The 71809-nt window shown below is 39.8% G+C and overlaps 5 protein-coding genes, 1 long non-coding RNA gene and 1 pseudogene across 6 annotated transcripts; 2 read left to right on the plus strand and 5 right to left on the minus strand.

Annotated features, from left to right (window-relative positions):
* Window positions 1-21695: 21695 nt before the first annotated feature.
* LOC110908661 (ruBisCO large subunit-binding protein subunit beta, chloroplastic) lies at window positions 21696-29333 on the plus strand. Its single transcript, XM_022153618.2, has 15 exons — window positions 21696-21872; window positions 23875-24096; window positions 24203-24328; window positions 24423-24560; window positions 24684-24779; window positions 25487-25729; window positions 25810-26044; window positions 26560-26729; window positions 26826-26903; window positions 27011-27082; window positions 28145-28249; window positions 28317-28409; window positions 28593-28685; window positions 28786-28909; window positions 28989-29333. The coding sequence occupies exons 2-15, from the start codon at window positions 23875-23877 to the stop codon at window positions 29000-29002; spliced, it is 1809 nt and encodes a 602-aa protein (XP_022009310.1). The 5' UTR covers window positions 21696-21872; the 3' UTR covers window positions 29003-29333.
* Window positions 29334-31060: 1727 nt separating this feature from the next.
* LOC110908663 (spliceosome-associated protein 130 A) lies at window positions 31061-36014 on the minus strand. The gene is made up of 4 exons (XM_022153619.2): window positions 32854-36014; window positions 31700-32191; window positions 31459-31605; window positions 31061-31383 (listed from the first exon to the last, which is right to left on the minus strand). The coding sequence occupies exons 1-3, from the start codon at window positions 35860-35862 to the stop codon at window positions 31468-31470; spliced, it is 3639 nt and encodes a 1212-aa protein (XP_022009311.1). The 5' UTR covers window positions 35863-36014; the 3' UTR covers window positions 31061-31383; window positions 31459-31467.
* A 597-nt stretch (window positions 36015-36611) lies between these two features.
* LOC118486516 (nudix hydrolase 6-like) lies at window positions 36612-37727 on the plus strand. The gene is made up of 5 exons (XM_035983011.1): window positions 36612-36621; window positions 36822-36880; window positions 37189-37254; window positions 37398-37448; window positions 37557-37727. Exons 1-5 carry the CDS (start codon window positions 36612-36614, stop codon window positions 37725-37727), a joined length of 357 nt encoding a protein of 118 aa, XP_035838904.1.
* A 454-nt stretch (window positions 37728-38181) lies between these two features.
* LOC110906936 lies at window positions 38182-40478 on the minus strand (annotated as a pseudogene).
* Window positions 40479-44761: 4283 nt separating this feature from the next.
* Window positions 44762-45722, minus strand: LOC110905591. The gene is made up of 5 exons (XR_002573251.2): window positions 45526-45722; window positions 45370-45467; window positions 45162-45265; window positions 44963-45063; window positions 44762-44871 (listed from the first exon to the last, which is right to left on the minus strand). It is a non-coding gene; the product is annotated as an uncharacterized LOC110905591 (long non-coding RNA).
* Window positions 45723-59300: 13578 nt separating this feature from the next.
* LOC118486517 (alpha/beta-gliadin clone PW1215-like) lies at window positions 59301-59927 on the minus strand. Its single transcript, XM_035983012.1, has one exon. The coding sequence runs from the start codon at window positions 59925-59927 to the stop codon at window positions 59301-59303; it is 627 nt and encodes a 208-aa protein (XP_035838905.1).
* Window positions 59928-64226: 4299 nt separating this feature from the next.
* Window positions 64227-67797, minus strand: LOC110908664 (beta-amyrin 28-monooxygenase). The gene is made up of 4 exons (XM_022153620.2): window positions 66806-67797; window positions 65317-65772; window positions 64778-64965; window positions 64227-64677 (listed from the first exon to the last, which is right to left on the minus strand). Exons 1-4 carry the CDS (start codon window positions 67299-67301, stop codon window positions 64378-64380), a joined length of 1440 nt encoding a protein of 479 aa, XP_022009312.1. The 5' UTR covers window positions 67302-67797; the 3' UTR covers window positions 64227-64377.
* Between the last annotated feature and the right edge of the window lie 4012 nt (window positions 67798-71809).

A 71809-nucleotide genomic window follows, 5' to 3' on the forward strand; every position in this document is an offset into this window, starting at 1 on the left:
ACTCCAATCTCGGTTTTCGCCTTTTCGTGCGAATTAACCATATCTATATATCGGAATCAACCGGTTTAAGCTACGGCTAATACAAGGACCGTTAGGATTCTAAGAGGTTAATTAAAACCTTCGTTCCAGATTAGGAGCCCCAGTAAAAGCTATCGGTGACTTGATCTAAATTAAGGATTAATACTTGCAAAGGTAAATACTTTAACTTATTTCCCCTATATGGGCTTGGGTTACGGTATATTAATACCGCTTGATTGAGCATTATATAATTCCATCGCTTAGGTGGTTAATTGATTAAATATGATCGGCTCATTTAAACAGTTTTGTTGCTTATAAGCCTTTGGGGGGTTTAATGACCGTTGTCCCGGATATCCTTGGCATCATTTTACGAAATGGCCACGACCATCGACATCCCGGTGTAGGCGTACACCCGGTATAAAGTGTCGACATTAAAACTAAAAGACGTAGCCGTTGGTTTTTATACTACGGTTTTACGCAAACGTGGTGTGTCTATAAATCTTTAACCTGGCACGACCCGGGCTACTGAACGCATAAAAGAACATGTAAAACGTTCACAAGATCATTATGAATTTTCCCAAGTTATAAAAGAGTTTGTGCCTTGTGCATTCAAATCAATTTAATAAACATTTTCAAATGTGTCAGTTGAATGTATTTACCAGTGTAAACTGACGTATTTTCCCCAAAAAGATTAAGTGCAGGTACCTAAACGTAATTGGCTGGTATTAGCTCCCTAGCGTCGGGATAAGCCTCGCAAGCTTGATTGCAGTATCTGATGGAACAATACTTTACCTTTATTTACGATCCACTGTGGATATTCAACTTCTGTAATACATTTTGATATTACAATCAGAGGTTGAAATTATATATTTATCTTATGCTTCCGCTGTGCATTATATAATTGTGTGGTTTGACTATATTGTTGCCAACATCGTCACGGAAATTCCCCACCGGGCCCACCGGTGAGACACGTGGAAATCGGGGTGTGACAGGTTGGTATCAGAGCCAACATTGAGTGAATTAAACACTATCCTAATGTGTTTAATCTCAGTGACACAATTGCACATACTTGAGTCTAGACAAGAACTTAGGACAAATTCGGATTAATACTCCTTTTTGTCTTTATTTTTCGATTTGATTTTTAATAAGTTTTGGAGCAGGAAAATGCCACCTGTTATATTCCGAGGAAGAGGAAGGGGACGTAGAGGCCGAGGAGAAATCGTGACACATCACGATCAAGAAGCTGGACCATCTGGTACAAGACATCCTTCGATGACAAGAAGCGAAGAGCCACAGAGACGAAGAGATCTTTACGAACCAGCGAGGCATTCCACTTCGCACAGCTCGACGCCATCCTACCGGCACTCCTTTGGGCCAGATTCAGAAAATAATCCCAACAACCCACAACCTTCCTTCATACCTCTACAACGTTCGGTTTCGCACCGGAATTATGACGACCCTACTCCATACTACGTAGCTCAGTTTAATCCGGCTGACTACATACAGGAACCTTTAGGTTTTGTCCCACTAGGGCCACAAGACCATTTTTCTGAAGATCCCATGGAGGAAGATGAGGATCCAACTGAACCAGCTCGTGGTACGCCCACGCATCCGATAGAAGTATCTGATGGATCTTCATATCATGGTCCACAATATCAAGGCCCAGATAGCTTTATGGCCTTGTTTGACCGACATGAGTGGTACAACACACCATCTCATCAGACACAACAACCGAGACATCCACAGGATCCCTCTGAGGATTCACGCTTTGAGGCAGTTACGCCACCACCTCCGCCACCGGCACAACCAGTAATACCTGATCCGCCGAGGCGTAGGAGGACCAATGCTCGTATGTCTACACGAGGAGGAGGGGGTAACCACTTCAGCACTCCTCGACATTCTAGTAGTAGCCACTATCCGCCACTACATGAAGAAGGACCTTCAAGTCCTATACAGGAAGCGAACTCCGCACCAACTGCACGAAATTCGCCACCATTTGGGTATGACCAACCCATACCAGCTTACACAGGTCCAACGGCTTACAACCCGTTTGAACCGTCACAAGCACAATACAACTACGGCTATGAGCGCGACCCATATGTGGTGTCGGCTAGATATAATGCGCGCTACCCTGACGGAGCACATGGAAACATGGGACCACCGGATTACTCAGCTCATGGGTATCCAATACCTCCCAGACCTCCAGTTCCGCATCAAGCGCCACAACCACGATTTTCTCCTCCTGAACAGGAAGAAATACTCCATCGACTAGATCGTGTGGAGAGAGAGTTCGAGGAAGAAAAGAAAAGCCACCGAGGTTTTCTCAAGGGCTTGGCGAACCTACTAAAGGGCAAAAAGAAGAAACGTGACCATTAGCCCTTAATAGTGGTACGAATGTAATTTCTACTTTAAAATAAGTCCCTGTGTGGACAACTTATCGTATTTCAGTCCCTACGTGGACTTATCTTTAGTCCTTGCATGGACACCTATCCTGTATTAGTCCCTGCGTGGACTTGTCACTTATTTTAAAACCTCTATGGAGGTATGTACTATTTAAAAGACCCGTTTAGGGCAATATGTAATTGTATTTGAGATTTTGGAATGTATGTTATGAGTTTTGTTTTAATATATAAAAATAAATCAAAACCATTCCTTTTATATTGATCTGCCTAATAAAGAATCTTAAGGGGGGTGAAACCTAGCTTGGGGTCTTTTAAGATCAGTCAAGATGGTACGACCTAGCTGAAAAGATTCTGATTCCCTGTTAACCTCTGTACGCATGTTAACATTCATGGCAGATGTGATTCGTTATAATCACGCACGTCATTCCTATACAATAATCCTTTAAGGATTTCAAAACCCAACTAAATGATATATAGATCGTGGGTTAAATCACCAATGAAGGTGATCAATATTATAAAGACATCCATTTAGTGATGCAATGCCTACGGGCCAGTATTATAAAGACATCCATTAGCGATGCAGTGCCTACGGGCCAATATTATAAAGACATCCATTAGTGATGCAGTGCCTACGGGCCAGTATTATTAAAACATCCATTAGTGATGCAGTGCCTACGGGCCAGTATTATTAAAACATCCATTAGTGATGCAGTGCCTACGGGCCAGAATTATTAAAACATCCATTAGTGATGTAGTGCCTACGGGCCAGTATTATTAAAACATCCATTAGTGATGTAGTGCCTACGGGCCAGTATTACTAAAACATCCATTAGTGATGTAGTGCCTACGGGCCAATATTATTAAAACATCCATTAGTGATGTAGTGTCTACGGGCCAACCATATTAAGACATCCATTAGAGGTGTAGTGCCTATGGGCCATAATAATTGTCTTATAAAGACAAAAGGCAGTGGTAGTCTATGACTCTCTGTCAGAAAGAGATAAAGGAACTACGGTTCAAATCTCTATGCCTTTGATTCTCTGAAATCTCGGCTAATATTATAAAACATCCTCATGATTAGGCTTTATGCCGCCAACACTATTTATATAGTTAAAATAGGATATATTCAAATCCTAATATTTAATGTAATGAGTTAATAAGTTAACCGAATATGGTCTCTGTACCATGGTTAACAAATTGTCATAAAAGACAATCACATAATAATCTCTTAAATTAAAATTTTGTTATCTTCTGTAACAGATTCAAGTTACAATGGCGGATCCCAATGGAGAGAACAGCCACACGAACGAAGATGACTATGACAATGCGTCAGTACATTTGACAGGCGCACAGCTAAAGGCTCTGATCAACAATGCTGTCCAGGCAGCTATTGATCGTCAGAACACTGAGTCTCAAGGCAGAACTGTGTCAAAACCACCCTCTAAACCAAAGACACACTCCAAACCACCCTCTGAACCCAAGAAAGATGACGACAAGCACTCGTCTACTGAGCACAGCGTTCACCGCGATAGAGAATATACTGATGCGTCCAGTGCTAAGGGTTGCACCTACAAATACTTTGTATCATGCAAGCCCCGTGAATTTACAGGGGAGAAGGGTGCGGTTGATTGTATCACCTGGCTGGACGAGATGGACACGATTGTGGACATCAGCGGGTGCGCTGAGAGGGACGTGGTTAAGTTTGTGTCCCAGTCATTCAAGGGCGAGGCCCTGGCGTGGTGGAGAGCTCTGGTGCAGGCTTCAGGTAAGTCTGCCTTGTACAAAATGTCATGGGGGGAGTTTATTACCCTCATAAAAGAAAACTACTGCCCTCAGCACGAGGTTGAGAAGATTGAGGCTGATTTTGTCTCACTAGTGATGACAAACCTGGATTGTCAAGCTTATCTGACAAGCTTTAACACTATGTCACGCCTGGTGCCATATCTTGTGACACCAGAACCACGAAGAATTGCCCGATTCATTGGGGGCTTAGAACCGGCGATTAAGGCCAGTGTAAAGGCCTCTAGGCCAACGACCTTCAGGTCAGTTACTGACCTCTCCTTGTCTCTTACACTTGATGCTGTCCGTCTGAGGGCACAAAGGAGCAAGGAGGCTGAAAAGCGAAAGCGTGAGGATGATACCTCACGAAAGTCCGGTAAAAAGCACCGTGGAAACGGTGAGGGCAAGAGAGGGTCGGAGGCAAAGAAGGAGGGGCAAGCTGATGGAAGACCTTACTGCAAGGTCTGCAAGAAACCTCACTCCGGGAAGTGTAGGTTTGCGTCTGGTTCACAGTCGCAACAAAGGACTCCACCCTGTGGGCTATGCAAGTCCAAGGAGCATAAGACAGTGGAGTGCAAAAAGATAAAGGATGCAACCTGCTTTAATTGTAACGAAAAGGGGCACATAAAGAGTAATTGCCCGAAGTATGCCAAGAAGGCAGAAGAGACTAAGAAGACAAACGCGAGAGTTTTTCGCCTGGATGCAAAGGAAGCGGTCAAGGACGACAATGTGCTTACAGGTACTTTTCTCGTAAATAATATATTTGCAAGAGTACTGTTCGATTCTGGCGCTGACAAGTCCTTTGTAGACCAGAAATTTTGCCAACTACTAAATATGCCAATCAAAACCCTTGACGTAAAATACGAAGTAGAATTAGCAGACGGCACGATAGAAACCGTCTCTACTATTCTAGAAGGATGTGAAATATCCATTAGGAACCATTCTTTTCCTTTATCTCTACTTCCCTTCAAATTGGCGGGTTTTGATATCGTGCTAGGCATGGACTGGTTATCCCATAACCAGGCCCAAATCATTTGCGGCAAGAGGCAAATAGTTTTAAAGACTCCGAGTGGTGAATCTCTTACCATTCGAGGGGATACGCATTACGGATTGCCCGAAGACGTATCTATGCTGAAAGCTTCAAGGTGTTTGAACAGAGGCTGTGTAATTTACATGGCTCAGGTGATAATTGAAGAACCAAAGCCGAAGATCGAAGATCTTCCTGTCATTTCTGAATACCCCGAGGTTTTTCCTGAAGAACTACCTGGTTTGCCACCAGATAGACAAGTGGAGTTCAGAGTTGACATCATTCCTGGAGCAGCTCCGATAGCAAGAGCACCTTACAGATTAGCGCCAACGGAAATGAAAGAACTGAGGACCCAGTTGGATGAACTGCTGGCGAAAGGTTTTATCAAACCTAGTTCATCTCCCTGGGGAGCTCCTGTCCTATTTGTAAAGAAGAAGGACGGATCAATGCGGTTGTGCATCGACTATAGAGAGCTGAATAAAGTTACCATAAAGAATAGATATCCTTTACCAAGGATCGATGATCTATTCGATCAGCTGCAAGGAGCAAGCTACTTCTCCAAGATCGACTTAAGGTCGGGTTATCATCAACTAAGGGTCAGAGATGAAGATGTACACAAGACTGCATTTAGGACTCGCTATGGTCATTACGAGTTCCTAGTGATGCCTTTTGGGCTCACAAATGCACCGGCTGCGTTCATGGATCTCATGAATCGCGTTTGCAAGCCGTACTTGGACAAATTCGTCATAGTCTTCATTGACGATATCCTGATCTATTCTAAAAGCCAAGATGACCACGAGAAGCATCTCCGTTGCATTCTCGAATTGCTACAACGTGAGAAACTCTACGCCAAATTCTCGAAATGTGAATTCTGGCTACGAGAAGTTCAGTTTTTAGGACACGTTGTGAGTGAGCGTGGTATCCAAGTGGATCCCGCTAAGGTAGAGGCAGTCATGAACTGGCAAGAGCCAAAGACGCCTACCGAAATACGTAGCTTCCTGGGGTTAGCAGGATACTACCGAAGATTTATTGAAAATTTTTCGAGGATTGCTGCGCCTTTGACTTCCTTGACCAAGAAGAAAGAAAAGTACATTTGGGGCCCGAAGCAGCAAGAGTCCTTTGAAATACTGAAGCAGAAGCTAAGCAACGCACCTGTGTTGACATTACCGGAAGGTACAGATGAATTCGTAGTTTACTGCGATGCATCACATACAGGCATGGGGTGTGTGCTTATGCAGAAGGGCAAGGTGATTGCCTATGCTTCAAGGCAATTAAAGATGCATGAAAAGAATTACACCACCCATGATTTGGAGTTGGGTGCCGTTGTATTTGCACTGAAGTTGTGGAGGCACTACCTTTATGGTATTAAATTTGTGATTTACTCTGATCACAAAAGCCTCCAGCACCTGTTCAACCAGAAGGAGTTGAACATGAGACAACGCCGTTGGATGGAAACCCTGAATGATTATGACTGTGAAATCAGGTACCATCCCGGCAAGGCGAATGTAGTCGCCGATGCATTGAGCAGGAAAGAAAGGGTAAAACCCATTCGAATCAATGCCAAGAGCATTGAAGTTAAAAATAATTTAATTGAAAGGATTTTGGCTGCACAGCGAGAGGCTGTGTTGGAAGCTAATTATCCTAATGAAAAGCTGGGAGTAACTGCGGAGCAGTTGACTCTTAGCAAGGATGGAATTCTTAGGCTGAATGGACGTATATGGGTTCCGATTTATGGGGGACTACGAGATGTTGTTCTCCAGGAAGCCCATAGTTCCAAATACTCAGTCCATCCTGGTGCTGATAAAATGTACCAAGACTTAAAGGCAAATTATTGGTGGATAGGCTTGAAAAAGTCTGTAGCCGCCCATGTAGCAAAGTGCTTGACTTGTGCTCAAGTCAAAGCCGAGCACCAAAAGCCATCTGGCTTGCTACAACAGCCTGAACTTCCCGAGTGGAAGTGGGAATGTGTAACTATGGACTTCATAACCAAGTTACCCAAGACCAGGAAAGGAAACGATACCATATGGGTCATAGTCGATAGGCTGACTAAATCGGCTCATTTTCTACCCATCAAGGAGACGTATAGCTCCGATATGTTAGCCCAACTTTATGTTGATAAGATTGTAGCCTTACACGGCATACTTGTGTCTATTATCTCCGACAGGGATACTAGATACACATCTCACTTCTGGAAAAGTTTCCAGCAATCTTTGGGCACGCGTTTGAACTTTAGTACGGCTTACCATCCACAGACGGACGGTCAAAGTGAGCGTACTATCCAAACGCTAGAAGACATGCTTCGTGCATGTGCGATCGATCTAGGTGGTAACTGGGATAAAAACCTACCCCTGATCGAATTCTCCTACAATAATAGCTACCACACCAGCATAAAGGCTGCGCCTTTTGAGGCATTATATGGTAGGAAATGCAGATCGCCTGTTTGTTGGGCGGAAGTAGGAGAGGTCCAATTATCGGGACCAGAGATTGTTTTCCAGACGACGGACAAGATTGTCCAGATCCGGGAACGTCTCAAGGCTGCCCGCGATAGGCAGAAGAGCTACGCTGATCCAAAGCGTAAGGATTTTCACTTCGAAGTAGGTGAAAAGGTATTACTTAAGGTGGATCCTATCGGCCAAATCACCTTCCCGGTAACTTTCGGGCAAGCACCCAAAGAAAGAACGATACTACTTACCTTCCTCGTGGTCCGCGCCGAATCGTACCACAATGTGATCATCGGAAGGTTCACCTTGGGAAAGTTAGACGCCATAGTCTCCACGGCGAGAGGTTTTATGAAGTTTCCAACACCGCAAGGTATCGCTACCGTATTTCGCGATAGAATTGGAGAGATATTGGATACCAAACGATGTCGCCAAGGGCCCGCGGGGGCCACAGGACCAGAAAGGTGGGTACTGAGCACACGCCACCCGGACCAAATGGTCACCATCGGCGACACTCTGTCCCTAGAAGTAAAGAGCGATTTGAAACAATTGCTAAAAAGAAACGCAGACATTTTCGCTTTCGAGCACGCCGATATGACGGGAGTCCCTCGCGATAAAGCAGAACATAAACTCGCCACGCTCCCAGGCATTAAGCCAGTCGCCCAGGGTAAACGCAGCATGGCCCCGGATCGCCGGGCAGCGGTCGTTAAGGAAGTACGCAAGTTAGTGGAAGCTGGAATCCTCAGAGAAACACAGTACCATACTTGGGTGTCTAACCCGGTCATGGTTAAGAAACCAGACGGCACATGGCGGATGTGCATCGACTTCAAAGATTTGAACAAGGCGTGTCCAAAAGACGCATACCCGTTGCCCGAAATCGACTTAAAGGTTGACTCCCTGGTGCCGTATCGATATAAGTGTTTTTTGGACGCGTATAAGGGATACCACCAGATCAAAATGTCCAAAGAAGATGAAGAGAAAACAGCCTTCCACACCGACGTTGGCATCTTTTGTTACACCAAAATGCCATTTGGGCTACGGAATGCAGGAGCTACCTACCAGAGGCTCATGGACAAAGTGTTCGAAACACAGATCGGGCGAAACCTGGAAGTCTATGTAGACGACTTGGTAATAAAGAGCAGTGAAGAAAAGCAAATGTTGGCAGATATAGAGGAAACTTTCCAGCGGCTCAGAGAGTACAACATAAAGTTAAACCCAAAGAAGTGTTCTTTTGGGGTGGAAGAGGGGAAGTTTCTGGGGGTAGTAGTTACCCGCGACGGCTTTAAAGCTAACCCAGAAAAAATAACCGCCATATCGCGAATGCCTTCCCCCCGAACGCTGAAGGAAGCTCAAGCCCTAAATGGACGACTGGTAGCAATCAACAGGTTCCTAGCAAGGCACGCTGAAAAATCATTGCCATTCATAAAAACGCTAAAAGATTGCCTCGACAAAAAGAATTTCAAATGGACCGGTGTAACACCTCGAATTTTTGTGTCCAATGATGTGTTAACACGTGTCATTTGTTTACACGTGGCATCTATAATAAATAAAGGACTAATTTTGACAAACCTTGAAAGTATATAAATTCGAGGGTTATAAATGTCAACAAGGGTAAATATACTGTATAGTATCCCTAAATAATGCTTAAACCTTCAAACGAATAAATTATAGATCGTACAAAAACAAAACGCGGAAGAAAGTGAGAGATTACAAACTACAGGGGTTAACTGTGTCAACATGTTTAATAATACCTCTGAGTGACCCTTTAACGTCCCAAAGACTTTGTAACGGTATTATACCCTCACTAAAATAATATATATGAATTTCGCGAAGTTTCGATATGAAACGAAAAAGTTACGATCGAATTCGTAGAAGAAGGGTTAAAAGCGTCAACAGTGAAAGTTAAGGCTTTCCAATATAATTAATAAATAAACCGGGGACTTAATAATGCGGGTAATTAACACGAGGCCCCTATCGGTAAATAACCGAGGGCCAAACCGCAAAGTACCCCTTCAAAACCGAAAGGTCAGGTAAATTATTACGAAAGATTTCGTTATTAATGGCCAGATTCTGTAATCATTACAAAAAGATTTAAAAATCCTGAATTCTTAACCTTAGGCGACCCGCGTGAAGCTTAAGGATTAGTTGAGGCGGGCCGCGAGCCTCCTCACTAATTCGCCTGATTTCTTCACCTTTAGGCGACCCGCATTAAAAAGCATGGGAACTCCCATGCGGGCCGCGTAAAGTGCCCAGATGCAGAATTGTAGTAACTACTTGGCTTTTGGACCATTTGAACGATCAAACCTTAATCAAAGAGGCATGGGCACCCTACAATTGACCCATATCACTCAGGGGACATCTACTCATCATCATGATCAGTAGTAGCATGTTGTGTAATGATTTTAGGCCTTGTTCTTGGCTATAAATAGCACCATTGTGCTCATAACATTCACAACATCAAAACTCACTCCTCTGATCATTCCAAGAGCTCTAAAGCTTTCCCCTGTGTTCTTAAGTCTTCTCTTAAGCTTCTGTAAGTAATTCAACCTTTGTGGTTCCACATTTGCTTAGTATTTAGCTAAAAACCAAACCGTCGTAACTACGGTTTGACTTTACGATAAATCAGTAATGGTTCAGTCTTATGACGAATCAAAAGTGGTTATGAGTTGGTATTTATGTGGGTATTAAACCTCTAAAATGGTTCCCCCTGATCACCACTCTAACTATGTCAAATATCGAGTCAAACTTGCGGTTAAAAAGTCAACAGAAAGCTATTTTGGCGATTTATGCATAATCTATAATATATATGATATGGAACCTGTTTTGATAATCATAAAACATGATAATAAGTATATAAACATGTTTGCGCTCGTTTGAATCGATCATTTACTATATAGAACCGGTTCGGAGCCGAATGTCGCAAAAGTTTGACTTTTGCTTTGACTTCAGTTCTGACCCGTTTTAGTGAGGTATAAATATACCCTAGGACTCTCTTAGGACCAGGTCACATGTTGGTATAAGCCTCTGTGGTCGGTTCATGAGTTATCCGAGTCTTTAGCGCATTTCCGTCATTCGCCTAAAAGTTGACCGTAACGGCCTTTTAAAATTAAAACGAGTATTTCGGACACGTGAACGGACCAAAACCTTGCTTATTAAATTATAAGCATGTCCCTAAAGTTTCACGTCAAACCAAGGTCTAGAATGAGAGTTATGCTAAAAGGCGCACTTTTAAGAAAGTTTTGTAATTAACGGCGCAATTAGCATAACGCCCATCTAACCCAAGTTTTCGTCACCAAAACTTTTACCCACTGTGGTAAAATAATATTTTGGGAATTTTAAAGATTTTTAATAATTTTTACCTTGCTCATAACCTGCGGTTATGGCTACGGTTCGGTAAATACCGAATATGCCCTTTTTGGCCAAAACGAGAGTTCTACAAGGTCTTTTGACCCGATTCCAATTGCCACTGGTTTTAAATAATAAATAAAGTATTTTAAGCTTTATAAGCTGTTCGGGAAACTCAGATTTCCTGTAGAACTCAAAAAGCCCTTTTAAAGTCTTTAAAATGACCGAAAAGCCCCTACGGGGCATAATATAAACTTAAACTCGTTACGGGCGTCACGGAAGGTATCCTACTGATACCAAAATACTTTTAAGGCATATTGACTTAGGAAATAAGCGTACGACTCTCATGGTTAACCGTTTCGCCTATTGCGCGCACGGTTCGGCCTATGAAACTAGTTTTCATACATTAGCCGATACGGGTCAAATTATATTAAATGAACCCCAAAATCCAGAGTATGAACTATAAACCCATATAAAACAAGTCTCTAAACTTGTTGGGTCCAAATCATACTCCAATCTCGGTTTTCGCCTTTTCGTGTGAATTAACCATATCTATATATCGGAATCAACCGGTTTAAGCTACGGCTAATACAAGGACCGTTAGGATTCTAAGAGGTTAATTAAAACCTTCGTTCCAGATTAGGAGCCCCAGTAAAAGCTATCGGTGACTTGATCTAAATTAAGGATTAATACTTGCAAAGGTAAATACTTTAACTTATTTCCCCTATATGGGCTTGGGTTACGGTATATTAATACCGCTTGATTGAGCATTATATAATTCCATCGCTTAGGTGGTTAATTGATTAAATATGATCGGCTCATTTAAACAGTTTTGTTGCTTATAAGCCTTTGGGGGGTTTAATGACCGTTGTCCCGGATATCCTTGGCATCATTTTACGAAATGGCCACGACCATCGACATCCCGGTGTAGGCGTACACCCGGTATAAAGTGTCGACATTAAAACTAAAAGACGTAGCCGTTGGTTTTTATACTACGGTTTTACGCAAACGTGGTGTGTCTATAAATCTTTAACCCGGCACGACCCGGGCTACTGAACGCATAAAAGAACATGTAAAACGTTCACAAGATCATTATGAATTTTCCCAAGTTATAAAAGAGTTTGTGCCTTGTGCATTCAAATCAATTTAATAAACATTTTCAAATGTGTCAGTTGAATGTATTTACCAGTGTAAACTGACGTATTTTCCCCAAAAAGATTAAGTGCAGGTACCTAAACGTAATTGGCTGGTATTAGCTCCCTAGCGTCGGGATAAGCCTCGCAAGCTTGATTGCAGTATCTGATGGAACAATACTTTACCTTTATTTACGATCCACTGTGGATATTCAACTTCTGTAATACATTTTGATATTACAATCAGAGGTTGAAATTATATATTTATCTTATGCTTCCGCTGTGCATTATATAATTGTGTGGTTTGACTATATTGTTGCCAACATCGTCACGGAAATTCCCCACCGGGCCCACCGGTGAGACACGTGGAAATCGGGGTGTGACAACCGGCGAAGCAGAACAAGCTCTGCAGGAAATGAAACGTTTCATAGAAAGGCTACCCACGCTGACCGCGCCTAGACACGGAGAAGTGCTAAAAATGTATCTTGCGGCGGCCCACACAGCAGTAAGTGCTGTGCTCATGGTTGAACGGGAAGGAAAACAAACGCCAATATACTACATAAGTCGGGTATTAGCAGGACCTGAAACGCGCTACCCTACGCTGGAAAAGCTGGTCTTAGCATTGGTACACGCCACGAGGCGATTAAGAAGGTACTTCCAGGCACACCGTGTACAGATCTTAACTAACTATCCGCTACAGCAGGTTCTGCACAAACCGGAGGTCTCGGGTAGGTTGGCCAAGTGGGCTATCGAGCTGGGAGCCCTAGATATCGAATATCAGAAACGAACGGCGGTTAAGGGGCAAGTAATTGCTGATTTCTTAGCCGAAATACCGGAAGGAGAGATAGTTACGGACCCGGTCATCCAAGACATACCTGAGACCAGCACAGCGAGAGAGACTTGGAAACTGTACACAGACGGATCATCTAGCGGAAAGGGATCCGGGGCGGGTCTAATGCTGATAAGTCCAGACCAAATCAGGCTAATGTACGCCTTACGTTTTGACTTCGAGTGCTCTAACAACGAGGCGGAATAAGAGGCGCTACTGGCAGGGTTGCGAATGGCAAAATCAATGGGGGCAGCCAGGGTAGACGCATACGTCGACTCGCTGCTGGTCAACAATCAAGTCAACGAAACATATGAAGCAAAAGACGAGGCAATGGCAAAATATCTGGCAAAAACCAAAGAGCTCATGAATTCTTTCGACAAAGTCACGCTTAACCACGTGCACAGAGGGAAGAATCAGACAGCAGACGCCTTAAGCAAACTCGCCACCTCCGGCATGGAAAGGGAAGTCAAAGTTGAAACATTACAGACACCCTCAATCGAACCGCGGAGTGTCTCCGCCGTCACAATGGAAGAACCCTGTTGGTATACCCCGATCCTACTCTTTCTCAAAACAGGCGAACTGCCCCCTGCCAAGGGCGAAGCACGAAAGATACAAACGAAAGCGCTGCAATACGAAGTCAACGATGGTGTCCTGTATCGAAAATCTTACCTGGGTCCCCTGCTACGATGCGTCTCCCCGGTAGAAGCGAAATACCTCGTCAGCGAGATACATGAGGGTATATGCAGTATACACGCGGGTCCTCGAGCAGTGGTCGCCAAAATTCATAGCGCGGGGTATTACTGGCCCGGGATGCACGAAGACGCTGTCAGAGAATTGCGAAGATGCCTCAGCTGTCAGAAGTTCGCCCCTCAAACAATTCGGCCCAAAAATAGTCTGGTACCGGTGACATCAGCATGGCCTTTTCAGAAATGGGCTGTAGATATCGTGGGACCTTTCCCGCCAGCTCCTGGGAAATTAAAATACTTAATCGTGGCGGTGGACTACTTCACCAAATGGGTGGAAGCGAAACCTTTGGCTAAGATAACGGCAGAAAACGCCAAAAAGTTTCTCTGGGAACACATCGTATGCAGGTTTGGCTTACCACTCTACCTGGTGAGTGACAATGGGACGCAGTTCACGGATAGAATTTTCCAGGAATGGTGCGCCGATCTCCACATTCAGCAGATCTTCACGTCGGTAGCACACCCACAGGGTAACGGGCAGGTAGAGCGGACAAACAGGAGCTTGCTAGAAGGTATTAAAAAGCGGCTGGGACACGAGGGAAGCTCGTGGGTGGAAGAGTTGCCACATGTCCTTTGGGCGCATCGAACAATGCCCAAGACTAGCAACAATGAAACCCCATTCAGCATCACCTATGGAATGGAGGCTATGATACCTGCTGAGGCAGGGTTGCCGTCGTTACGCCGTCTCAAGGTAAACAACAACAATGACCAATCGCTGAGAGAGGGCCTAGATTTGTTGGAAGAGAGGCGCGAGGCGGCCGCCATTAGCGAGGCACGATACAAAAAAGCTCTGGAAAAGTACTACAACAAACGGGTGTCCAAACTAAGTTTCAAGGTAGGCGATTACGTCATGCGCGACAACGAAGCAAGTCGAATGGAACCAGCGGGAAAACTGGGCCCCAACTGGGAAGGCCCCTATGTCATCCAAGAAGACCTGGGCAAAGGGGCCTATCGCCTGTCCCGACTAGATGGCACGCCAGTCCCGCGCAGTTGGAACATCGCCCAGCTGAAGAAATGCTACTTGTAATGCCTTGCTCCTAACAGCAAGAGTTAATTACCTTTTCCAGTTTGCATTTGTAACCCGTCATGGGATTTCTACTTTTTTTTCCTTTTTTGCTTAATGCAAGTTTAATAAAGTTGCAAGTTCATCTATTACAAAAGTTACCATCGCACAATGAATGCATTAACCAGTAAAAACAAACACAAAACCCTTAAACACGAAATATCTTTCATTATAAGTCATAGGGTAACCACAACAAGCGCTTACGGCGGGTATCTTGGTAATAGATGCATAAACCGCCTCAAAAATAGATAGGCATCATCACATATACATAGCCTATCTCAAAAAATTAAAAACCAAGTACTTGTCCCTGTTTTTAAAAACCAAACATAAGGGAACCAAAATACAGAACATGTTCACAAAACACCTATTGAGGAAGGATGGGTGCCGTCACCACTGCAGGGGTAGGCACCCCCACCTCATCATTGTCTTCCACCACCACCACAGGGTTGACGGCCAAGTGATCAGTTGAGCCACCAACCATTCGGAATACCAAGCCAGAGTCATCCATCGGCTGCCTCCTCGTCCGACCACCGGACTGACGTTGGTAGGTCAGGCGATATCGCCGTTCAGGGTCCACCGGGATCAAGCCAGTCAGCACATCAGCCGATAGCTGCATTCTGGGATCCTCTGGTTGAGGATCCAGAATAACAAGGCTTTGACATGCTCGGTTGGCACGAACCGGAGCAGCATTTGGGATTGGTCGCCTGCCTCTAAGCATTGATCTTGTTACCGGATGCTGTAACATCAACAGGCCATCAGCAGCATCAAGCACCCGAAAGATCTCGGAAAGTCTTTGCCTGTATCGTTTTCTTTCCATTGCACAAATATACCCAAAAATGGAAACGAAGGGTGAATTTATAACAATAGTTAAAAAGTTTTGACAGTGGTGACATCAGATATATTAATTAAAAGTAATCATCACAAGTCACAGAGTCATATTTTACAAGCCGGCGGTGTCAGAAATCATGACATTCGCATTAATTTAGCTGTCAAATCAAAACAGATAATGGGCGCTAAACCCAATTAAAACAGTGTCAACAACACAACAAGCAACAAGATGAATAACGGAATAGTCAGTCTTCTTCGGATTCGTCCGCGGGGTCCAGCATCAGACGTAGAGATTCTATTCCATCCTCATTAACTTTATCCATCAGATCGCCATAGCACGGTAGAGGCTCGGTATACGCAGCTTCAAGAGCACTCGCCATATCAGCCTGTAACTTATTCTTGAGAGTTTGGAAATCCGGCGGCACTCTTTCCGCTTGCTGGCAATCCATGTAGCCTTTAAGTACGCCGTCATGATGACCAGATTGGTAGGCAGCGGCGGAAAGACGGTCAATCAGGCTAGTAAAATGGGACGACTCACGCAGATATTCGAACGCCCCCACTAGCCCATTAGTTATCAACCAATTCCTGTCTCCCCGCATAGCCGCTAGCTGGTTGGTCAAATCATCGATCTCTGGATGGGATTGTACCAGCGCGTCCTCCACCTCCTTTAACTTCGAAGATGACGATGCAGCAAGCTTGTTGTTTTGGGTGACAAGGGAATCACAATGATCCTGCATCTCCTTGAATTTTGCTTCACGCTCCTCCAGCTCTCCCTGCATCAGTCGGATCTTGGTATGACAGGTCTCTACTTCAGCTGTCAAATCCTGGTACCGCTCCTGAACCTGGGACACAAAATCAGTGTCAACACGAAATTTTTCCAATTGGGCTGATAACTCGTGTCTCACCTTCTGAGCCTCCACCACAGCCTTACGTTCTAACTCCTCTTGTACATTTTTCGCTTGAGCCAAAACCCGATCTTTTTCCGCCATATCGCGGGCCCATAAGATCCTTTCCTCAGCAAGATGTTCAGTTACCCTCCGCAAATCTTCCTCGGCCTTATTCTTCTCTGACAGAAATCGGGCCTCTTTCAACCCCGCAGTTTGCAGTTGACTTTCGAGGCGATGCTTGTCATCCCTCAGTTCTTGGATAATGGCCCGGGCCTCATGAAGTTGGGTGTTATCACGCACCCACCGGCGCCGAATCTCTACCAACCTGCGAGGTAGGGTCACGGAGTCTGATATGGACGAATTCATCAAATCTTCATTATTTAACCCCTCAACATACGCCGCTTCAGCAGGTGGATACGCTCTCTCGATCCAATGTTGAACCACAGGAGGAAAGATCAGTCGGGAGGATTCAGCAATTTTCCATTGAGGCTGATAACGCTTATCCTGAGCGTGAGGATCCCAGCAGACGGTGGGTATAAACAGGTCATCAATCAAACGGGCACCATCATCAGCAATACCGCTGCTTGACGCACGATTGTCACCTCCACCAATACTAGTCGCCTCATGCGCGGTCGACGTAGTAGCAGCATTAGTATCGACACCAGCAAAAATGTCTTTGGGCGAGTCAAGTAACACTGTGTCAAGACCGCCTGATTGAAGCGATGATAGCGGCTCCACAGATACAGCTACCGATACCGCAGGACTAGGGAGTGGCATGACACAGCTCACGGCGGGAGCAACGGAAACTAAAGCTTGTGGGCCCATAGACATGCTGACATTACTACCAGGACATGACACCGCTACGGTCGGCGCAACAGTAGATGTCACAACTCCGGATGATACTCCCATGATGGTACCTGAAACATAAGCCCAGAAGGACGTTATCAATATGAACACCAATACGCCATAAGGATAATTAGCAAGAGATACCTGGTGAAAAAGCACACGCGGCTTGTACCGCTTGAAACGCGCTCAGAGTAGGTGCGTTTCTTCGAGACACGACCAGGACTGGTCAGATCGGAGACCAAGGGAACATCGCGCCCCATATTGGGCGTCTCCTCCATTGTGGGCATACTCCCGTGAGTTGCTGAGTGTTTTTTCCCAGACAGTTTTATTCGGGCAGGTTTTTTCTCCGACGAAGCCACGACAGCGATCGTCATACCCGATAGGGGAGCAATGTACGCCAATGGGTCCGCTGGCACAGCGGGTAGAAGAAATTGCTCCAAATGCACTTTCAGCACATCAGGCTCCCCTTCATCCAGCATCCGGTCGGCGGGTTTCAACGCGAGATGACGGGGTGGATCGATAAAGTCAAACATCCCCCACTCCCCTGCGCGAAATAAGTGATTAAAAATAATAATAAATACGGAAAAAACACACCATAAAAGTTAACCCGGTGCGACGATGTCAGCATACCTCCATCTTCCCGTTGAAATGAGGGATAACGCTTTATATCCGGCCATAACAGACTCATGCCAGCCATCACCAGTGCACCTTCTGGAATGATGGTGCACTCAAAAGGGCGGCCACATAACTTCACATATAACGCGTTCGACGCGTACAAATCCGCAGGAGGAGCATCATCCTTCACTTTATCCTTCGGTCCTTTCTCTTGCCAATGCATTTCCCCAGGAATAGCACCGGCGTCCAGATAGAAGAACTTTTTCTTCCAATCTTTGTCCCTAGAACTAGTGGGGATCTCCCTCAGGCACGATACATCTGTATCCCTCCGATCAAAAGTAAAGAAAGGGGATTTCCACACAAGCACGAAGAAAGCCCTAAAAACAATTAGTTCTGGGATATGGCCCAGAGCTACGCAGGCATATTCGAATTGTCGAAGTTTTACAAGGCCAAGGGGATGTACTTGTGAAATGTGGATACGATAGTAATCAAGCACCACTTTCAAAAATTTGGTGATGGGTAGTCGGAAGTTGCAAAATTTGAAAAAATCACTGAATAAAGTGATTTTACCTACCTTCAGGGGAAAGGCGGTGTCGGTTTTCGATGGCAACACAGGATTCCACTCAGCCCTAATACCGTAATCATGAACTAGATTGTTGAAGGATGTTACACCCCATTTGCACAGTAGTGCGTCCGTGGAAGCGGCAACGGCGGAAGACGATTCGGTCGTTTTCGAAGCCATGGAATAGAGAGGATGACGACGGTGTAATTTGGGGGAGATTTCTTGAACCCCCATATAAGGTATCGTCCTTTATAAGCTACGGAAACTTTTCAAATTCAAAAATGTGTACGAATCGACACACGTGTCAACCAAGGGAATAGACAGCTGTCACTAACATGGTGACCCAACTGTCACATCCTGTATTTTCGCCGTATTTTGCAAGGGTCGTTGTAAAAATCATCATGAGTGTACCTTTTTCTTTTTCTCTTAGTCCGACCTAATGGACTCCCTCCATGAGCTCGGACTGGGGGGACATGACGAGGTGTGACCCGCATCGGTCACCCGACCCGGTTACAACCTTTTATATTAATATAAATACAAAGATTAATTCTAGAACCTTCCATATCTACATGGAAGGTGCACAACTGAATCTCCCACTTTTTGGGAAGATCGCATAAATCTCCAACTTATCGGAACGTATCCTGAAATAAAGGAAACCCTAATGGAAAACCTATAAATAGAGACAAATGTGTAAGGTATGATCATCTAATTCCCCTACGTTTTCCTATCTTATACTTCTCCCAAGAACAAATACTTATTCTCACGCCGGAGGGTGGTTACAGGAATAACCCCATTCCTGTAACGAGTCCTAACGGTGTTTCTGTTTTGCAGCCACTCGTTCAAGTCACTAATCATTGAAGCTATTGGTGTTGTTAAGGTCAGTGTTTCTTCAAGCCCCTTAAAGTTCTAGTAGTGTAGTGTTGACCTCTGAAATGGCGCACATTAGCAAAGATCACTGTAGATAAGCATCTACCTTGAATATTAATATATATAATAATGTGTAATACACATGGAAAAAAATATCAATTTGATTTTAAAGATTTATCTTGATTTCGTTTAATAAGCAAATCGTGAATTACCACCATGATTCATGCGAGAGTGATTAGTTATTTATTTACTTCTTAAATTAGCTATTCAAAATTAAATCTAACATGATTCTATAACATCTACCAAGTTTATTATTAAAGGATGGTCCATGTATTAGTTACGACATTCAACTTTCCTTCGTATAAACTTTTATCTGTGTTTTTACCCAAATAACCTATATAAAAATTGTGATTGGATCAAAACGTAAAGTAAATCAAATTTATATGTGACCGATAGGGGTGCAAACGAGCCGAGCCGAGCCGAGCCGAGCCCGAGCTCGGCCAGGCTCGAGCTCGAGCTCGATTAACTTATGAGAGCTCGGGCTCGAGCTCGGCTCGATTCGAGCTTTGTTTTCAAAGCTCAAGCTCGGCACGTTTGTATTTTATCAAGCTCGAGCTCGGCTCGTTTATTATCTATTAATTAGTATATTAAATAAAAATAATATAAATAATAGACTTTTTAGGCTTGCGAGCTCGATAAGTAAAGCTCGGACTCGTTTACTAAATAAGCTTATTTTTAGGTTCGAGACCGGCTTGTAAACAAGTTTAAATAAGCTCGGCTCGACTCGGCTCGTTTACACTAAGGCTCGATAAGGCTCGACGAGCCTAACGAGCTTCACATGTGAGGCTCGAGCTCGGGCTCGATAAACAAATGAGCTTTGTTTTGAGGCTCAAGCTCGGCTCGGGCTCGATAAGGCTCGGCTCATTTCGAGCTTTTTCTCGAGCCGATCTCGAGTAGCTCGCGAGCCGCTCGGCTCGTTTGCACCCCTAGTGACCGACTCATACATAGAAAAAAACTACAATTTGACTCTACGCGGATTGAAACAAAATTTACGAAACATACATAAAATACGCATGAATACATATTATATTTCTATTGATTCATCTCTCAAATCGAAACGTAGACCAACTCGAATTTATAGTACATAAAAATATGCATGTAAAAAATGTTTTTTTTTTAATAAAAACATATTATATTTGACCTGACTCATTTTTCAGAAAAAGTTTACGTCGAAACGTAGAGCAAATCATATTTATACTGACTCGTAAATAAAAATATGCACGTAAAAATTAGTTTTTTTAAGTAAAGGAAGTATAGGGCTAAACTCGAAATAAAATATTAGTAAAAAACTTAATAGGTTAAAAACATTTATAAAACTGTGCCAAGTAGCACCCATGCCACATCATTGTCTGCGACCCCAACATTGGAAAAGTTTGTAAAAATAAAATAAATAAAAAAGGAAAAAATAACACCGAACGAAAAGCAGACGTAAAATCGTTGAACCACGCACGCCCGTTGCGGTGCGTTAATGTGAAGAATTAGACCGAAACGTAGAAAAGAATAACTAAGTTGAACGGGGAAAAATAAACGTGTTGCGACAGACCTGTCAAATGCGAAAAATATACAAAAAAAGGTGAACCCCACACGCATGTTGCGGCGTGTCTTGCAAAATTTAGAACGAAAAGTTAAACGAATAACTTTTGAAAGATGAAAATTATGAGAGCCAAAGATGAAAATAAAAAAAGTGTTAGGGTTAAATTGCGAAAGATTTATTTGTTGTTGTGTGTGCTATATGTTATGAATTCTAACCGCGGTAACTACGTCACTAGTTTTATAAAAGAGTTGAATGCCATTTTACTCCCTGTGGTTTGGGCCATTTTGTCAGTTTAGTCCAAATGTTTTATTTTTTCGCCTATGGGTCCAAAAAGATTTCATCGTGGCCATTTTAATCCACTGGGTTATCTTCATCCATTTTTTCTGTTAACGAGAAGGGCAATTCGGTCATTTTATATGGCCGAATTCCCTTTTAGTTAACAAAATTACATATAAAATGACCGAATTGCCCTTCTCGTTAACAGAAAAAATGGATAAAGTTAACAAAGTGAACTAAAATGACAATGAAGAAACCTTTTTGGACTCGAAAGCAAAAAATAAAAGTTGTATACTAAACTGTCAAAATAGCCCAAAACAAATGGACTAAAATGACATTTAACTCTAAAAAATTAAAATTTATAAAAATATGGTACTTAATCATAAAACCAAAAAGGAAAGCTAGAGAAAATGCTATTCTAGAGAATTCCGGTCCAATCCAAGGGTTGCAATCGATTAGAACCTTCAAGACGAGAGTGGAGCCGTTTATCTTATTTTATTATTATATAAACCATCGTCTTCACTCTAAACCCACTAACCTAACTCCTTAAACCTCCATTTTTGTGCTTACGCCTCCAATCTTCTTTCAAATCCGTCTGCGAACCTACGATCCCTTTTCCGGTAACCCACAATTTACATTCATATTTTGTTATCAGATTATTATTATTATTATTAATGATTGCATGCATGAGGGGGGTTTTTTTGTCACTTTTGTGCTTGTTATTGTTGTTGTTAGGTTATATTTGTGACTTTGCATTTTTGCTTTATGTAGTAATGTAGTTTTGCTTTGTACTGGGTAGTGGTTGTTACTACAGACAGAGTTCATTGTTTAATCTTCAAGTTGAAGTGATTTCATACTTGTGTGATCATATATGTCTGAATTTTGGGTGTGATCATATGTCTGAATTTTGCGCCTCAAGGAGGCGCAGAAACGGCCAAAAAACAAGTCTGAGGCGCGCCTCATGGGGTTTTTACTGCATATGTGCCTCAGAGGAGCTGAGGCGCTAAGAAAGGCTGCGCCTCATGGGATTTTCATAGTTGTTTTTACTTTTTTTTGACTTTTTGTGTCAATTTCAAGCATTTCATGTCTTTTTTATGCATGTTTTTGATGATTTTGATGAATCTGATGATGAAATTAGTTAGTATTATTATTTTTATAATATATATAAAAATTTATTTATTAATACCGCCTCGGCCTTACGCCTCGAGGCTTACGCCTCGTGAGGCGAAGGGAAAACGCCTCGAAACTCGTTTCGGCTCTTTTAAAGCTTGCTAATAAGACAGGAAAACATGACATGTTAACGATATTTGCGGGTTTGGATTTAGTCTAAACAGGATCGGGTCACTTCCAGGTGGAAGAACCCATGAACGTATTTAGCTAAACGGGTCGTACTTGTGTGATTGTGGGTGACAGATTTGCGGGTTGACCCATTTAACCCAGTTTTTTATTCTTTTAAATGTTTAATGTAGGGTTAAGTTATTCTACAAAGTTTCCTAAAAATAAGTGTAAGACCACCCGTAGTGGGGCGTTTTAAAAAAAAAAAATTGAAAAATAACGCCTTAAAACGCCCATCCCCCCATTACAGGGGGCGTTATAAGGCGTGATTTTTTGAAAAGTTGCATTCTAGCGTTTTAAATATAACGCTGAAGTTGGGTTGTTGGATTTTGCTTTTGGCCAATGAGAAGGGGGACATGCACTGACAAAACAACTTTTTCAATAAGTTTTTTTTTTAATCCTTTTTAATGTTGACTAGCCAATGAAAAGGGGACATGCACATGACTATTTTGTTTTTTTTTTCTAATTGGAAGGGGCGTTATTGGCATAATGCCCCACTACACCACTTTTGCTGTAATGCCCCAACGCTGACTAGGACGCCACGTGTCGGATAATGCCCCATGGTAGGGGCATTATGTTAGTTCACCACTACACATGGTCTAAGAAGACAATATACAGTGACAAGTGTCCAAGAAAACATAGGTTTTTTTTTTTTTGGTGGGTGGGGGGTTTAGGTTTTTGGGTGTTGGTGGGTGTTTAGGTTTTTTTTTTTTTTTTTTTTTTGGTGTAGTGGGTTTATTTTTATGAGCCTTTGTACACTTCTTATTTTTAGGAGCCTTTGTATTTGTTCCTAAACCGTTTAATGTAATAACTTATTTTTTTTTGGGTTGTTGATTACGCCAAAATTTGAAAGTTTAAAAATAAATTCTTATAACTTGAATTTATAAGTGTTTAATAAATAAATAAAATTAAACAGAATTTTAAAGTATTAATTTGTATAAAAATAAGTAATTATTTTTTGGATTAAACGGGTCGTGTTCATGTCTACCTGCTAATGTATACATCGTTTTCAGGTTCATTTGTGTGACACAATTTTTAGGGTGCGTGTCATGTTTGCGTTTGCGTAAGATTTCTGGGCTCATTTTGGTTTCAACTTTAGACCCAGCACGATCCATGTAGCTGCCCTAAGCAACTTCATGGACATTAATGTCTACTGGATATGTTATGTGCTAGAATGTTTGCCTTTATTGTAACTTTAAGTGCATTTGATAGACACCGCGTATGCAGCCTATAGTAAAACAAACTGTACGATAAAGCGTTATCTTGATGATGATTTTCGTGGAACAGATGGCTTCGACTTTTGCTGGTGTTACTGCAGTTGGATCATTGGCTTCCTCCAGCAATACAACTTCCTCAAATAAGTTATCGTCTTTTGCTTCAATATCTTCTACCTCGTTCGGCAGGAGACAAAATCTTGCTCTCAGACGGCCCCCGCAATCTTCCCAAATTAAAGCCGCTGCAAAGGAACTCTACTTTAACAAGGACGGGTCAGCGATAAAGAAGCTGCAAGTGAGTCACCAATACGTGTTTATCATTGCTAATTTGTAATATAGTTGAATTATTATTATTCCTTTTTCCGTCTTCTAATTATTCAAAATTTTATTTTCGGTGGCAGATTGGTGTAAACAAACTTGCAGATCTAGTTGGGGTTACTCTTGGCCCCAAGGGCCGAAATGTAGTTCTAGAAAGCAAGTATGGTGCCCCCAAAATTGTAAATGACGGTGTTACCGTTGCCAAAGAGGTGCCCTTGATAACCAAAAATGAATTCTTTAGCGCAGATATTTAAAAAGTTTATTAATCGGTATTCTTATGGTGTTTTTTTTTTCGACTTATAGGTTGATTTGGAAGATCCGGTGGAGAACATCGGTGCAAAGCTTGTTCGACAAGCGGCTGCCAAGACCAATGACCTGGCTGGAGACGGAACCACCACATCGGTGGTCCTTGCACAGGGTCTTATTACCGAAGGTGTCAAGGTCTGTTTGTAAATCCTAACTTAATCGAATTCATTTAAGGTTTTATTTTTGTTGGTTTGTTTTTTTTTTTTTTTTTTTTTTTTTTGTTTCTACCTTTGTAAATAATGAAGTTGTTCATATTAGGTTGTGGCAGCTGGTGCAAATCCCGTCCTTATTACTCGAGGTATCGAGAAGACAACTAAAGCTTTGGTGGCTGAGCTCAAGTCGATCTCAAAAGAGGTAATTCACTGGACCAAGTATTTTGACCCGCCGTGCGTTGCGGTGATGTCAAAACTTTAAGTAACTCGAACTTATCCCGTCAAATATTTGACCCTACTCGTTTTCAAACAAAATTTACGTCAAAACGTAGACCAATTGAAAACGCACATGAAAATAAGCGCGAAAGCGTATTATATATGACTTGACTCGTTACTGAGAAAATTTATGTCGAAATGTAAACCAACTTGGATTTATAGCGAAACGTGCTTATTATGCACGTAAGAGAATAGTGTTTTTTTACGTTAAAGAATGGTGCCCCGCGTTGCAGCGGAGTCGAAACGTAAAGTAACTCGAATTTATACCACCTAGTAAAAACGTATTATATATATTACCAGACTTGTTTCTGAACAAAACGTAGACCAACCAAGAACCTACATAAAAATAAGCACGGAAACGTATTATATTTGACCCATGTACATAAAAATAAGCACGTAAAACTTGAGAGGGGGGGGGGGTCAAAATGACATTGTACAAAGTTTTTAGAAAGCTGAGGGGGTGTAAGTGGCAATGCTAAAAGTCAAAGGGTTGAATACACAAAAAGAAAAAAACATGTGTTGGATGGCATTATTGTAAATTTGATAAAGAAAAATAATAAAAAAATAATAAAAAAATAATAGTTATTAAATTTTCTTTAGTCATCATTAATTTGTCATTAAATGTTGTTGTAGGTGGAAGATAGTGAACTAGTTGATGTGGCTGCAGTTAGTGCCGGGAACAACTATGAAGTAGGAAACATGATAGCCGAAGCGATGAGTAAAGTGGGACGTAAGGGTGTGGTAACCCTTGAAGAAGGAAAAAGTGCCGAAAACAGTCTTTATGTCGTTGAAGGCATGCAGTTTGATCGCGGTTACATCTCACCTTACTTTGTGACCGATAGTGAGAAAATGACCGCGGAATATGAAAACTGCAAGGTAGATTAAACGTTTTGTCATAATGCAAAATTTGAGGAATACCGAAAAGTTTAGAATTCATTGGGTTATACTTGGTGCAGTTACTATTGGTTGACAAGAAAATAACAAATGCAAGAGATCTTATTGGTGTGTTGGAAGATGCTATCAAGAACGGGTACCCGATACTAATAATTGCCGAAGATATCGAACAAGAAGCTTTAGCGACTCTTGTCGTGAACAAGCTTAGAGGTTCGTTAAAGATAGCTGCACTTAAAGCTCCGGGGTTTGGAGAGAGAAAAAGCCAGTATCTTGATGACATTGCTATCTTAACCGGAGGTTATTGACTTACTTCTAGTGTTTTGTTTTCAGTTTTTCATAGACATAGATGTAAACGAACCGAACGAACACGAACAAGGCCTTGTTCGTGTTAGTTCATTAAGGAATGAACCTGTTCACGAACGCTTACCGAACGAGATTTCTTGTTCGTGTTCGTTCATTAAGGAAATGAACATGTTCATGTTCATGAACACTTACCGAATGTAAACGAACGCAAACGAACACAAATAAATGTTCATAAACATAAATGAACACAACTGAACATATACGAGCGAACATAAATGAATACATTACTGAATGTTCATCATCTGTTCATGTTCGTTTGTTTAACTTATTGAACGGAAATTTTTTGTTCGTGTTTGTTCATTTATTAAACGAACGAACATAAGCGAACTTCCTGCTGAACGGTTCACGAACTGTTCGTTGAACTTTCGGTTCGTTTACAGCCTTAGACATAGTGATTGCTATTTTTCTTGTGAAATTGTGACGGACATTGATTTCTTTTACTAATGTAGGAACTGTTATTAGAGATGAGGTGGGGATCACCTTAGACAAGGCCGACAGTTCGGTCTTGGGTCATGCTGCAAAGGTAGTTCTCTCCAAGGATTATACGACAATAGTTGGTGACGGTAGCACTCAAGAAGCGGTTGAAAAACGCGTGGCACAAATTAGAAATCTTATTGAGGTTAAAACTCATGACCACTACATGTTTTCTCTGTTGCACATGCACGGATTGTTATCGGGTTTCCATAATCATCGTTATTTATGTTTCGTTAAACAGATAGCCGAGCAGGAATACGAGAAGGAAAAACTTAATGAGCGAATCGCAAAGCTCTCGGGTGGTGTTGCTGTCATTCAGGTTAGTATTATTTTTTTAACTTTATTTGCGCCTTTGCGGCGTTTCTTGTATGATTAACAAGGGACATAAGATTACTTATGTGTTCTGGTTTCTATTGTGTATTTTAGGTTGGAGCACAAACCGAGACAGAGCTGAAGGAGAAGAAACTTAGAGTAGAAGATGCTCTTAATGCAACAAAGGTGACTTGTCATCGAATCTAATTTACTTAAATTTGTTTGATTGATCAGAAATTTCATTAGTAATCTAACTAGTATTTTAACCCGTGCATTGATGCGAGAATTTAATTATCAGTACAGTATTAGCACTCGATATACCAAGCAAAAAAGATAATGTAGAACCATGGGGAACGAACATTCAAAGTAACCACCGTGCGCGCAAAAGCATGTCGGTTTAAAAATGACTTCAAAAATTAATGTCAAAACGTAGAACAAAAAAATAGAGTAAACCGCTAAAATGGTCCCTGAGGTTTGGTCACTTTTGCCACTTTAGTCCAAAACTCAAACCTTTTGAATCTGGGTCCCTGTGGTTTCAATTTTGTTGCCATTTTGTTATAACAAATTAGAAAGATCTGACCATTTTGCCCTTCATTAAAAGGGAGAAAAGAGACAAAAAAATCAAAAAAATAAAGTGTATATTAATAAAGATAAAAAAGAAATACAAAGGAATTTGAAAACTTTATTGAAGTAGTGGTGTTAAACATATTAGCAAAGTTGGGGGATAAATTTGTATTGATTAATCTTTATTAAAGTAGAGGGACTAAACATGTATATTAGTAAAGTTAAAAATGGAAACAAAGAAATTTGAAAACTTTCTTAAAGTAGAGGGGCTAAGCATGTTATTAGCAGAGTTGAGGGATTAATTAAGTTAAAAAGGAAACAAAGGAATTTGGAAACTTTATTAAAGTAGAGGGACTAAACATGTATATTAGTAAAGTTAAAAATGGAAACAAAGAAATTTGAAAACTTTCTTAAAGTAGAGGGGCTAAGCATGTTATTAGCAGAGTTGAGGGATTAATTAAGTTAAAAAAGGAAACAAAGGAATTTGGAAACTTTATTAAAGTAGAGGGGCTAAACATGTTATTAGCAAAGTTGAGGGATTAAAGTGGTAAAAGAGTTTTAAAAGGACAAAAAAGGCTGTGACGTGACATCGTGTGATTGATTAAGATGAATAGTGAGATACAATGGGTTGGTTATTAATAATATATGTATATGTAACAACTGATCACGGTTATTGGGTTGCAGGCTGCGGTGGAGGAAGGTATCGTTGTTGGTGGTGGATGCACTCTGTTGAGGCTTGCGTCTAAAGTTGATGCTATTAAGGAGACCCTTGATAATGATGAAGAAAAGGTATATTTTTCTTTTTGTTGTTTCCTACTTGATTTTTTTTTTTGACAATTTCTTAATAAAATTGCAGGTTGGAGCTGATATTGTGAAGAGAGCATTGAGTTACCCGCTTAAATTGATTGCGAAGAATGCAGGTGTTAACGGAAGTGTTGTTAGTGAAAAGGTATGACTTATGATTAGGAGTGTAAATGAGCAGCCTGTGAGTTATAGTATGCTACATATATAAAATCATAATTAATTAGTTATAAATATTCATAACAATAATTATATGTGCATATAATTAAAATAATCAAATAAATAATAATGATGATGTTTTTTTTTTTACTGTTGTATTCCACTCTATCAGGTTTTGGCGAATGATAATTATAGATTTGGGTATAATGCTGCAACTGATAAATACGAAGATCTAATGACAGCTGGAATCATCGACCCAACTAAGGTGAGTTAGCAACAAACGATTTATCGGTTTGCATGAAAAGATTATGTATACAGTGAGTGATCAGTCATTATCGGATTCATATGTGGGGATAAAATTCCAGGTGGTGAGATGTTGTCTGGAGCATGCTTCATCAGTGGCAAAAACATTCTTGATGTCGGATTGTGTGGTTGTAGAGATTAAGGAACCTGAGCCCGTCACTGTCGGAAACCCCATGGACAATTCTGGTACTTAAAATCGTTCCGAAATGTTCTTATTTTTTTTGTAGGTTATATTTGCTAATGTATATTAATATCTTTCTTTCAGGGTATGGATACTAAGACAGTCAACTGAGGAATAATAAGATTGGATTTTTGGAAGCTACATGTAGGTGATCCTGTGGTTTAGATTAGATCTCCGGGATGCGGCTGGGCATACATGTATGAATTATGATGAAGATTCATGACTTTTCCCCGAGTATAAATGAAAAAAAAAAGATTTTATTTAAACGTGTTCATGTTTAGTAAAGCAATCGTTTGTTTTATAAGATCATGGTTACTGGTTATAGGGGTGACAATATGCCGAGTTGAAAAGCTTTGGGTTGAACACAATCCGCGTATTTATGCATGTCAAAACTTTCGACTCTAATTGGACACACTTAAAATTATGTAACATGAATGCATGTCAAAACACAATATGTGCATGTCAAAATGTTGACTCTTAACTGGTCACACTTGAAATTATGTAACCTGAATGCGACCTGTATAAGTCAAATGAGTTGATGACTTGACGGTTTGGCAGGTTAATCCACCCAAAAACAGACAAGTCAAATGGGTCAAATGTCGAATAAAACAAGATTTGGTTAAATTAGCGGCGACTCTTTATGTGTCCCTACAACAGTCCAATATAACTGCAAACACGAAACAAAGCGTTTCTGGTTTGACAACATGATCGATCATGGGTGTAACAAACTAAGTTTACCTTCCATCCATTGGGTATGTTGTAACCTGAATATTCAAAATCCGCCAGCACTTCTCTAAAGGCTCTGGTGGGTTCGTCTCATGATTTTCAATACAACATTCGGGGAGTATGTAGAAATCTCCAATTGCTATGTAGACATTTTGTCATTCATCGTTGAATTAGATCAACAACATATATGCAGAAGATGAGTTGATCTGGGAAAAGATAAATCGTATATAGGTTCATCTGCTCACCTTAAACTAGAAAATGGATCAATTTGGGGCTAGTCAAATTAGTCTTAACGGGTCAAAATGAACAACTATTGTAACACCTTTTAGCTTAAATAGCGTTAGAATGGGTTGACACTTTCACCATTGACTCATTGTCGCCGGCCTCCACCAAACTGAGTTTGCTCAGAGCCGTACTGGCCCAAACCCATTTTGACTAGTCAACTGAAACCGTCCAATCTTCACAGTTTTCCAAACATAAGAAGTATGATAACCGAATATAACAGACCATTCAAGACCTTGTCATAAACATTAGGGTCTTCGCCAAGTCTCTTTAGCGACATGATAGTAACATTGGATGTGTCACAGTATCAAGATGTTATTTGCAATCTTCATTTCAATCAAGTCAAATAGCAGATGTGATACTGAATTACCTTATTACTTTGAACTGAAAAGACAAAAGTGCCCTTACTTTTATTCGCAAAAATGAACAGAGTTAACGCCGGGGAGTATATTAGAAAATCAATAGAAACATCAGGGAGTAAAATGACTATTTTTAAATGATTGGGGCAAAACTGTTAAAACGACCAGGGATCAAAAATGAAGTTTACTCTTATTATTATTATTTACCTACAGTTATCTCATACTTCAGGTAACTTAAAATATAATCATCTCTAAATAACACTCAATTTCATGTATGTTATATTGACATTTAAAATTAAATATATCAACATTAAAACATTACCACAGACTTTAGTGAAACAAAAACAAACTTCCTGAAAAGTCCTAACTAATTTACAAACCATTTAATCAGTGGCGGACCCAGAAGTTATTTGCTGAGGGTGCGGATAAGTGGTTCAAGCATATTTTCAGGGAGTGCGGTCGGGTTTTTGCCTGAAAAATACACAATTTTTTTTTTTCAAAGGGTGCGCCCGCCAACCCTGGGCTTTATGTAGGTCCGCCCATGCATTTAACCCATTCATTACAACCGTTGTTAACCCCGAGAACACCCTTTTTGACTTATAAACACGTATGAAGTGTCTAAACAAACAACTTTGCCAAGCCATGTTTAAGTTGTGCAATGTTTCACGTCTGTACCGGTTAGGGTTAATAATTTCCACTACACAGGCGAGGTCCATGCTAATTAACTTTCACATGGATGATCATACATAAGAATATAGAACAGTAATCACACATACGAAAGCTCTCGAATATCGACTTGAATCCCAAACCAGATTTTTTAAAAACAAAAGCCTTGGCTCATAACAAGTAAACTACTACCAAATCAAAAACAGAAAGCTAGAGAATATAGTCGGCTCTGACGACATTCTAAAGTCAACAGAATTCACAAACAATTCCATTAAAATCTGCATACTTACAACAAAAAAACATCTAAAGGATAATCGAATGTCTCGTAAAATTTAACCTCTATAATCTCAAAAGACTTTCTAGTTTCCGGCAGTTAACCATGCGTCGGCTTTTCCCTTTTAATAGTTGATATGCTTTCGCTCGCACCCATCTAGCCTTTGCATCACCTGCATGCATCAAAAACCCAATAATCAACTGCAATAGGAACATATAGCTCTTAATAAACCAAACATGTCTTTTACCTTTTCATCTTAAACAATTTTGTTTCTAACTTCTTCCAGTTTCTTAAGAATTTCTGCTGGAGTTCTATCCAATTCATCTGCAATTTTCCGCTGTATGTCTAGCGGCAATGTCGGGTATTGTTCACAAAGATCCCCGTCAATCACATCCTGCAAAACGAGACCAATTTTTAACGTTACTCAAGCATCAGGTGAAAAAAATCCAGATGGATCTATACTTTAACAGGAAAAAATTGGTAATTACCTTAACAGGAAAATAAGCGGATCTATACGCCATGTGGTCTCTTCCACACAAAGGTGGATGTTCCTGTCGCATGTGCATCTCCAAGTGAGAAAAGAAGTCCACGTCATCACGTGACGTAAACGCCAACAACGCCCCTAAACTGCCCATCACCGTTCCATACATCACACACTCGGTACCACCTGGAATTAAAGACGCTTTCTGCATACACGTCACCACATCACCAACGTGAAATTGCACAATCTCTTCAACCTTGTTTGGTGCTCCGTTAAGCTTCCCCTGCTCCCACTTAATCTTCCCGCCAGTTGGATCATCTTCGATTTCATCCGATACGTCCTGTGGCAGCCGCACAAAGTAAATGTTTCCGAACTTGTCGGCACCTGCCATTGTGTCGAAGTCTACGTGGTATGCTGATGTCAGCCATCTTGGAACAGAGTCGTCAGCAAATACGTATAGCTGGTTTTCATCGCGTCTGTACTTGCAGTAGTGAAACGACTATAAAAAAACAAACACACAATAGTTAGAATAGAGTTCTAACAATACATGTAATGATAAATTGTAGGTATGCCATTTTTGTCCCTGAGGTTTGGCCAGTTTCGCAATTTCGTCCAAAAATTTGTTTTTTCGCATCTGGATCTAAAGGTTTAAAACCTTGTCATTTTCATCCGGCTCGTTAAGTCCATCCATCTTTCTTCGTTAAGTCAAGGGTATTTCCATCTTTTTCGTTAACTTAAAGGGCAATTCGCTTTTTTCGGGGGTATTAGCTCTTTTTACATAAAGTGAATAAGACCAAATTGCCTTTAAGTTAGCAAAAAAGAAGGAAATACCCGACTTAACGGAGAAAAATAGATGGAGTTAACGAGCCGGATGGAAACGGCAAGATTTCGAGCCTTTTGGATCCAGATGCGAAAAAACAAACCTTTGGACGAAAGTCGCAAAACCGGCCAAACCTCATGGACGAAAATGGTTCTGAAATTTTTAACCATTTGTGTTTCATCTCAAATGGGTCAAATAATAAAAACCTAACTAGTAGTTAGTTCTGATTACTAAAATAATATTGTTTCAACCAGACCCATTACCCGACCCGCCCCTGAATGTCTCTTTCATAAATTGATTATAGAATGTATCTAGTGTGAATAATAGAATAGAAAACAAACCTCTTGAATGTCTCCGACATAAATTCGATCACGGTACGTATGAATGGAGTTGATTGTATTCGGGAACAGCTTATTCTCACACTTTCTAAGCAGTCGTCTTTTACCCAAATCATAAAGCCGAAGAATTGACCCGATTCCAGCAAGCAGTCGTCCCTGAAACTGGCATAACGCAAGCGGAACACCGTCAACTTGGGTTTTGTGCAGAAGTTCAAGCGATTTTCCATCTTTTACGAACCGGTAAATATGAATATATCCAGCTGTCAAAGATCTTTTGGGCCAAAACTGAAGACCCTTTGCTGTACCCACAGCTAAAAGGGTACCGTACTCTTTATCGTGGAAATTCACAGTGCATATACTGAACGCAGCCTCGTTGTCTTGAAGCTCTAGAAGACATGTTGTCTCGGTTGACTTAGGGTCAAGAACCCGAATACAAGAAACCCACTTATCCGATTCAGCTTTCGGATACCCGTATTGTTCATCAGATAACGGGTCATCTTTGTCTTCATCATCACCGCCATTTTCTATTTCCATTTTCCCGTTTTCTCCCTGACCCGCAGCCTCAAAACATTCCTTTTTAGCACTTTCACGTAATTCAGCAGGAAAAGCACCCTGATCACTCTCGATCGTTACCAGAAGTTTCTTTTTCGGATGGAACACAAACTTTCTTGGAGTATACCTCAACGGTATAGCAGTTTCATTAAATGTCTCGCCTAATCTTTCGATTGTGAAAACTCTTAACGCATCCCCAGCAACCGCTACCACACCTTCAGCACACTGATCAGATGAAAACGAGGCTGCGTATTCGAGTGTTTCGTATGAAAGCGGCGTCAAAAGAAAATGACCCTGGTGAACGTAACCTAACCACGGTCTACTCGACAAGCAAAGCATAGCTCGTCTTCCTCTCACCAGAATCGAGAACAGTTTAGGAGCACGGAGTCCGAGAAACCGAGACCGTGCATCCGAAAGCTGGCCCGTGACCATGTCCACAACGGTCCTAAACAGAACCCCACTTTGAAGACCCGCGTTCAGAAACAGGCTAGCCGGATGGTCCGCACCATCTTCACCACCTGAAGAAGCCTGAACCTCGAGAAACAGAAGTGACTCAGGAGGTGAAGAAACACTTTGCAGGCTAAGAACCTGCATACAGTCCTCGGGATCTAAGGACAATATCCGGATGGTATTATCGTACGATCCCACAGCTAGAAAACGAGATCTCTGCCTTCCTTCGGGTATCGGAGCGATATCCAAACACGCCACGTCACCAGACATTTCGTTCTTCTCAACTTCCATCAACTGTCCGGTCATATCCACCTCGAAGTATATAATCTCCCCTCCACTCAACGCAACCACCACCTGAAGTCGATTATATCCGACCTTCACGATAGTTCGTTTTCCGGGAGTTCTCCACTCGTTAACACGCCCGTCTTCCCTGATGTGTCTAATACCACTAGGATGTACTTGCATTAACGAATCATCACCTATTAATGAAACAGCAAGTGAAGGTGTGGTGTCGAGAAATCCACTGTCGCTAACTTCTTCTACAGTTTCTCCAATAGAGAGAACAAGAGTCGCATTCGCAAAAGAAACGACGATAAAAGCATCGAACTCATCGTTAACGTTCTTTTTAACTGTCCAAACCGCACTGGGAACCCCAGGAAGCTGTGAAACAGCCATTTCACTGATGGCAAGTCCGGGTCGTAAAATTCTAAGAGAAGAACGAGGGCCTCGGCCACAAAGTGTGAATATTTGAGGGGTTTCTTCTTCGAAAAGATTTACAACTTTCATATCCATAATGGGCATCAGGCTCTCCACTTGGTCAATTCTAACAAGATTTTTCAACCCTCTAGGCTTAAAAAATACCGGCTGGAATCCTTCATCGGTTTCCATTAACGTAGCTGATGATGACTCTACATCAGGATCAGCACCTATAGCTTGAAACTGATACAACGCATGATTCCCAAACTCAGAAGCAGCAAACAGAAAACCTAATTTCATGACACACATGGCAGATGTCACTGGTATGGTATCAAAATACTTAATTTTCAGCTCCGTAACACGCTCGTTATCATGATCAAGTGTAACTTTGAACACATCCCCATATTCAGTCTGCAGAAGAAAGAAAAACATAGATTTCTGCTTATGCATAGTCGCCGAAACAATAAGCACCCCACGTTCAGCCGGCAAATCCGCTCGTCTAGGAATCACAGCACGAACATCCGGATGCCCCTGATTCTTATAAATAACAAAATTCTCCGCACAAACAAGCACCCCACTCGGTCCATCCCCACCACCAGGAACCGTCACCAACATATTCGCCCCATTATCCACCTGCTCCGACCACTTCCTCGACACATGATTCAACCCCAAATCCAACTCATAAAACGTCAACACCTTCTGCGCCTCATTCGCAGCCTGCCCAGTCGAATCCTGATCCGCCTCCGAATAATCCAACTCAATCGCCGCAAATATCGGATTATCAAACCCACAGTCCACCCCAGCAATCGAGTACGTTATTGTATGCGACTTATGCGCCTCTAACGGCGACGAAATCGTTAACCTAGCAGCCGTATCCCTATTCAACACATAAACCAACTTCTGTTTCTCACAGGCACCAATCATAACCGCACGACCTTTTGGATCGATAGCTAAATACTGACCGGGAACTATCCTCCGGCTACCGGACTTACCGAACGTCTCCTGGTGAATTTTATCAAACACATTCTTCTCCTTATTGTAGTCTAGAATAACAATACGGCCGGAATCGGAACCGACAACGATATAGTCCTTTTGAGCACCGGTTAACCTAAAGTGAGCTAGAGATCTAATGGCACCGAAAACATCAACGGAGAGTATGGTTTGGATCTTACCGTTTTCGTCGGGGCGGAGGAGCTCGAGGACTTTGCCGCGTGCGACGACGATTTCTTGGGATTTGTTGCCGCCGGAGAAGCTGCCGTTGATGGCGCAGACGATGCCGGTGGCTTGTTGCAGGGTGAGATTGTAGAGATACATGCTGGTGAAACCCTAGATTGTGAAGTGGGAAATTAGGGCTTATAATTGGAAAACGAGAGGGGTCGGGGTTTTAGACTGAGGCGGTCACTTATTTAAATAAAAATGATTTTTTATATTACGTATACTCTATTCGTTTTGACTGTGTGTGTGATAACATTACATGGAGACTGTATATATATATAGAATAATATAATACTATACTTGAATACATTCTAGATATAACTAGTCCAACAATTATTTAACTAGTCTAATAAAGCAGTTTTTTTTTTGTCCCAGTTTGTTCAGGATTAAGGCACAAATCTAGAAGAGCGTTAAAAACAGGCCCAGAGGCTCGAGAGCTACTCGTTATCGGCTCGGTTAAAAGCTCGAACGAATCGAACCTTAACGAGCCCGAGCCCGAGCTCGAGCCTGAAATAGAGCTCGTTTAGTTATCGAGCCCGAGCTCGAGCCTGAAATAGAGCTCGTTTAGTTATCGAGCCCGAGCTCGAGCTTGAGCTTCAAAAAAACATGACGAGCCGAGCTCGAGCCCAGTCGAGCTCGGGATCGGCCCGGCTCGTTTACACCCCTACGCGTTCCAAACAAAATCTGTAAAAAATATGGCAATGAAGATGGAAAATTCATCAAAGGATTTAGTAAATGAAGTTGATATGCTTGATGCCTAGTTTGATTCTTGTGAAGGAGTTGTAATAAATAAATATTAAAGATGACATGGATGAAAGTGTTTACTTCAAACATCAATATCCCACCCAATGGAGGCAGGTAATTTATATAATTTTGTGTCTTCCAAGTTAGTTATTAGGCTAATGTTCAATTGGAAGCTTGCTTTTAAAATCATGATGCGGTGATAAGATCACATTGCTGCATTACATGATGCGTGCACTTAGCGCGTCCATAGGAACACCACACAACACGCTATTTAAAACCAAGATTGGAAGTCTGAATTTATATCTACGTTGCAGGGTCAGTGTGGCTTAAATTGTCTCTTGAACATGTGAATTTTGTAAAGCCTGCAGTAAAGGTAAAATAAACTGTGATTCATCTTAAGGATATGATAATACAATATGTTTGACTTTACTGTTTTTGTTTACTCATTTAGGAAGGATTTTGGTACAACATCATGCTGAACCAACATACGTTATGCAGCTCGTGTATGTATTGGATCCCTGAAACTAATCATACCCTCCCACCATCGAGTCGGTGTTGCTTCTTTCGTTGTAAACAATAATGGCGACGTTGGTTTTTTCATTTTATATGTAAATTTCACTAAAAGATTTAATGTATAGAAGCATACTCTTTATGTGAAACTGAAATTATATCATGTTTCAGGTTTTTGTGGTTCAAGAGAAAAGTGGAACAGGGGTCTGGAAATTACCAACCGCTACCGTTGAGGAGGTATGCACAATATTTTTTCCATTAATGTATTTGGTTCATAGTCCGGTTTAGGATTAAACAGTTTAAACTGGTCCGGTTTTCAGTTATGTTTATTACCGTTGAACACTGGTACTTGCATTTCATAATCTGTATTCTATTTACAGGGAGAAGATATAAGTGCAGCTGCCATCTGGGAGGTGAAAGAAGAGGCTGGAGTATATGTTCTTGACTTTAAACATGCAATAATATGATTTTACTAATAACTGTTTTTTTTAATTATTCTCTCCAGATTGAAATACATCAATTGTCATTCTTATAATCAGTGGATGGCAGTTGAAGAATATGCCAAGCAGCCCTTTGTAAAGAAGCACAAATCTTTTGATTACATTGCTAAAATATGCATAGCAAAGAAAGATAACAAATATGTTGGATTTTCTCCATTGCTTACAACAACTGCTTCATCTGCCAAAAAGAGTTACCTGTATTCTAATTAACGGGTCCGGGTTGGGTCGGGTCCAGGTCAGAACAGGTTTCGGGTCGGGTCAGTTTTTTTTTCTTTTTTTATGATAATGATGACTATTATGCAAGCCGATTGCGAGCGAGCCACGAGTTTATTACAACCTTACAGACAACTACTTTTTTTTTGTATTATTTGATGTGCTTTTTAGAAATTGACTTTACACCATTGTGCTCATAAATATTAATAGTGATCTAACCAAAGTTGCATGTCATCATATGGCCAGATAACAAAGTATCGGACCGAGAACCTAAATGATCTATTGCCAATTCAATTTACTTGGTTTTCTCGGTTTCAACCATTCTTTACTCACCCTTAGCGGCTATGCTTTTCGGGTAGTCCCGCAAATCATGAAACAGGCTGGCTAAGTTTTAAGTTTTATCTATACTTGCCATGACATGATAGTATGTTTCAGTAGCCAAAAAAGAAGGTTAAAATGAAGCATATGGGTTGTGATAGAAGAGGGTGAAACTGAATACATAGAAATGAATTAATAGCTGTACAACAGTGATGCATATACGCATCATTCTATCTGAAGAATATCAAGACACAGCTCAGTTACAAATGTCTATGTATGTATGGCAGCTAACCTCCTCATTCAACAGTAATGCGTATAGCATGTACGAGGAAAGGTGTTTAGATGGCTGTTGAGACGTAACGACCCTTGAATAGTTAGATACGGAAGGATCCAATCTCCAGAAGCGAACGGGCCTGAATTTCCTAGAAGACAATCAACAAGTCCCCATATGCCAGCTTTTCTCCATGACATGTTGTAATGATCAAACCCAAAATTGTAATAATATTTCAAAATAGGAATGTCGATCCAATCATATACGATAACTCCAATACGCAATAATTGGAGTAGGCATATGGATTTCATCGATTTCCCGTTTTCTGGCCTGAAAAAAAAAACGTAAATTTCAAAGCATGAGCATCGGTGTTCAATCAAGAACTAATGATTTAAAGAAACCGAGAGATCAAACTTACTGCATTCCATCCAAGTAAGCGCGAGTAGTCCCATTAAATGCACCGGATAAAGATGTCACACTTAGTACCCAGTTTTCAGACATGTTTTCATATCCCTTGAACGCCTGCAAATGCACAAACCATATTCATATTTCAAAACGAACCTCAACCACCATAAAACGAAAATGTCGACATCACCCCGAATCAAAAACAAACCTTATCAGCCAACATTTGCTGCAAAACCCGTATCACCTGAGCTCCGGCCGAATGCCCAACAAAGTGAATAGGATGATCTTCATCCCATTGAGGGTAGTGCCCTAATATATATATAACCAAATATTGTCAATTTTCTTTATAATCCTCTAGAATATTGACTCAAAACAAAGAGGGTCAACTTTTAACTTTTTAATCTAACCTTCTTCATATATCCTTCCAAATTGAGAATGCCCACAAGCCTTACTATGTTCTTCACCGTAATCCACCTGTCCACCTTTCAAGTAATAGAACAATTCTCTAGCCCTAAAAAAAAAAAAAAAAAAAAAAAAATAGAACCCAAAAATCAGAATCCAAATATCTTACATAAACATAACAAGATGAAGAAAACAAAATCTGGGTACAAAATTAACAAGAAACATGTCATAAATAATACTGGTTAATGAACCCAAATCAAATCAGGCACAAGAACCTTCTCATCTTTCTTCTCAGCCCCAGCAAAATAAGACAACCCACCTAACCTCTGTAACAAACCAAGATTGTTTAAAGCAACAAACTTTACAACAAAACCAACCACTTACCCCTTTACCAAATCCAAAGATCCCATGAACCAACACAATGGGTGGCAAATCATTATCCGAATTGACAGACCCAACATCCCTAATCGATGCTTCAATATTCCACCCAACATCCCGAATTGCCGGATGTTTGATGGATCACTGGAGAAAAGCTTGTGAGTCTTTGATTCTCTGAAAGTGTAAGTGTGTGTGTGTGTGTGTGTGTGTGTGTGTGTGTGTGTGTGTGTGTGTGTGTGTGTGTGTGTGTGTGTGTGTGTGTGTGTGTGTGTGTGTGTGTGTGTGTGTGTGTGTGTGTGTGTGTGTGTGTGTGTGTGTGTGTGTGTGTGTGTGTGTGTGTGTGTGTGTGTGTGTGTGTGTGTGTGTGTGTGTGTGTGTGTGTGTGTGTGTGTGTGTGTGTGTGTGTGTGTGTGTGTGTGTGTGTGTGTGTGTGTGTGTGTGTGTGTGTGTGTGTGTGTGTGTGTGTGTGTGTGTGTGTGTGTGTGTGTGTGTGTGTGTGTGTGTGTGTGTGTGTGTGTGTGTGTGTGTGTGTGTGTGTGTGTGTGTGTGTGTGTGTGTGTGTGTGTGTGTGTGTGTGTGTGTGTGTGTGTGTGTGTGTGTGTGTGTGTGTGTGTGTGTGTGTGTGTGTGTGTGTGTGTGTGTGTGTGTGTGTGTGTGTGTGTGTGTGTGTGTGTGTGTGTGTGTGTGTGTGTGTGTGTGTGTGTGTGTGTGTGTGTGTGTGGTTCACGCTGGTGGTCTTTCAGTCGTGTCTTTCAGTCGTTCACGCTGTCGGCGTACGCCACCAACTTCTCCACCACCTCCCACTCAGTATATATATTTATGTAAACCATCACATGCCTCACACACACACATATACACAACTAAAATGGAATCTCCCTCCACCGTATCCACCTCCATCGTCCTACCTCTCTTCCACCACCACCATCGCCGGAGATTCTTCCTCCGATCATCTTCCTTTTCCTTTTATACTTCATCTATTCATCCAGATCACCGGAATCCTTCTCGTTCTGTCTCTTCCTTCGTCACTCCTTCAAACCCTAGGTTACAGTTACAGTTACAACAGTTTGGATCCGGAGTTAACGGTAAATTAAACACCGTTGGGAACAGAGGAGGATCGGGTAACGGAGAAGATGAAGAAGAGGATGATAGGGTGGAGAGAGCGTTGCGATTGGACGGAATGATCCCTGGCTCTTCTAATGAGTTTGTTGAGAACTGAGTTGATCTGAAAGAAAGTTGGGGGTGGGTGGGGTTGGGGGTGGGGTGAGTTTGTTTTGTTTTTATAGAGTGGAAAAGATGAAGGGTAAATTTGTCATTTTACATCTACTTAACGGAGAAAACTAATCGTCATCCACTCCAGGGACTATCCGAGTAACAAACTGTCAAACCACAGGGAGCACCGATGTAATTTTCAAAAGTTAGGGACTATAGATGTTATTTTCCAAAACCACACGGACTATCCGTGCATTTTACTCTTAACTTTTTCAAAAAGTTATAAGTTGTTTTGAAAAGCTAAGCCAAACATGGCCTGAGAACTGAGAAGAAACCCTAGATTCTAACCCGTTCCTTTTTTCTTCTGATAACCCGTTCCTTTTTTCTTCTGATAACCTGTTCAACCCGTCCCTTTTTCCTTCTAAAACCAAATTGACCCGTTAACTTATTTCCCCAGTGTAGAATGACCCAATTGAACCAACGAATTATTGCAAGAAAGCCCAATTTAACCCATAATAATTAAATTAGGGTCCAAAATGACTCATGTTTATGCATTTAGGTCAGAATTGCCCCCTACTAATTATCAATTGGAACAGTAGTAATCTAGTGCTTGGATTCAACATACCCTAATGATGATGATTGTAATTAACGAGTTAACACCAACCCGCGCGTTACGGCGGGGCATAACTAAAGCTAAAACTGTATATAGAAAGCTTTAAAAACCGACGAAAAGTGTTTGTGACATAAACCGACCCATTTAATTGCGCTTGTTGACCTTTTTACCCTACCCGACTGAACTACCCATCTAAAACACAATGCATATAGTTTTGACTTGCAAAAAAGAAACATATTAAAGATACAAATTAACAGTCGTATTAACTATTAAGAAAGTATGGCAATAACCTCCTTGTCACTATAGTATAACAAAGGCCTCCACGAACAAAAAATTCAGAAATACATTTCTAAAACAATGCATGCACCTTCCTTGGTTATATGTATAGAATTCATATATATATAAACAACCAAACGTGACAAAGGTTGTTAGTGCACGATGTCTAAAGCCTACGTCTTAGTCTTAGTTATGCTTGTATAGGGTCTAGGGGTCAAATATGTCAATTATGTGTAGTGCAGGGGGCTGAATGTAAAAGTTATGATTTAAGGAAGTGATTCCGCTTGAAATGACATGTTATCATTTCAAGCGAAATCAGGAAGTTGTGATTCCGCTCGAAATGACAGCATATCATTTCAAGCGAAATCAGAACCAATATATATATGTGTGTGTGTGTGTGTGTCTGTTTCTCATTTGGTACCGATTTGCAAGTTGTAAGCCGAACTGCTGCCAAACTTTTCAGTGCTCAATTAATGAGAAACAATGTTTAAAGTGATATTCTGTCTATTTCTACTCCATTCTCTTTGATTCAAACTGTTTGTGTGATTCCGCCATATAAACAGTGGTATTTTGACTCTGATTGACTCATTAGATTGTCAGTATCGATCCTACAAAGTTCCCCACACCCTCATAATACAAACACCACAATAAACGATGGAGAACCACCCGACACCACCGTGGACACTGGAAATACCGAAGTAATAGTCCCCTATGGCTTTGGGTTCTTCCTTGTTGTTCTGTTCCTCGTCATCGCCCTATGCTACGGGTCTTACAACTATAAGAACGGCATGTGCTCTCGCCCACAACTGCGAGCCGATACCACCATGGCTTCCGGTTACACAACCAATCACCGTCATGCCGACGACGATCACCCCTTTAATTTCTGGCCAAGAAACCAGAATCGTCGCCCCTTTTCGTTTTGTAATTGGTAATCCTCATAATCTAGAATTAATGTAGTAACTCAGATGCACAGCTTGCAATATATATCGATTCAATGGGATATCTGTGTGGTGTCGGTGTCTTCTACTTCTTCTTCGTATTTGGTCTCGTCGTCAATCTCATTCAGGTTGCAAAATCTACTTATGTGGATGACAATGTGCCATCTCTTGGACTATTTACAGAAATATTTTATAAAATGATGCAGGACGTTGCTGATGATATTGACATCTTTGTTGCCCTCAATCTTATAAAATGATCCAAGTGAATATTGTGTCTGGTTTTATGGCCCACTGCTGACATCAGTTGGTTCCCGATGTCTTGTTATATGATTTACTAATTGACAATCCACTTGAAAGTAGACGTGCCATTGGGGCACTTGTGTAAGATTATGTTATTGCTCACAGTCTCACAGGTTGTGAAGGTGATACATCTCAATTCATATTCTTAAGTGTTGCAATACTCAAATTAAAACTGGTCTTGATCGAATTAAAGTTGTTAGAATTGTTCGAGTTAGGGGGTAGGGATGGTTATCACTCACCACCCATTTATCACTCACAACATCCAATCAATTTCTGCCATGTCATCAATCATTATTCCCTCACTCACAACCTTTTTTAGGTTAATGCCCATCACTCACAACACCCAACAATAAACCCTCACTTCCCCTCACAACCTTCCATTTATCACGCGTCAATAATATCACGAGAATTCCATTTCATGCGTTAACTTTGAGGGGTGGCGGTGGCTTGTTTGTTTCCATCATGCGTCAAACTCAAATATCACGGGGAAAGATTCCCCCACCCCGGGTCCCCTTAGTGAATGATGTACATTGAAGAAGAGTAAGTTGTTTAGGTTAATAAAAGTTGCAGGTTTGATATATGAATCGAAGAACGAAGAAGTATTAAAAGTTGCAGGTTTGATATATGAATCGAGGGAATGAGGGTAGGGTTGTAAACGAACCGAACGAACACGAACAAGGCCATGTTCGTGTTCATTCGTTAAGGAAATTAACGTGTTCGCGAACTGTTCACGAACGCATACCGAACATAAGTTTATGTTCGTGTTCGTTTGTTAAGGAAATTCAGTTGTTCACGAAAAGTTCATGAACACTGGTCTCGAACACAAACAAACGCAACCGAACATTTAACTTGAAAAAAAAACATAGTTATCCTTAAACATTGGATATAAGTAGATAAATACAACCATCAAATGATAAATCAAAATACAAGAAGTCTACTAGACTACCAAACGATGAATCAAGTTTAACTAATTTAGACATAATTATCCCCAAAAATGTCTTAGAATGTCCAAATTTTAGCTAACTTAGAAAAATAGGATTTCAAGTTTTCAATATGTTTAGATAAAAGGTTTATTATTAATTATTTTTTTAATATAATCAAACGAACACGAACGAACGTAAACGAACATATTACCGAACGTTCACGAACGTAGTCGAATGAACGAGACAGTGTTCGTGTTCGTCCGCTAAGCTAACCGAACGAATTTTTTTGTTCGTGAAGCTAATCGAACGAACATAAACGAACTTCCCGCCGAACGGTTCACGAAACGTTCACTGAACGTTTGGTTCGTTTACAGCCCTAACTGAGGGTGAGGTTTGATTTGAGAGAGATAAGGGGTTTTTCGATCATAACAACCCTTTTAATTTGAGTATTGCACATATGGTCCCTGTTGTTATAAAGTTTTACAAAGAGGGGTTTTAGCATAAAAAGTTAACTGAGTTTAGCTTAAAGGACACCGCCCGTTAATGATTGCAAACATAAAGGACATGGAGTGTAATTTTTAAAGTTAAAGGACAGCACCTGTCGAAACATTGAAACATAAAGACGAAAAGTGCAATTTAGCCAAAATTAAATGCTTCAAAATGTTAACCCAATATCACTTTGTATACCCAGATTCAAAAAAATAAAACATGTTAAGCACGATTCAAGAAGGAAATAAACGACAATCATGGCAAAGGCATACGCTTGAATCAATTGTGTGGTATGCAAATTTACAAAGAAAACTAATGATAATAAAAGAATCGTAATTAAAGAATGAAGAAACGACGTTCATGGACAGGAAACTTCGTAATAATATAACATAACGCATCAACGTAATTACAAAAGAAACATGCTTAAACTGAAATGAATGTTGAATACTGCGTGGGTGTTTGGGTTAGCTTATTTTGGAGCAACTTATAACTTATTGACATATAAAAGTTAATAAGTTGTTTTTAGAGTGTTTGGATTAACTTATATAAGTTATTTTTGTGTGTGGAGAAGTTGTTTTTGAGAACAGTTTTCAGACATGTTTTCATATCCCTTGAACGCCTGCAAATGCACAAACCATATTCATATTTCAAAAAGAACCTCAACCACCATAAAACGAAAATGTCGACATCACCCCGAATAAAAAACAAACCTTATCAGCCAACATTTGCTGCAAAACCCGTATCACCTGAGCTCCGGCCGAATGCCCAACAAAGTGAATAGGATGATCTTCATCCCATTGAGGGTAGTGCCCTAATATATATATAACCAAATATTGTCAATTTTCTTTATAATCCTCTAGAATATTGACTCAAAACAAAGAGGGTCAACTTTTAACTTTTTAATCTAACCTTCTTCATATATCCTTCCAAATTGAGAATGCCCACAAGCCTTACTATGTTCTTCACCGTAATCCACCTGTCCACCTTTCAAGTAATAGAACAATTCTCTAGCCCTAAAAAAAAAAAAAAATAGAACCCAAAAATCAGAATCCAAATATCTTACATAAACATAACAAGATGAAGAAAACAAAATCTGGGTACAAAATTAACAAGAAACCTGTCATAAATAATACTGGTTAATGAACCCAAATCAGGCACAAGAACCTTCTCATCTTTCTTCTCAGCCCCAGCAAAATAAGACAACCCACCTAACCTCTGTAACAAACCAAGATTGTTTAAAGCAACAAACTTTACAACAAAACCAACCACTTACCCCTTTACCAAATCCAAAGATCCCAACACAATGGGTGGCAAATCATTATCCGAATTGACAGACCCAACATCCCTAATCGATGCTTCAATATTCGACCCAACATCCCGAATTGCCGGATGTTTGATGGATCACTGGAGAAAAGCTTGTGAGTCTTTGATTCTCTGAAAGTGTGTGTGGGGTGGGGTGTGTGTGTGGGGGGGGGGTGTTTTCAGTGAGTTATTAGGTTAGGATGTAGGAGTGGTTAGACACTTTTTGAAAGTAGTAAACTTCAAAATCAACGAATGAGAGTGTGTCATCTTAAAGTGGTAAACTATGTTTAAAAGTGTTGCTAATGGTTAGACACTTCATGAATTGGTAAACTATTTAAAAAGGAAAAAATGTGTGATTGGTTGAGATGACATGGACCCCACCCCACACACCCCCTCTCTTTCCTACCCTCCCTCTCCCCGCATCAGCAACCCATCACCGAATTGACAAACTTTGAGTGGTAAACTTATGTTGGCGGTGGTGTTCCCAATTGGTAAACTAAGTTTACCGCTTGAAACTGCACCCCACTCCATATATTAACTTTTTGAAAAGATAAAAAAAAGTGTTTGGGTGAACCTATTTTGTGGGGCGAAGAGTCAATAAGTCACTCCATTGTCACTTATTAACCTTTGAGTAAAATGCATGGATAGTCCCTGTGGTTTGACAGTTTGTTACTCGGATAGTCCCTGGAGTGGATGACGGTTAGTTTTTTCCGTTAAGTGAATGTGAAATGACAAATTTACCCTTCATCTTCTTCACTCTATAAAAACAAACCAACACCACCCAACCCCACCTTTATTTTTGTTTCCCCACCATTAGCCATCAACCACCACCCACCTACACCACAAGTAACCACCTTCACTAAAAAAATTATTTACACAAAAAATTCATAAAAACAACAATGTGTTCTCATTAAAGATGATCAAGAAGAAGCATTAAAATGCAAACTTTTTCAAGTTTCAAGAATCTTTGAACAAAAACTAACATACCCTCTTGCAAATGTTCTGGGATCCTTTTCAATTTTCTGAAATTCATCATTATCTTCATCATCGTGTCTGATCGCCAGAGCTTCAAGGGCTCTTGCGACGTTAATTTCACTCTGGTGGTCTTTCAGTCGTTCACGCTGTCGGCGTACGCCACCAACTCTCCACCACCTCCCACTCAGTATATATATTTATGTAAACCATCACACGCCTCACACACACACATATACACAACTAAAATGGAATCTCCCTCCACCGTATCCACCTCCATCGTCCTACCTCTCTTCCACCACCACCATCGCCGGAGATTCTTCCTCCGATCATCTTCCTTTTCCTTTTATACTTCATCTATTCATCCAGATCACCGGAATCCTTCTCGTTCTGTCTCTTCCTTCGTCACTCCTTCAAACCCTAGGTTACAGTTACAGTTACAGTTACAACAGTTTGGATCCGGAGTTAACGGTAAATTAAACACCGTTGGGAACAGAGGAGGATCGGGTAACGGAGAAGATGAAGAAGAGGATGATAGGGTGGAGAGAGCGTTGCGATTGGACGGAATGATCCCTGGCTCTTCTAATGAGTTTGTTGAGAACTGAGTTGATCTGAAAGAAAGTTGGGGGTGGGTGGGGTTGGGGGTGGGGTGAGTTTGTTTTGTTTTTATAGAGTGGAGAAGATGAAGGGTAAATTTGTCATTTTACATCTACTTAACGGAGAAAACTAACCGTCATCCACTCCAGGGACTATCCGAGTAACAAACTGTCAAACCACAGGGAGCACCGATGTAATTTTCAAAAGTTAGGGACTATAGATGTTATTTTCCAAAACCACACGGACTATCCGTGCATTTTACTCTTAACTTTTTCAAAAAGTTATAAGTTGTTTTGAAAAGCTAAGCCAAACATGGCCTGAGAACTGAGAAGAAACCCTAGATTCTAACCCGTTCCTTTTTTCTTCTGATAACCCGTTCCTTTTTTCTTCTGATAACCTGTTCAACCCGTCCCTTTTTCCTTCTAAAACCAAATTGACCCGTTAACTTATTTCCCCAGTGTAGAATGACCCAATTGAACCAACGAATTATTGCAAGAAAGCCCAATTTAACCCATAATAATTAAATTAGGGTCCAAAATGACCCATGTTTATGCATTTAGGTCAGAATTGCCCCCTACTAATTATCAATTGGAACAGTAGTAATCTAGTGCTTGGATTCAACATACCCTAATGATGATGATTGTAATTAACGAGTTAACACCAACCCGCGCGTTACGGCGGGGCATAACTAAAGCTAAAACTGTATATAGAAAGCTTTAAAAACCGACGAAAAGTGTTTGTGACATAAACCGACCCATTTAATTGCGCTTGTTGACCTTTTTACCCTACCCGACTGAACTACCCATCTAAAACACAATGCATATAGTTTTGACTTGCAAAAAAGAAACATATTAAAGATACAAATTAACAGTCGTATTAACTATTAAGAAAGTATGGCAATAACCTCCTTGTCACTATAGTATAACAAAGGCCTCCACGAACAAAAAATTCAGAAATACATTTCTAAAACAATGCATGCACCTTCCTTGGTTATATGTATAGAATTCATATATATATAAACAACCAAACGTGACAAAGTTTGTTAGTGCACGATGTCTAAAGCCTACGTCTTAGTCTTAGTTATGCTTGTATAGGGTCTAGGGGTCAAATATGTCAATTATGTGTAGTGCAGGGGGCTGAATGTAAAAGTTATGATTTAAGGAAGTGATTCCGCTTGAAATGACATGTTGTCATTTCAAGCGAAATCAGGAAGTTGTGATTCCGCTCGAAATAACAGCATATCATTTCAAGCGAAATCAGAACCAATATATATATGTGTGTGTGTGTGTCTGTTTCTCATTTGGTACCGATTTGCAAGTTGTAAGCCGAACTGCTGCCAAACTTTTCAGTGCTCAATTAATGAGAAACAATGTTTAAAGTGATATTCTGTCTATTTCTACTCCATTCTCTTTGATTCAAACTGTTTGTGTGATTCCGCCATATAAACAGTGGTATTTTGACTCTGATTGACTCATTAGATTGTCAATATCGATCCTACAAAGTTCCCCACACCCTCATAATACGAACACCACAATAAACGATGGAGAACCACCCGACACCACCGTGGACACTGGAAATACCGAAGTAATAGTCCCCTATGGCTTTGGGTTCTTCCTTGTTGTTCTGTTCCTCGTCATCGCCCTATGCTACGGGTCTTACAACTATAAGAACGGCATGTGCTCTCGCCCACAACTGCGAGCCGATACCACCATGGCTTCCGGTTACACAACCAATCACCGTCATGCCGACGACGATCACCCCTTTAATTTCTGGCCAAGAAACCAGAATCGTCGCCCCTTTTCGTTTTGTAATTGGTAATCCTCATAATCTAGAATTAATGTAGTAACTCAGATGCACAGCTTGCAATATATATCGATTCAATGGGATATCTGTGTGGTGTCGGTGTCTTCTACTTCTTCTTCGTATTTGGTCTCGTCGTCAATCTCATTCAGGTTGCAAAATCTACTTATGTGGATGACAATGTGCCATCTCTTGGACTATTTACAGAAATATTTTATAAAATGATGCAGGACGTTGCTGATGATATTGACATCTTTGTTGCCCTCAATCTTATAAAATGATCCAAGTGAATATTGTGTCTGGTTTTATGGCCCACTGCTGACATCAGTTGGTTCCCGATGTCTTGTTATATGATTTACTAATTGACAATCCACTTGAAAGTAGACGTGCCATTGGGGCACTTGTGTAAGATTATGTTATTGCTCACAGTCTCACAGGTTGTGAAGGTGATACATCTCAATTCATATTCTTAAGTGTTGCAATACTCAAATTAAAACTGGTCTTGATCGAATTAAAGTTGTTAGAATTGTTCGAGTTAGGGGGTAGGGATGGTTATCACTCACCACCCATTTATCACTCACAACATCCAATCAATTTCTGCCATGTCATCAATCATTATTCCCTCACTCACAACCTTTTTTAGGTTAATGCCCATCACTCACAACACCCAACAATAAACCCTCACTTCCCCTCACAACCTTCCATTTATCACGCGTCAATAATATCACGAGAATTCCATTTCATGCGTTAACTTTGAGGGGTGGCGGTGGCTTGTTTGTTTCCATCATGCGTCAAACTCAAATATCACGGGGAAAGATTCCCCCACCCCGGGTCCCCTTAGTGAATGATGTACATTGAAGAAGAGTAAGTTGTTTAGGTTAATAAAAGTTGCAGGTTTGATATATGAATCGAAGAACGAAGAAGTATTAAAAGTTGCAGGTTTGATATATGAATCGAGGGAATGAGGGTAGGGTTGTAAACGAACCGAACGAACACGAACAAGGCCATGTTCGTGTTCATTCGTTAAGGAAATTAACGTGTTCGCGAACTGTTCACGAACGCATACCGAACATAAGTTTATGTTCGTGTTCGTTTGTTAAGGAAATTCAGTTGTTCACGAACAGTTCATGAACACTGGTCTCGAACACAAACAAACGCAACCGAACATGTAACTTGAAAAAAAAAAACATAGTTATCCTTAAACATTGGATATAAGTAGATAAATACAACCATCAAATGATAAATCAAAATACAAGAAGTCTACTAGACTACCAAACGATGAATCAAGTTTAACTAATTTAGACATAATTATCCCCAAAAATGTCTTAGAATGTCCAAATTTTAGCTAACTTAGAAAAATAGGATTTCAAGTTTTCAATATGTTTAGATAAAAGGTTTATTATTAATTATTTTTTTGATATAATCAAACGAACACGAACGAACGTAAACGAACATATTACCGAACGTTCACGAACGTAGTCGAATGAACGAGACAGTGTTCGTGTTCGTCCGCTAAGCTAACCGAACGAATTTTTTTGTTCGTGAAGCTAATCGAACGAACATAAACGAACTTCCCGCCGAACGGTTCACGAAACGTTCACTGAACGTTTGGTTCGTTTACAGCCCTAACTGAGGGTGAGGTTTGATTTGAGAGAGATAAGGGGTTTTTCGATCATAACAACCCTTTTAATTTGAGTATTGCACATATGGTCCCTGTTGTTATAAAGTTTTACAAAGAGGGGTTTTAACATAAAAAGTTAACTGAGTTTAGCTTAAAGGACACCGCCCGTTAATGATTGCAAACATAAAGGACATGGAGTGTAATTTTTAAAGTTAAAGGACAGCGCCTGTCGAAACATTGAAACATAAAGACGAAAAGTGCAATTTAGCCAAAATTAAATGCTTCAAAATGTTAACCCAATATCACTTTGTATACCCAGATTCAAAAAAATAAAACATGTTAAGCACGATTCAAGAAGGAAATAAACGACAATCATGGCAAAGGCATACGCTTGAATCAATTGTGTGGTATGCAAATTTACAAAGAAAACTAATGATAATAAAAGAATCGTAATTAAAGAATGAAGAGACGACGTTCATGGACAGGAAACTTCGTAATAATATAACATAACGCATCAATGTAATTACAAAAGAAACATGCTTAAACTGAAATGAATGTTGAATACTGCGTGGGTGTTTGGGTTAGCTTATTTTGGAGCAACTTATAACTTATTGACATATAAAAGTTAATAAGTTGTTTTTAGAGTGTTTGGATTAACTTATATAAGTTATTTTTGTGTGTGGAGAAGTTGTTTTTGAGAAGTTAGAAATTCTAACTTATAACTTATGACTTATATAAGTTAAAAAGTTGTTTTTAAGAAGGAATCCCAAACACCCCCTGCAACTGAACCCTATAATTTCGATAATGAGAGTGACGAAGATTGTGCAAATAAATTGTGATAGAAAAAATTAGCAATTACCATTGAACAGAACAACATAACATAACAAAACAAGTGATCATCAAGTGATCCTCACTAAAATAAACTGCATACTACCACCTAATTTTAATTATAGATATCATGAACATAACAAAACAAAACATAACAAGCTTTAATTATACAATGTCGCAACCCCCGTCCCCTATTCTACCCGGGAACGGGCGGCCGCGAGATCAGATTCACTGGTATCGGTGTTTATCAATTTGGCAGCGGAATTTACATCAGGATCGTAGTTAGGAAATATTTTATCAGAGTAAAATACCACGCTTTTATAATATTAAACACATGGGAAATTCCCAAGTTTCAAGTACACACATCTTTATAGGGATAAATCCTATTTTATTTAAATAAAAACATCTCTTTATTTAGGTAACTTTTATAGCCACTTTTCCAAGCCTTCAGTGCTGTCCAGCTGGCTTCTATTTGGCTTTCACATTTTGTTACCTGAAACGCGTTTAAAAACATTTTGTCAGTGGGAAATACTGGTGAGTGAATCTCAGTTTAATCAAGACAGGTAAAACCGTTTACAGCATTAAGGGCGGTCGCGCAATTACATAGGTTTATTTTCTACTTTAATTACCACCCACGATACTGTCAATCAATGACTGGTGGTCATGTTACTACTCACAGTGTAGTAACAAATTTTGTATACAAAACCCCAACATACCGACGATAATTGTAGAATACAAATACTCAATCACTGTTTAATATAATGTAAATCATTTGAAGTTTTGTAAAAATAGTTTGCAAAAAGGATATTACTCACATTGCTATCTTAGGGTTTTCCTTTGTGATTTCCTCGTGATTATCTATTAATTACACAATGCACACGCGTTAATATAATAACCCAATATTTACATTAGTAATACCCTCCCCGAGACAGAACTCCAACGACTATGTCGGGCAGAGCCTCGACAGCCGTTACGGAATCCTAGATCAATCGGGCAGCGTATCTAATACGTAACCGGGGGTTATGATACTTACAACGAGGCATAACTTCATTAATTAGGGGGTATAATGCCCGGGTATAGTGCCTACTATAGAGAAATTGAGAGAGAGATTGAAAGACTGAACGAGTTGTGAACTGTGCTCGTTGACTCAAGCTGTCGTGCCCCGCGACGCCCTAAGGCTTAGCCTTCGCGGGCCGCCAGGGACTACGTGTCCCGTTATAGGCTTGCCGAGTCAACTGCTAGACCCCACACGCGTCGGACACATGGCACACTCCGGTGCGGCCTGGTGTACTGGTCGTCGCCCCTCGCGTAACCCTGTGGTGTGTCCTTCGCGGGCTGCCACAGACTATAAAATTTTATTTTTAATTAATTTTTAATTATATAAATAGTATTTAGGGTCAAATATCATATACAGGGTGTATTTTAAGACGTATAGGGACACTCTAAATATATTAGGGTGTCGGAAATAATTTTGGAGGGTTGTTATATCCTCCCCACCTTGTTTTAGAACTCGTCATCGAGGTCTACTGGAATAGGTGTGGATATTTCCTTTGCATCTCTGATTCAAGCTCCCAAGTGTATTCTGGTCCTCTCTTGGAATCCCGTTTTACTTTGACCAGAACTAATCTCTTGTGTTTGAGATTCTTGACTTTTCTGTCTTCAATCTGTAGAGGCTTTTCTACAAACTTAAGCTTTTCATTGACCTCTATATCCTTAAGAGGAACTACTAGTGATTCATCGGCTAAACACTTTTTGAGATTAGATACATGAAATACATCATGTATTCCTGCCATTTCTTCTGGCAGTTGTAGCTGATAAGCTACAGGTTCTATTCTTCTATTAATCTCAAAAGGTCCAACATACCTGGGGCTTAGTTTTCCCCTTTTTATAAATCGTACCACTCCTTTCCAAGGAGAGACCTTTCATAACACCTTGTTTCCTACTTGAAATTCCAACGAGTTTCGCCTGTTATCAGCATAACTCTTTTGTTGATCATGTGCTGCTTTCAGTCGTTCCTTGACTTGAACAATCTTGTCGGTTGTTTCTTGTACTATCTCAGGTCCAGATAGTTGATTTTCTCCAATTTCTGCCCAACAGACTGGGGTTCGGCACTTTTGTCCATAAAGTGCTTCGAATGGTGCAACATTGATGCTGGTATGATAGTTGTTGTTGTAAGAAAATTCTATTAATGGTAGGTGATCGTCCCAATTTCTTCCGAAATCAATTACACAAGCTCTAAGCATATCTTCCATTGTTTGAATTGTCCTTTCGCTTTGTCCGTCCGTTTGAGGATGATAAGCAGTGCTTAGATTCAACTTGGTTCCCATTGCTTTTTGGAAACTTGTCCAAAAATTAGAGGTAAAACGGCTATCTATATCAGAAACAATTGATAAAGGAATTCCATGCAATGAAACTATTTCATTTACATACAATTTATCTAATTGTTCCATGCTGAAAGTTTCCTACATTGGTAAGAAATGAGCTGACTTAGTTAGCCTGTCTACAATCACCCAGATTGTATCATTACCTTTTCTTGTTTTGGGTAAATTTGGTAACAAAGTCCATTATTATCAATTCCCATTTTCATACTGGAATTTCTAACTGTTGTAATAAACCTGAGGGTTTCTGCTGTTCAGCTTTGACCTGTGAACAGGTTAGACACTTGGCAACGTAAGTTGCTATATCCTTTTTCATTCTTATCCACCAGAAGTTCTTTCTTAAGTCCTGGTACATCTTATCACTTCCAGGATGCATCATATACTCAGACTTATGGGCTTCTTCTAATATACGGTGGCGTAGTTTTCCTAATTTGGGTATCCATATTCTTTTCTTATGGAATCTCCAAATTCCATCTGTTCCTTGTTCTAGTTCCTTATTAATTCCTTTTAATTTCTCAGTATCATCCTTGATTACTGATTCTTGTGCCTTTCTAATCTGTTCATTTAAATCTACTTGTAGATTTAATTTAAGAGAACGCACTCTTTTTGGCTTTTCGTGATACTTTCGACTTAAAGCATCAACAACTACATTTGCCTTTCTGGCATGATACTGGATATTACAATCGTAATCACCAAGAATTTCCATCCAACGTCTCTGTCTCATATTTAACTCCTTTTGCCTGAAAACATACCTTAAACTCTTATGATCATTGAAAATGGTAAACTTACTACCGTAAAGGTAATGTCTCCAATTTTTCAGGGCAAAAATTATGCTCCTAATTCTAAATCGTGGGTTGAGTAATTGTTTTCATGATTCTTAAGTTGTCTAGAGGCGTAAGCTATAACTTTTTGACATTGCATCAACACACATCCATAACCTAACTTAGAAGCGTCACAATAGACTACAAAGTCTTCAGTTCCTTCTGGTAACGCTAGTATGGGTGCGTTGGTTAATCTTTGTTTAAGAATTCTAAAGGCTTCTTCTTGTTTTGGTCCCCATTCAAACTTAACGGATTTATAGGTTAGCTTAGTTAAGGGAATGGTTATTCTAGAAAAATCTCGGATAAATCTTCTATAATAACCAGCCAATCCTAAGAAACTTCTAACCTCGGTTGGTGACTCAGGGGTTTTCCATTTAGTAATTGCCTCAATCTTTGTGGGGTCCACATGAATTCCTTCATGATTGACTAAATGTCCAAGAAACTGCACCTGTTCTAACCAAAATTCGCATTTTGAAAATTTAGCATAAAGCTTTTCTTTTCTCAGCAAATTTAGAAGTGCATGCAGTTGCACTGCATGTTCCTCTTTACTTTTAGAATAAACGAGAATATCATCTATAAAAACAATTATGAATTTATCCAAATATGGCTTACATATTCGGTTCATCATGTCCATAAATGCGGCTGGGGCATTGGTTAACCCAAATGGCATGACAGTAAATTCATAATGACCATACCTTGTCCTAAATGCGGTCTTAGGAATGTCATCTTCCTGTACCTTTAATTGATGATATCCTGAGCGTAAATCGATTTTAGAGAAAAATCGAGCTCCTTGTTTTTTATCAAACAAATCATCGATCCTCGGTAATGGGTACCAATTTTTAATCGTGAATTTGTTCAATTCACGGTAATCAATGCACATGCGCATTGACCTGTCCTTCTTCTTGATGAATAAGATTGGTGCTCCCCACGGTGATGAGCTTGGCTGTATGGATCCTTTCTCCAACAATTCGTCCAATTGTTTCTTTAACTCTTGCATTTCCGCTGGTGCCAAACGGTAAGGGGCTTTGGCGATTGGTGCTGTCCCTGGTAGCAGATGGATTCTAAATTCAACTTCCCTGTCTGGCGGTAGTCCTGGTAATTCTTCTGGAAACACATCTGGAAACTGAGATACTACAGGAATATCTTTCAATTCCTTTCCTTTAGTGTTAATGATAATAGAAATCATACACACTAGTGTTCCTTTTTCTTACATAACTTCCTGTTTTCATCACAGAGATGAATTTTGTGGATCTAGATGGCTTATCTCCTTTAATTGTGATCTTTTCACCCTTTGGTGAATTTACTTGGATTGACTTTTGATCACATAGAATACTGGCTTTATTGGCTACTAATCAATCCATTCCTAATACAACATCAAATCCTGCCAGTTTCATTGGATAAAGGTTTGCAATAAACTTTTGATTTAAAAATTCTATTCTTGTTCCCTGGAAGATTTCAGTAATCTTAATGGTTTCCCCATGTGTTGTCTCTACTAGACATTCTTGTGGGAGTTTAGTTAATGGTTGATTGAGAAGTTTGCAAAACAAAGTATTAGTAAAACTTTGGTTTGCACCAGAGTCAAATAATACTTTAGCAAAAATATCATTAACTAAAAACGTACCGGCGATCACATCCGGGATCATCTTTGCTTCTTCTGCAGTCAGAACAATTGCTCTAGCATTTTTAGTAGTCTTGTTGTTCATGGCTGGAGCTAGTTTCGGACAGTGTGGCTTGATGTGCCCTTTTTCTCCACAGTTGAAGCACACTCCATTACTAGGTTTCTTCCTACAATCTTCTTCCTTGTGTCCTGGTATCTTGCAAAAATTGCAGTAAGTGGAGCATCTTCCTGAATGCTTCTTCTTGCAAGCCTTACAATAAGGTGCAGAGGTAGAACCTACGTTTTTCCCACGGTTGGAATTTCCATAATGAAATTCTTGGGTAAGTTTCTGAGCTAGGTTCCTCCTCTGGTTCTCTTCTTGCGTACGCACTAATTCATCAGTCAAGGTATTTGCTAATTCTACTGCTTCTTCTATGGTTTGTTGTCTAGCTGCCTTGACTACATGCCTAATCTCACTGATTAATCCCCAGATGTAGCGGAAGATTAATGCAGGTTCTGGTGATGCAAGGGTTGGAACTATTCTAGCATATTCAAAGAATAACGTAGTGTAACCCTTACTATCCACTCCAGTCATCCTAAGGTTTAAGAATTTATTTGCTATCTGTTCCTTTTCATTAGGAGGACATAATTTCCTTTCCACCATATTCTTAAATTCATTCCATGTCATAGACCCCGTCACTTCCCCTAGACTGGAGGATAGTGTTCCACCATTCTAGAGCTGAGTTCTTAAACAAATTAGAGGCAAAAATTATCTTATCTTCTTCTGTGCACTTGCTTATTTTTAAGACTGCCTCAGTCTTTTTTATCCAGCGTAGAGCTGCAACGGCCCCTTCATTGCCCGAGAATTATATTGGTTTACAGGACCAAAATTCCTTATATGAACAACCATAAGACATGGTTCTTCTTCTTTTTGGAATGGGCACTTGAAGTATGGGTCCATTGTTCACGCTGTGTTCTGGTTCAGTAGGTGGTCGCTTACTGCCATTATTACTTTTATTATCCGTTTCCTTAACCGTTTTGATAATATATGGCATTGCGTCTATAATCCCTTGTGCCACTATGTGTTGGATGGCACTGTTATCCACTTGGTTTCCATTATTATTGTTATTCAGGTTATCGTTATTCTGGTTTTCCTGGTTCACTTCGTTGTCCATCTGAACTTTAAACATTTACCACGTATTAATATCACAAGACAATATCCAATACAAACAATCACATTATAAGCATATTGATCCAAAATCATCAAAAATTGCGACCTTTACTCTATTTTATATATTATGCGTCTAGTACAAATTGGAACTGAAATATAAAATTACATTACTATTATGCATCTGTAGCTATTTATCTATTATTACATATTTTATATATTTTTTTTCAAAACATACACACATATTATATATATATATATATATTATTACTATTAATGGTTGATGTGCGTGAAGTGTGTTATAATTTTGATATATATTTAAGCCCCTTTTTACACTTTTAGCCAAGTTTTAAATTTATAAAACACGATATTTACTAACACTAAACACACATATGGGCAAGTGCACCCATCGTGGACGTAGTATAGTGTTGGTAAGATACCGAGGTCGTCCAAGGACACAAGAGCTTTTAATACCGGTTTATCCTCGACGTCTAACCAAATCAAAAAGTGAGAAAAATGTTTTAAACTAAGAAAAATAAAAACTAACTAAATGCTGAAAAATAAAATAAAATAAAAGACAAGATGAATCACTTGGATCCGACATGTGTATTAGTATAACCTTTGATTATTTTCGCACTTTTGCACTTGTTTAAGAGATTATCTTAGTTATTGTAGTAGGCCCCTCTTTTGAAGGCGACGTTACCCTCAACCCAGTAGTTTGAGTCAGCAAGGATACAATCCTAAAGGGTCGGATTATTGGAAGATAATGAATTAAGTTATTAATGCAAATTGTGGTAGGCCCCGCTTTTGGCGGTGACGTTACCCTCGGCTAAGTAGTCTGAGTCAGCAGGGATACAGTCCTAAATAGCCGGGTTATAGTATTAATAGTAGTTAACTTATGAGGGGGTCAAAGAGTTTGGATCCCCGCCATCCAATACCTATGGGTATTGAAGGAGATCTTACTAAATTTGACCCAGGTCCCAAGCAGGACCTCTAAACGCTGAACCAGGGCAAGACCCTTACCAAACCGTTCCCTTAACCCCCGACCAGGTAGCCAACATACCTCTATATAGACCGTGGAGATATGAATGGTGAAAATCTTTTTTTTTATATAGACAGTAAAATAACGCCAAGACACCACGGACAAACGATAAGGAAAGATCACCTTCAACATAAGTAACTAGTTATTAAAGTCATTAATACAAAACCAAATAAAAAGTGCAAAAGATTAAAAATAAAAAGTATTATACTAAACACTTGTCTTCACCAAGTGATGTAAGAGACTTAGGCAAACATGGCCTTGATTGTCAAGAACTCTTACGATCAATCTTGGATCCCGAGACGACTCACACACTCTACGATGGACAATGGATGATGGTGGTGGATGATGGTGTTATGGTGGTGGTGGGTGGTGGATGAAGTGTGAGAGAGGTGGTGTGCCAAGGGATGGAATGGAATGAAGCCAAGCACCCCTATTTATAGGCTGAACAGAAGGCTGGGCACGGCCCCGTGTCCGCTGGACACGCCCCCGTGCCCGTCTGACATTCTCTCTCTTCATTAATTGTAATTCGCAATTACAATTAATGCGCCTGCTGTACTTTCACCACGCCCCCGTGCCCACTGGACACGGCCCCGTGGTGGGCAATGGAAGCTTCTACTGGTTTGTCTTTTCTGCTGCTTCCTGGGCACGCCCCCGTGTTCGCTGGACACGGGGCGTGTGCAGTCTCTGTTTTCTCTTCTTTGCCTTGGGAGGTGCCGTTGAGGGTCCGGGCAGTCTACTTTTGTTCCTTTTCTTGTATTTATGCTAGAATTAGTTGTCTTTTTGCTTCTTTTGTGATTTTGAGCTCATTTCATCCTGAAAATACAAAAGGAAGACAAAAACACTCTTTTTCCAACATTAGTACTTAAAAAGGGTTAGTTTTATGCCTTAATTGATGTGATTTATATGTTGCATTTTATACACATCAATGGTACGGGTTCATCCAAAATTCCATGTTACGCTCGTCATATTTCCACACTAGCCTTTCAACTATCTGCCTCATCCTTTGACTTCCTTCTAAAATCTCCTCACCAAAGGTTCGGAGTTCTTGCACATTCTTAGTGCTCATGGGTGGTGCAGGGGCTGGTACTGGGTCTGGGAACTGGGGCATTGGTTCTTCGTAAGGGTACGGGTTCTCTAGAATTTCCCTGATGTATTGATCATTATCATAATAGGGGTCTAGAGGGTCCAGGTCTGGGTAGGGTCCTACTAGGTCTTGCATGGGTTCGTCTGGTATTGGGTAGCGTTGTTCATAATCCCTATGGTCGTTAAACCATAGGTCATAGTCTGGGGGATGGGGTGCTGGTACTCTAGGAATCTCAGCTGGGTCAAAAGCAGGCATTGGGATTTGGTTTTCTGGGTTGGCTTCAATTTCCATTGGTTGTGTGGGAAATAGTGGTAACGGCTGGGGTGCTATGAGTTGTTCTAGATTCGGGTCGGCGGCTGTGGTTGCTAGTATGTGGAAGTTTGCCAGTCTCCTATTGATCATATCCTGAGGGTTCATTTCTCTATTCGCAGCTGCTAAGGCTCTCTGCTGCTGTAACTTTTTCATCCTTTTTCTATGTTCGTGAGATCCTCTGCTGAACCATCCTCTCTTCTTGGGAGGGAATGGCTCTTCATATTGTGCGTTGAACACGAATATCCCATCTTCGGTATCAGCCGAATACCCCGAGGGGGTAGGCTGTGAAGAGGTGCCTTCGTCCCTAGGTGAGCTGGACAACTGACGGTAAGCGTCTGAAGGTCCTTGGTCGCTCATACTATAAACTAACAAATTATCAAATAACACAAAACAATAATATACAGATATGCACGTAATCACGTAGATTATTTCCTAACAAAATAAATAAATTTTGGTGTCAGCAGAACACTTCTGTGGCTGAATCAGTGGTTGTAGCTCTGATACCACCTTCTGTCGCAACCCCCGTCCCCTATTCTACCCGAAAACGGGCGGCCGCGAGATCAGATTCAGTGGTATCGGTGTTTATCAATTTGGCAGCGCAATTTAAATCAGGATCGTAGTTAGGAAATATTTTATCAGAGTAAAATACCACGCTCTTATAATATTAATCACATGGGAAATTCCCAAGTTTCAAGTACACCCATTTTTATAGGGATAAAGCCTATTTTATTTAAATAAAAACATCTCTTTATTTAGGTAACTTTTATAGCCACTTTTCCAAGCCTTCAGTGTTGTCTAGCTGGCTTCTATTTGGCTTTCACATTTTGTTACCTGAAACGCGTTTAAAAACATTTTGTCAGTGGGAAATACTGATTAGTGAATCCCAGTTTAATCAAGACAGGTAAAACCGTTTACAACAATGAGGGTGGTCGCACAATTACATTTGTTTGTTTTCTACTTTAATTACCACCCACGGTACTGTCAATCAATGCCTGGTGTTCATGTTACTACTCATAGTGTAGTAACAAATTTTTGTATACAAAACCCTAACATACCGACGATAATTGTAGAATACAAATACTCAATCAGTGTTTAATATAATGTAAATCATTTGATGTTTTGTAAAAACAGTTTGCAAAAAGGAGATTACTCACATTGCTATCTTAGGGTTTTCCTTTGTGATTTCCTGGTGATTATCTATTAATTACACAATGCACACGCGTTAGTATAATAACTCAATATTTACATTAGTAATACCCTCCCCGAGATAGAACTCCAACGACTACGTCGGGTAGAGCCTCGACAACCGTTACGGAATCCTAGATCAATCGGGCAGCGTATCTAATACATAACCGGGGGTTATGATACTTACAACGAGGCATAACTTCGTGAATTAGGGGGTATAATGCCCAGGTATAGTGCCTACTATAGAGAAATTGAGAGAGAGATTGAAAGACTGAACGATTTGTGAACTGTGCTCGTCGACTAAATTTATAGGGCTGATCAGCAGGGCTGTCGCGCCCCGCGGCGTCCTAAGGCTAAGCCTTCACGGGCCGCCAGGGACTACGTGTCCCGTTATAGGCTTGCCAAGTCAATTGCTAGACCCCACACGCGTCGGACACGTGGCACACTCCGGTGCGGCCTGGTGTACTAGCCGTCGCGCCCCGCGTAACCCCGTGGTGTGTTCTTCGTGGGCCGCCACAGACTATAAAATTTTACTTTTAATTAATTTTTAATTATATAAAGGTATTTAGGGTCAAATCTCGTATACGGGGTGTATTTTAAGACGTATAGGGACACTCTAATTATATTAGGGTGTCGGAAATAATTTTGGAGGGTTGTATATACAATCTTGTACTACAGAACAGAACAGAACAACACTGTACCAATACTTAACAGAACCACATTATAAAAGATTTAATTATATGATACCTAAATTATAGATTGATATGATGAAACAGAGTTACTTGCATAATTATACACAAGAAAACTAACTCCCATCCACTCCAGCGACTATCTGAGTAACAAATTGTCAAACCACAGGGACCACCGGTGTAATTTCCAAAAGTTGGGGACTATAGATGTTATTTTACAAAACCACAGGGACTATCCGTGCATTTTACTCCATAAAAAAGTGCAATCAAACCGCATTGTACCAATACTTAACCATAATTATACATATTAAACCTTAGTACCTAATACTTAAGCATAATCAAAAGAACATAACACAACCATATTAGTCTTCGTGAAGCGGGTTTTGTGATGGTGGTGTTAAGGGTAGACCTAGGATGGTGGTGGTGATGACATTGCGGTGGTTACGACGGTGGTGATGGCGGTTATCTGGTGGTAACGACGGGAAGACGACACAAAGGTTGAATGCCAAATCGTTTAACCACCTCAAAACAACCGTCACCCGCACCACCGTGTGGTGGTTCTGGTTCTCTGACAAGTGCAATCCGGCTACATTGTACCCACAACAATGAAACAGAGCTTAGATTATGTGTGAATGACATGATTTCAGCACAACGAAAGTAAAATAGAGATTTGTAATCGTACCTATGATCGATTCATTCTCCAATTGCACATTGAACTCCATTGAATCCGGTGATGTGTGTGAACGCAATGAAGAGGAAGAAGATGACTTTGTGTGTGTTAGTTGAGGGTGTCATAGAGTGAAGGGGGAAGATAAATGAGATATAAGGTGTGGTCAATAAGATTCGTGGGTGAAATTACATCCTTACCTCTAAAATTAATAGTTGACTAACTGTCAGGGTTTCAGAGGGAAAAAACTGGAAGAGAGGGAGTCATAGAGCAATCTGGACCAAACCTCAAGGAGGCAAATTACACTTTACTCTAAATACAAAGTCTGTCTCCTAAAATTATTATGTAACTATGATAATTTTAATTTTACTTATTAGTTATTATTATGTGTTAGAATTAAATACAAAGTTTCCTAAAAGTAAGAAGTTGTAACAAATGTATCAAATGGACTTCGATTGACCCAATTCAAGCGACATTAGAACCGCCTTATCGAACTCTACAATATGAGGTTTTAGGTTTTCACTTTTGGATGTGTAGCTTGTAGATTTTAGAATTTTTGTTTATATCATTTTGTTTTTTTATTTAGCATTGTGTCTTTTTTATATTTACGTCATTGTGTTTTTTTACGACTCATTGTGTTTTTTCGCCTCGACATTATGTTATATTTTTCAGCATTGTTTTATATTTTGCTCGACATTGTGTTATCTTTAGACCATGTGTAGTGGTAGCAATTTATAATGCCCCCACCATGGGGCATTATATGACATGTGGCATCCTAGTCACACTTGGGCATTATAACAAAAGTGGTGTAGTGGGCATAATGCCCTATAATGCCCTACCAATCATTAAACAAAAAAAAAACTATTTTCTCATTGGCTAGTCAAACCCATTCAAACCTTCCACAATTCATTTAGGCGTTTTCATTAAAACGCCAAACCCATTTTTCTTTGCCCTATAATGCCCTATGTAATGGAGAAGGGGGCGTTTTTTTTGCCCTATAATGCCCTACTACACATGGTCTTAGCGATACATTATGTCTTTGTACACTTCTTAGATTGTACACTTCTTAGATTTATCAGACTTTGTAGGATAACTTTACCCTTATCCTATACTAATATATTTTGGTTTAGTGTGGGTCACCATTACCACCGTATACACATGGAATATGTTTGAAGTTTAATGCATTCTTGACTACTTAAGAGTTATCAACACAAAATTCACAAACTCAAGCTCAATGTCGAGATGCTCAAATGTTCAAGAGTTATCATCAATACAATATTATACAAACTGCTTAAGACTCAAGTTCTCAAAATATTTAAGTTGTTACTAGTTAGAGTTTAAGTTCTTAAGGCCACCTCAAAAATGTTAACGTCTTAGGCACATTTAAAATCGTGTAACCTAATGTGACCTGCTTAAAAATTCTAAACAAGTTGAATGGGTTAATGACTTGATGGGTTGGCAGGTTAAATAACCCGAACACAAACATGTGTAAACGAGCTGGTGATAAGATATTAATCATTTAATCTGAACGGGTTAAACATGTCAAGTTGAAAAAAAAATTTCTTTAATTAACTTGGTTAAACAACCTACGAACTGACATGCTTAGATCAGTGGCAGATCTAGCCCAGAAGTTCAGGGGCATCTCAAAATTTTTATAGGGTTAGGGGTATCCTTTGTATATCGGAGACGAAGTTGAGGGGTATTTTTACATTACGAAAACAAAGTTGAGGGGTATTTTTACACTACGAAGACGAGGTTGATGGGTAGCTCATGCTACCCCTGCTAACATACTAACTCCACCCCTGGCTTAGATATGACAACCTAAAACCTGATTATTTTCATGTGAGTTGGAGGTCACAAAGCAGGTTTCTCAACCAATGTATAGTCATGATGAAGCATGTTGGACGATAATCAAAACCAAACTATAGTACATAATATGCGTTTTGAACACTTGCATTTATACAAGTGTAATCCTTCATGCATTAAAATCCAAACCCGGATGCATCTTCTGAGAAAGTTTCCATCATCAAGGTTCATTACAATGTATACATACTGAGATTGATCAAACTTGATGAGGGTGGAGAAGAACCGGAAGCCCTTTTTCGGGTATAGCCATGGGAATGTATTTGATTTTCTCATCGGGTATCGACAAATCCCATTTGAAATTGGTGATAATGTTATGAAGGAATGTAAGTACTTCTAATCGCGAAAACTCTTTCCCTAGACACATCCTAGGACCCCCTCCAAATGGCACAAATGTGAACGGTGCTGGCCCTGAACCCTCAAACCTTGATGGATCAAACCGTGTCGGATCTTCAAAGTTAGCCTTGTCTTTATGTGTCCCTGCAGCACTCCAATATACCTGTCGCACGAAAGACATACAAACAACTAACAAGCTTAGCACACATCTATGAGTTAACCGTTTGACAACACGATATTATAACAAAATTAAGTAAGTTTACCTTCCATCCTTTGGGTATGGTGTAACCTGCATATTCAAAATCCACCAAGGCCTCTCTAAAGGCTCCGATGGTGGGTGGATTTAGCCTCATGACTTCAGATATAACATTCCAAGAGTATTTCATTTTTTGTAAGTCCTCCCATTTCAACAACTCACCTACTTCTTTTGCCTTAGAAATCTCCAATTGTTCTGCAAACAATTTGTCATTCATCATTGAATCTGATCAACATGTTTACAAGTATTATAGGTAGCAACGCCAACGCCACCTTTGACACCACCTCGATCTCATCCCTACCACCACTATCGACACTAGCCACCATAAAAAAAGGTGAACCTATTTTAGTATTTTTTTTTCTAAATTAACTCATTGCAACCCGACTTCATTTTGGCCAAAACCCATTTTGACCTAAACCAAGTTGATACTTTTAAAACGACTCATTTGACCCAAGCTCGACGATATCCCATTTTGACCCGTCACCTAAACATGTCCAACCCGCCCAATTTCAGGCTTAAAAAGTATGATAACCGAACACAAGATACCTTTCAACACCTTGTCATAAACATGAGGGTGTTCGCCGAGTCTTTTGATGAGCAATGTGATAGTAACAGTGGATGTGTCATAACCGGCAAATAGTAGTATCAAGATGTTATTTGCAATCTCCATTTCAGTTAAATACCTGCCATTTTCGTCTGAAGATGTAAGCAAATGTGATAAGAGATCTTGTGAAGATGATGCCTTTCCTTCTTCCATTTCCACTCTTCTTTCTTTGATAATCGTCAAGAGTTCGGTCCTAATCGCCGATGCAGCTTTTTTCGAGCTATGAAAGCGTGTGCCTGGGAAGTCTATGGGTATCCCAATGATGCCTTGCAAGAAAATGTTGAATAAGGAAGAGAGTTTTGCAATGTGGTTTGGCTCCTCTAGGCTCATGAATAAACGACAAGCAAGCTCAAAGGCGTATAATTTAACGGTTTGGTGTACTTTCACCTCTTCCTTTCCTTCAGATATTGATAAACAACATAACTTATATATGAGAAATATTAGTGTGATTTCACTTGGTAAATCTACAGAAAAAAAAAGGAAAAACTATAATATATAGCTATTTAACCAAATCAGATTGATATTTAAAAACTTAATTATTAAAAATATTGAAAAATCAATTATAAAAAACTTAACGTTGTTATAACTTTTAAGTTTCTAAAATTTAAAGTTATTAAAACTTGTTTAAAATAAATATTTAAATACTTAAAGTTATAAAAACTTACATTTTTGACAAAACATTTAAACCTTAACTCTTTATTATAATGTTTAATTACTTAAAGTTATAAAAACTTACATTTTTGACAAAACATTTAAACCTTAATTCTTTATTATAATGTTTATAAACTTAAACTTATTGAAACTTAATTTTTAAACTTTTTAAATATTTACAAACTTTTTTTTAAATCTATATTTTTTCAAGCATTCTTTTTAAAAGAACCATTAAAAACATGGCTTGCACCACATCAACGCAAGAGGTCAATAATCTGGGTCACGTTAGGGGGGTCGGGGCGCTCGGTGATGGCACGTTGTGAGTGGCTCACCACGCGTGGAACACCGCCGCCACTCATGGTGACCACGCGTGGTGGTGATAACTCGTGGTAGTGACAACGCGTGAAGATTTCTTCCCAAACATCCTGCTTCCTTCTCCTTCACATGATATCATTGGTGTGGTGAGTGATGAACACCCCCACTAAAATCCATCACTAGTGATGGAACCAAGTTCGATGACGTGGCAGATCATGATTGGGTGTGATGAGTGATGGAAAGTGGAGCGCCCTGACCCCCTCAATGGCTACCTTTTAGGCTTGTAGCCTAGCGGTAGCGTATCGAAATATGCCACTTCCTTTGATGTTGAGCGTTTAAGTCTAGTGCAGAACAAATGTGTAGATTTAAAAGTAGAATTACAGAGGGTGTGCGATTTGTGATTTGTGATTTCCATTAAATCCAGAAAAAAGAACAATAAATGATTGTTAACTATAACTTAACTACCTCGCCAATGAACTTGTATATGCCTACGAGTAACAACATCCATGGTGGCAGCATAGCGAGTGGCAAAAGCATCGGGACCAAGATACGACAACATCATCTTCCTCATCCACTTTGCTTCCTCGCCATGACTCGTAACCAAACACTTCCCGAAAAGCTTCCTCAACGAATACGGCCACCACACGGCCACCAGCTTGTTCTCGTTCCCAAACAGGAACTTGTTACCCGCAGGACCACACAACACAGCCACACGGTTGCCAAACAACGACGTCTTGAACACTTGAGAACTTCCGTGTTTCTCAACCCGTTCCTGATCGAATCTCTCGGGAACTCCATCTAATCCGGCTCGAAGCAGTGACAGAGATTCTCCGAGAATTGGCCATCCGAAGCTTCCAGGTGGAAGGTTGACTTTGTTTGTTTTATGTTTCAGGATCCTGTAAAGAATCCAAACAACGTATGAGATGATGATCAAGTGGGGAATTGGTAGAAACTGAATCATGATTTGTGTGTGTGGGAATGAATCAGAAGGGGATCAAGTCATAACACAAGTTAAAGTCTTCATAGGTGATAAGAAAATGATCAGCAAAATATTAATATTTAACTGTTTTATGCATTGTTTATAGTAGGAATGCTAGAAACTATTGTTTTGTAACTTATTGAGACAAGACAATCAGGGTGGCTCAACGTTGTTGGAGGCCCCCAACTCCCCCAAGCAAACTAAAAAGTCGGGAGCCTTTAAAAGAACTTTTGATATAATCCTCCTTCTTTACCTGGGCTTGAGCTGAACAATAATAAACCAAAAGTTTATAGTTGGTGAAGTTAATTTTTTTGTTTTTAGGTTACGTTATGTGAGGCATAAAATTCCCAAGAAAACTAATCGTAGTATAAAAAATCTAAGTATCAACAAAAATGAAAACAGATTCACATAATCACAAATTGCAAAAAGAAATAAAAAAGGTTTCAAACTCACACCAGAAAGAACAACGGAAAAACCCAACCCACTTCTTTATCTTAAGCCCAAAATCGCAAACACCCTATATAACTTCTTTTTAGCTGGAGGCCCTGTCAAGTTGTGGGTCTAAAACCCTAGCTTGATTATACTGGCCCATGGGCCGGCCCTGAAGACAATGATACTTTTCTAGTTAGTCTTTTACAAAGTTTTTTACCGAACGGGACAAATAGCAAAAAGTATACGCAGTGGAGAGGCTTGGGATGGAAGGGGATCTGTAACCGTAATAACCGATAAAACTGAACCGAAACAAAAATTGGTGGTTTGGTTTTCGGATAACCATTTTCAATAACCGAAAAGGACTGAACCGAACCGATAACTTACAGTAGTAGGCCTAGTCCATATATTTTAATGTTTAAGTTTATGTTGTTTAAGTGTTTAAACCATGCTATTAGAAATTATTAATTTTATTTTTGGATGCTAAGTATTTATAATAAAAACATTACATGTTTATTTGAAATTGAAATGATTTATTTATTGTCTACAACAAATAACAAAATTTAATATAAACATTAATAATTTTCAAAGTATTATAAAACAAAATTTAATTAAAAACTTTGAAGAAACAAAAACATATATTAGATGGTTAGGTTTATGTGAACAATATTAATTAAAAAGGTTAAATGTAATAACTTAAATGTAAACATATAAGAAAGATTCTTAAATTTTAAATTGTACTTTTCATTTTTTGAATCTTACATAATTTTATTCTACAAATCGAAAAAGCAAACTTTGACACCACCTGTTTTTTCTAAACCTTAACTTGAAGTAGTAGTTCAATGCAACAGTGTAGCAGTTTTACTAACTACTAGCAGTTACATCATTTAATGAGTTGTTAAGGGTCGTTTTCATGGTGATGTCACCAGTAGTTCTCACCTTCTGTATATATAGTTCTTCGTTTTCATTGTAATGTAACACTAAGAGCCAAAAGGCATAAAAACTTAGTGAGAGAAAGTTCACGTGGTGAGAGGGGATACTTTATACCTTTGATTGTATTGAAGCATTTAAATATAATGAAATCATTCTACAATCATTCTCAAATCCAGTAGCGTTGATATTGATGTGTTTGTATTAACTGTTTTGATTGAATTTCTATATTTGTTTAACTAAAAACAGACACTACACACTTTCTCAGATCCAACATGCATCGTGCAATTGGCTTACCAGTTGTCACATATTAAACTTTTTAAATAAAATAATAAGTAAATTGTTAAAATCGTACCTGAGATTCAAACACTTTTGTTAGATTTATCCAAAATAACTTTCATTTAACTTTAGTTTCTAACGGTGTCAAGGAAATGGATAGAGTTGACAACTTTTATGAAATTTAAGTGGTCCAATTGAGAAAAACAAACTTTGTGGATGGACTGGGCATAAATACCCAAACCTCAGGGACAATTTTGACTAGTCGCCGATTAATCGCTAGTCGGCCCTCTACTGGTTAATTTTTCGTGGTTAGTCGGCCCTAATCAGCCCCGAATCGGCCCTAGTAGGCCAACCAAAAATCGGAAAGAATGGAGAAAAATCGGCAAAATTCGAAAAAAATCAGAAAAAATCACAGATTTTGACTAAAACCTGCCAGATTCCGGTCAAAACTTATCTACTTAAAAAATTACGTATAAAAATATGTGTATATATGTATAAAACTTAAAATTATACATAAAAAGTCTGATCCAGTTAATCCCAATTAATTGCTAGTCCTCACCCCACCGGCCGACTAGGCCTAGCGAGTTCTTCAACCATGGTACATAATTGCATATGTTGCTTTCAATATTTTAATTCTATAATAACTTAAAAAATATACAAAATATTAGTTTATAACGGTCTTATGAATTTAATTTTTCTTAAAATATCACCTACTAAACTAATACATACGTAAGACGTAGTGTTAAAAAATCAATTTTAAAATGATGGCAAATTATATTATATAATACTACAAAAAGTAACGCGATTGCATCGCACCGATTCATTTTATATAGGATTTGGTTAACAGAATTTATAATATAAGATGCACTTGTTCGGGTGGTTATAGCGTTTGTTCACTGATTTTTCCCCGTTGATTTTTTTTTTCTTTTCCACACCCTTGAATCCAACAATTCTCAACAATTCTAAGATCTTGCTTTTGAAGCGTTCCGGATTTAGGAAAGTCGATTTACGGTTTTCAATCTTCATTCGGGCACAATTTCTTACTTTATCCATCTGTTCTTCAACTTTTGATGGAACATTAGGGATTTTGGATCTGATGATTAAATCGATAATCAATAATGATGTTTTTGTTTCGGATTTGATTATAAAGCAATTGTATGGATCGATTATCGCTTGATTTCAGTTATGAATTTTGGATTTGGATTTGAATTGCGAACATAAAAAAACAGGGTATGAACAGTTTGATTGAATGCAAAATTAAACATAAACATGGGTATGTACATTTCAGATTTTGGATCCCCTGTGTTTATGCAAAGATCGAATTGGTTATAAAAAAACTGATGATAGGGCAGATATTCTTCATTCTTTTTGGTGAACGCAAGAACAATTTGATTAAAATCGTGATGTCACTTTCAACGGCATCGTTTGTGCATTGCGGTACCGGTACGGATAAGTGTTCTCCACAGGGTCCATTTGTGCATTTAACTCTTTACTATGGGAAATGATTATGCATTTTTATTCGTCTGAGTGAAACGGTGCTTGAGATTTACCAAATCTTGGAGTGGCAATTTTCCGGTGGTAGACACATTCGATGTCGTCGTTATTCTTGCATCCAGGGAGGTTTTATCCTGTACCAATTATTCTTCTACAGATTTGAGCCCTGTTATCTTTTTAACGATTGAGTTTTAAATTTATCCAATTTTATTAATTGTTTCATATAGGTTTTTATTTATTTTTTCATTATTGTAGTTTTTTGCTTGCTATTCTCAATTCAACAGTCTAAGAAAAAGGATAATTTGCACGGTATCCTTAACCGTAAAAGGGATCCCCTTCCCAAGCTAGCGACCCGACAACGCTGCCTGACAGTGAAAACCCTTTGTCAACTAGAGTGGGATCGAACCCGTGACCTCCCTATACAGGGGTCCTCGAGAGACACTAAGCAGGGTGTTGGTGGCCACAGAGCCAAGACCCAGTGGTTCAATTCAACAGTCTAGGGAATTACTAAAACATTGATCAGGAATTGTAGGTATCAATATGATATGATTTTTAATTGGGGTAAAGAAACGTTTGGGGTGACGTAGATGTGGTAAAAATTTTTTAACCAATAGCTGTCTCGGTTCTCATAGCGCATATTGGTCTTTATAATTATGGGTTTTCGAGTGGTTTGCTATATTGGGCACGGGTAACTCAACGAACCGAACTACTCTTTGAAATTTTACAATTACACCCACACTTTATTTGATTATTTTTTCTTAATTTTCTTTGCCATTGCTCAATTTCATCTTACCAATCGTTTCGACTAAGCTATTCTTTTTTATGACATTTTTTACATAATACTAGGTGATGCGCTTGCGTGGTTCAACATTTTCCGCCTATTTTTAGTGTGGTTTAATGGTTCGCCGCAGCGCCTGGGTCGAAAAACTTTCATAATCAACAACCCGCTGCAACGCGCAGGATATATAGCGTCAACTCGTTTACTATTAAAAAGTTTCATAGTTGAAATATCAGATTTCAATTATGAACCCACTCGTCCTTATATATACAAAACATATTAATGTAAAAATGAATTAGGAGTATTCATGTTGAGCGTTAAAGCATATACCACGACCACATAAATCTTATAAAATTATCTTTTATAAACTAAACTAAAATTTATAATATAACTCAAGGTTTGTATAAAAAAGTGGGTTAATTAGGATATGAAGTAGAAGCCTAAAGTTAAAAGTGCAACAAGTTTTATAAAAAAACAAAATGACTTTTATAAAATAGTATTACACCGTCAGATTTTGGCTAACGGCGTTCCCCAAGAAACTATATCACCCATTGCCAGTTGCAGGGGCTTACGCCGCCAC

Source organism: Helianthus annuus, chromosome 14 (assembly GCF_002127325.2).
Source record: "Helianthus annuus cultivar XRQ/B chromosome 14, HanXRQr2.0-SUNRISE, whole genome shotgun sequence".
NCBI lineage: Eukaryota > Viridiplantae > Streptophyta > Magnoliopsida > Asterales > Asteraceae > Helianthus > Helianthus annuus.

What these genes read in the sequence shown, in the direction of transcription:
- LOC110908661 (XM_022153618.2), top strand. Translation starts at nt 23,875, where the DNA reads ATGGCTTCGACTTTTGCTGGTGTTACTGCAGTTGGATCATTGGCTTCC. An exon ending in CAGCGATAAAGAAGCTGCAA is followed by an intron (nt 24,097 to 24,202) that starts GTGAGTCACCAA and finishes TTTCGGTGGCAG; the next exon opens with ATTGGTGTAAACAAACTTGC. An exon ending in CATTGCTATCTTAACCGGAG is followed by an intron (nt 26,045 to 26,559) that starts GTTATTGACTTA and finishes TTACTAATGTAG; the next exon opens with GAACTGTTATTAGAGATGAG.
- LOC118486516 (XM_035983011.1), top strand. An exon ending in TTGTAAAGCCTGCAGTAAAG is followed by an intron (nt 36,881 to 37,188) that starts GTAAAATAAACT and finishes ATCATGTTTCAG; the next exon opens with GTTTTTGTGGTTCAAGAGAA. An exon ending in AGGTGAAAGAAGAGGCTGGA is followed by an intron (nt 37,449 to 37,556) that starts GTATATGTTCTT and finishes TCTTATAATCAG; the next exon opens with TGGATGGCAGTTGAAGAATA.
- LOC110908664 (XM_022153620.2), bottom strand. Translation starts at nt 67,301, where the DNA reads ATGATTCAGTTTCTACCAATTCCCCACTTGATCATCATCTCATACGTT. An exon ending in TTATGACAAGGTGTTGAAAG is followed by an intron (nt 64,966 to 65,316) that starts GTATCTTGTGTT and finishes AATTGTTTGCAG; the next exon opens with AACAATTGGAGATTTCTAAG. An exon ending in CCATACCCAAAGGATGGAAG is followed by an intron (nt 64,678 to 64,777) that starts GTAAACTTACTT and finishes TTCGTGCGACAG; the next exon opens with GTATATTGGAGTGCTGCAGG.
- LOC118486517 (XM_035983012.1), bottom strand. Translation starts at nt 59,927, where the DNA reads ATGAAAAAGTTACAGCAGCAGAGAGCCTTAGCAGCTGCGAATAGAGAA.
- LOC110908663 (XM_022153619.2), bottom strand. Translation starts at nt 35,862, where the DNA reads ATGTATCTCTACAATCTCACCCTGCAACAAGCCACCGGCATCGTCTGC. An exon ending in ATGTCGGAGACATTCAAGAG is followed by an intron (nt 32,192 to 32,853) that starts GTTTGTTTTCTA and finishes GTTTTTTTATAG; the next exon opens with TCGTTTCACTACTGCAAGTA. An exon ending in CCGCTTATTTTCCTGTTAAG is followed by an intron (nt 31,606 to 31,699) that starts GTAATTACCAAT and finishes CTCGTTTTGCAG; the next exon opens with GATGTGATTGACGGGGATCT.